General features: G+C 46.9%; 1 long non-coding RNA gene across 1 annotated transcript; it reads left to right on the top strand.

The window, feature by feature from the left end:
• The first annotated feature begins 32,036 nt into the window (after positions 1-32,036).
• LOC122201376 lies at positions 32,037-38,068 on the top strand. Its single transcript, XR_006194124.1, has 3 exons — positions 32,037-32,061; positions 32,385-32,483; positions 37,802-38,068. It is a non-coding gene; the product is annotated as an uncharacterized LOC122201376 (long non-coding RNA).
• The last annotated feature ends 34,021 nt before the right edge of the window (positions 38,069-72,089 follow it).

Raw genomic sequence — 72,089 nt, 5'->3', positions numbered from 1 at the left:
TGCTGACAGCTCAGAGCCTGGAGCCTGTTTCAGATTCTGTGTCTCCCTCTCTCTGCCCCTCCCCTGTTCATGCTCTGTCTCTCTCTGTCTCAAAAATAAATAAATGTTAAAAATAAATAAATAAATAAATAAAACCCCAAAGAGCCTAGAATGAATTTTTCTAAATGAAACAGTCATCCACCCTGGGCCTTTGCCCTGTGAAATGTGGGACCTGCAAGTCAGTTTGAAAGCACCATTGTCTTTTATTTGTATGAGGCCAAATTCTTAGGTCTTCTTTCTTCACCAACTAGACAAAATCCCCTAAGGGAAGCTGATCTCCCGCCCCGTCCATCCCAGGGTACCTGGAGGAGATGGGGGTTTGAGTGAAGGCCATACACAGGGCAGGAACTGGAGGAGAGAAGGAAGATTCAAAGTCAAAGATGTCAGAGCTTGCAGAAAGCCCCAGAACTGGAGCAGGTAGCCAGCTGGCCTCGGCTGCAGAGAAGAATCTCATAGATCAGAGCATAGGGTTAGATGGAGGTGAGGGTGCTAAATGGAAAGAGATGCCTCTCGAACTCTGTGGACAAGGTGGGATGGGGAACAAAGAAAAAAAGACAGGAAATGTTGAAGGTATAGCGTCTGGAGAAATACGGTTTAGAGGATGGATTTCATACAGCTCCACACTGACTCAGCTGTTTTGCTGTCCTGGAAAAATAAAAAAGAAAATCCACAGCTTAGCTTTAAAAGTCGTAACAGAATTGGGGTGCCTGGGTGGCTCAGTTGGTTAAGCGTCGGACTTCGGCTCAGGTCATGATCTCGTGGTCCGTGAGTTCGAGCCCCGCGTCGGGCTCCATGCTGACAGCTCAGAGCCTGGAGCCTGCTTCGGATTCTGTGTCTCCCTCTCTCTGACCCTCCCCTGTTCATGTTCTGTCTCTCTCTGTCTCAAAAATAAATAAACGTTAAAAAAAAAAAATTAAAAGTCGTATCAGAATTAAAATCCACGGAAAGCAAGGACCTGCAGACGCCAGGCAGGTAGTCTGTGTGGGACCAGCCAGCCCCTGGGAAGGCCACGGGGACCAACAGCTCATGGGGGCAGGCACCGTCGAAAGACATGCAAGGTAAAAATACTTAAAAACACTGAGCCATGCAAATAAACACATAGAGGGCAACAGTAGGGTCTCAGCTTAAAGGTCCATTTAGAGGAAGCCAAGAAGGGAAGCTGGGGAACCACTGGTGGGTTTGATGGGAAATCATCACATCTGAAGGTCCTGAGCGTCAGAGATGCCTGCCGGCTTGTGATGTGATTTTGTGGCAGGAGAGCGCTGAGCTCAGTATTAAGCAGCTGGATCCATCCCAAGACACGATTTCTGATTTCCGAATTAATTACTCAGGAGCATCTATAATGTAGGCATCCATTCGCATTCAGGTGACAGCCACCTCCACCTACTCTCTTATGCCCTCCACCTCAAAAGTGCCATCGCCGCGGCAGTCATCAACAGACATTTATGGAGCCCCCACTCAAGGCTGGACACCAGACGTGAGAGGTTCTGATTCATCCCACGTCACAGAGGAAGTGAGGGTTTCCTCATCCAGCCTTCCTTCCGTACCGTGGCACTAGGTCCGGTCATGAGATGTGAGTGGTGGTTAACTCGGCTGGGAGGGCGCCCGTCTGCCTCCTGTCCCCCCCCCCCCCCCCAAATACACTCTGTCTGCTTCCTCTGACTGCCAACTGGGGATGACAGGTTATACCTACAGCATCCGGCTAGGACCGGGATACAACTTGCAGAATAGAAGCTACGTGCAAGTTCTTGATGACATCAGTGGTGCAAAACCCAACCCATATCTCTGTTTCATGCCAGAGACAACTGTATTCCTATCTTGTCAAAGGCTTTTTTATCTTCCGCTTTTCTATTTGAAGCAGCTGAACATAATACCGACAAGCCCGCACATGTGTGTTTTCTACCCAACATGCATTCATTCTTCTTGTAAACCGCTCCTTAGTTTCTCTCTGTCGGGCCACCTCCTGCACACTGCCTTCCGCCTGGGTCTTTCTGGAGGAGCTGACTGACCCAGGGCTGAGTAATCAAAGAGCTATAACCCCTGGTGACAGGAGTTGATTGATTCGGGCATCAGCGTGTTCCCTTAAATTTCCAATCAGAACAGATTCCACGATTTGCTAAGAAGGCTACCTCAGCGAGGTTTACATATTTCTGTGGGCTTGTATTTAGGTACCTGAGCCCTGTGAGCTCACATTAGTTATTCATGACAACGGGAGGACAGCTTGCAGAGAAGGAAGCCACAGTGAAGAAAACAAAGCTAATAAGCAGGCAGAGAAGCTCATTCTAGTCACATAATTTTGGCTCTGGATTAAGCCTTGCCTGAAGCCTTCCGGGCTATTTAGTTATATGAGCCAGTAAATTCCTCTTGTTTAATGCATCCAGGAAGGATTTTTCTATCATGTGCATTGAAAAAAAAGCTAAAACTGATGATACGTTAGTTTGAAAAAGAAAATAAGGGTTCCAGTAGGCTACATATGGGAATTGCCACCTGTCCATCTGGAACAACACTGGGAAAAAGAGATCAGTAGGTTTCCCTCAGGACACTTTGAGTCATGGGACAGAGCACACGTGTCCAACCCATAGCCGTGGTGTACGTTCCAGGGTCTTCCATGATGTGTTGGGATCCAGGCAGGGGACGATGGGTCTCTCTCCACTTCACCCTTTCAGTGTATACAAACATCGGCTTACCAGGCAGTAAGGAACTTTTAGCCCAGTGAGGAAAGGAAACTGCTCTGCCTGGAGCCAGTGGGGAGACTCGGGGTGGGAGGAAATGGGCTGCGGAGGGAGATCGGAGGGAGAATTGCCAAAGTGTACAAAGACCCACCCAGCTGTGCCCTAAGGGGGATTTTCCTCTTGTGCAGCGAACATTACGATCCACTCCCCCCCCCCAAAGCTTAGCTCAAAATGAAACACTTTTCCCTTTAATAGTTTTTGGTTGTGTCAGTTCAAAATCCTGTGTTGTCTTCTTAAAACAAGGCCATCGTGTATGGAAACCAGTTTGACAATCAATTTCATCTTAAAAAAAAATAAATAAAATAAAATAAAAAATAAAAACCATGAAACTAAAAAATAAAAAAAAATAAGGTAGAGACTCTTCTAAAATATATCGATTGAAAGAAAATACACAGGAAGCAATTAACGTCGAAAGAGGTACAGCATTTTGGGGAGACTGGGACAGCTACGTGCCCATGACTGAAGTTTGAGAAAATCACGTTACTTCTTTCAGCTTTTAGGGCAACCCTCCTCTTCTGTGGGGAATATCACACCCATTTTACAGAGCAGGACAATGAAGCCCTGCGAGGAGAAAGGGAGAGCTTACAGTGGGCCTCAAAGCCATTGATCTTTCCATTGCCCACCCCCCTCCCCGTCCTAGGGCACAGGACCTCTGTCCGCTACTCCAGTGAGAAAGCCTGGCCACATAGACCCCACCCCTGGAAACCAGTGATCCGGGATGACGCAGATCTCAGAGCAGCGGGCTGTCACAGAGTGGGCCTGCATGCAGGTGATAACTGCCACAGAAAAGAAGGAAAAGCCTGACCTTCCTGGATTCCTGCGCAATCCTTTGTTTGAATAGTTTCCAGGGAAGCCTAATTAATCCCATTGTTGATGCTAATGGGCTGCTTTTTTAAGACTCAGAGTCGATGCTGCAAGCAAATTTCTCTTTGATTTAAGTCTTTGGAAAGAAGACAGAAGTTTTATCAAACGTGCCTGGATTACGCTGTGGGCTCCGTGCGCTGAGAAATGAAAGCCCATTTAGCTGTGACAGGGTGGCCAGCCCCCAGGAAAACACTGCGTCTTATGGTGGCCACTTTCCAAAGACCTTTCTCTGTTTGGGTTGTCTTTGGTGGGTTTTTCACTCTGTTGACTTGTTTCACAAACATATGGATTAAGAGCCGGGCCACCACATAAATTTTGTACCCATGACAGCAAAATAATTGTAATAATAATAGTCATTACCATGATAACAATAGCTACCATTTATTTAATTCTTACACATGCGGACATTTAAATATTTGGAAACCGTTGAAATATAAGAAACACTTTCTGAATGCTAATTGTGTGCTCGGCAGACGGAAGGGAATTATTAGACCTAGTACTCAGGGAAGAGTGAGGTACAGACTCATTCTCCAGCAGGCAGGGGATCTTGAGCCCACTGCTCTGAGGTCTGTGCCAATCCGATCACTGGTTCCCAGGGGTGAGGTCTGTGTGGCCAGGCTTTCTCACTGCAGGGGCCCACGGAGGTCTTGTGTCCCGGGACTGGGGACTAACGGAAAGATCAAGGGCTTTGAAGTCCAGTATAAACTCCGCCATTCACCTCTCTGGGCTTCATTGTCCTGCTTTGTAAAATGGGTGTGATCTCCTCCGCAGAAGAGCCACGTGGCCACAAAGTTTCAATGAGATGATGCGGTTTGCCCAGACTTTAGTCATTGGCACATAACTATCCCAGTAAGTAAGGAAAGTGGATTCCTAGTAGCGCTCCGACGAAGTCAAGGACGGCATTCCTAAAATGGGGCCTTTTGGACTGGGGATTGAGTCATAAATAGGAGTGTGCCATATGAGGAGAAAGGATGAGGACATTCCAAGCCTGGGAGAAGCTTATGCAAAAGATGACAGAGTGGAAGTGTAAAAGTCACACATCTATTAAGGGACAGAGCAGGGATTTGAATTCAGGCCTCTTGGACTCCAAAGCCTGGGCTGATGAGCAGGAATCTTTGTTTTGTTGCTGATGTGTTTCAAGTACCTAGACTAGCGCACAATACAGAGTAGGTGCTGACAAAGTATTTGTTAGTGATTCTTGCTGAAGACGTTATTATTCAAAGTTGGTGGTTTTTTTTTTTTTTAAGTTTATTTACTTATCTTGAGAGAGAGCGTGAGCATGAGCAGGGGAGGGGCAGAGAGAGGGAGCGAGAGAATCCCAGCAGGCCCCGTGATGTCAGCGCAGAGCCCAATGCAGGGCTCGAACTCACGAACCGTGAGATCATGACCTGAGCCAAAAGCAAGAGTCAGACGCTTCACTGACTGAGCCACCCAAGTGCCCCTTATTTTTCAAAGCTTTAAAAAATTACAGTGTATGTAAAAGACACATAAAGAACTAGAGAGAATAGGATATCACACCCCAATACAGCCATCATCAACTCTGACAATTGTCATCCGTGAATAACCTTTTGTCATCCACACCCCCCTCCCATCTGTACCTTGGATGATTTTGAAGTGAACCCCAAACATCCTATCATTTCATCTGCAAATATTTCAGTGTGCCTCTTGAAAAGCAAAAACTCCTGTTGTATTTTAACAGCTTTATTGAGATGTCACTGACATGTAAAACTTGTAGATGGGTAAGCCATCCACCTTGATGTTTTGAGATACATATACATTGTGTACGATCACCACGATCCAGCTAATTAACACGTCGACCACCTCTCCATGTTCACCATTTGTGTGTGGTGTGTGTGTGTGTGTGTGTGTGTGTGTATGTGTGTGTAGTGAGAAGATTTAAAATCTACCCTCTTGGCAATTCCAAGTACACAGGACGGTATTGTTAACTATTCACTGGGCATAAATGAAAATTTGCACCCTTTGGCCAATATCTTCCCGTTTCCCCCTTCCCCAGCCCCTGGCAACCGCCATCCTCCTCTCTGTTTCTAGGACAAAAACTCCCCGTCTGAGATAAAAATCACAATACCATCATCATAGCCCCAAACAGTCAATAGTGATTTCTTCACATCATTAATCACCTAGTCAGTGTTTATACCTCCCAGTTGTCTTATACCTTATTTGTTTGAATTGGGGTCCAAGTAAAACCCACTCTGATCGGTTAGTTGCGCCCTAAGACTCTTTTTAAACTGTAGATTCCATCTCCATCATCCTGCAATTTATTATCGCCAAAGGAACAGAGTCATTTGCCCTCTTGAGTTTCCCACAGGCTGGACTTTGCTAGCTGCATTCCCTTGGTAGCATTTAACAAGTTCCTTTGTCCTCTGTATTTCCTGTAATTTGGTGGCTGGCCCTGGACGCTCCACAGGCCTAGATTTGCTGCTTTGGCAGCCCGACGGTGTATGCTGAACTGTGGGCAGGAAGCAGCTCAGATCCGACCGTACTGTCTCTTTTCCTGAGGTTCACGTCCTCCCATCATTAACGACGAAATCCATTCTTTCATCAGGGGCTGCAAAATGGCGATCGTCCAATTACACCTTCCTTCTTCACCAGGATAGAAAGAGGACCTTCGCCGCGTCGGCGGAGATGCAGCGTGTGGCGAACTTCTCAGGATTTTTGCTTGTGTCCACACCAGAACTAATCACTCTAGGTGGCGAGACCACTACGCAGGCTATGAATGGAGCAGGTTGGGGACGGGGGGGGGGGGGGGGGGGGGGGGGGGGGGGGGGGAGGGGAGGTGATACCGTCAGGGCTGTGTCACAGGCTGAGTGGCTTCGTTTGTGCTCAGGGTGGCCTCGATGAGGCTAGTGCTAGAGGCAGTGTAGCACTGTCCTCAGTCTCCGGCTGGTAGAAGTCAAGGGACAGGTATTGGCTGGCCCAGAACAGGTGCCTTCTGCTGACAAGTGGTTGGGTGGATGGATGGACAGATGGACATAAGCGGGGACAGCTGTTGTACACAAAGCGGCTATCTATAATCAAGAGATTGCCCCAGGAGAGGGTATTAGACATGTAATTCTCATCACTCTCATACTCTGATCTTTACAACAGCTTAACAGAAGAAGCGCAAAGACATCTTGGCTCAGTGTTTTTCCACTCCGGGACTCAATATCCTTTATTTTATGTCTTCACTTGGAGGCAGAGCTTCCATAACATTTCCCTCCTTAAATTCCCAGGGGCCATGAGTGCTGCCTCGACCTGCAAAACAGCTCCTGGCTTGGCTGCAGCTACCTCCACCTTCTGAGCTCTTGATGCAATGGAGAGTGGAGACCCCCCATCTTGTTCCCTGGCTCCCCATTAAATGGTAATAGCTCGGTAGCTTCGGGGACTAATTGGCAAATCTACAGCTATCTGATCCAAAAGGAGGCAGAGAGAAAGACAGAGATTTAGTCTCAACCGATGAGCAAGAGGCAAAATTATCCTAGTCATGTCTCTGCCTAACGAGAGCCCCGCTCACATGTCTCTGCCTGATGACAGCCCTGCTCATAGTGCGGAGGGCACGGCTTTCTGATACCCATTCCTGGGGATGCTGGCTGACTACCGCACACCACAGGGTAAGCGACAATGAGAATTGGGCAGACACTGGGCCAGGCACCTGACATGCATCGGGGAAGCCATACAACCTGGTGAGTAAATCTGACTTTTGCATATGGATTCAATTTCTCACTTAGCTGTTGCACGCTGTGTCCATTTGGGTCAGGCATTTAATCTCCCGGAGGCTTGACATCCTCATCTGCAAGACAGAAGAAATAATTCCTACCTCATAATGTATTGGAAATGGTCAAATGAGAAAATGCAAGTTGAACACCGAATGTGGAATCCATCAGTAGTAGCTGTTTCTGTCATTGTCTCTTATCCTGAATTATGCTTTTTAAATTGGGATGCTTAGGCACCCATACGGGGATTCTGATGGTGTTTTAGAGGATGGCTATATACATTTGGAGGATAAAGCTCTTCTTGAAGCTTTGAGGTTTTTAAAATTACGTCGAGGGAAATTTTCAATGATTAAAATAAACATGATATATTACAGACTGGAATGCACATTTTATGTTCAGTTTTAGAAATGTTTATTTACTGTTGAGAAAGAGCACATAAGCAGGGGAGGGGCAGAGAGAGAGGGACACAGAAGATCTCAAGCAGGCTCTGCACTGACAGCAGAGAGCCCGATGTGGGGCTCGAACTCATGAACCGTGAGATCATGACCTGAGCTGAAGTAAGACGCTTAACCAACTGAGCCACCCAGACGCCCCCTTTGTGTTCATTTCTCTTTAATTAAAAAAATTTTTTTAAACGTTTATTTTTTGAGAGATGGCGACAGAGCATGAGCGGGGGAAGAGCAGAGAGAGAGGGAGTCACAAATTCCGAAGCAGGCTCCAGGCTCCGAGCTGTCAGCACAGAGCCCGACGTGGGACTCGAACTCACCAACTGCGAGATCATGACCTGAGCCGAAGTCGGACGTTCAACTGACTGAGCCACCCAGGCCCCACCGCCCCACCCTGCCCTTTATCTTCATTTTTTAATGATGACCCTGATTTCAAGGATATTTCATATATGTAGTAGCTACTTTAAACTGCTCCCCTCACCTTCTAGAATTGCCCGTGCATTCTTGTCTGCCTACTGCTCCCCAAAAAGCTTGAAAAACGGACTTCCCACCATCTGGTGCCACGGATACAACAATTGTCCCCATTCTGCAGATAAAGGAGGAGTCTCAGACAGCTGATGAGGTAGGAGCCAGGATTCGAAACTTCACCAAGAAGTCTGTGCTCTTTCCCATGCCTGCCATTATATCAGAACTGAAAAGTGAATAATCATATCATATGAGGTGTGTCAGTCAGGGTTCTCCAGAGAAACAGAACCAACAGGGTAGATGTAGATAGACAGAAAGAGATTTTCTACAAGGGGTTGACTCATGCAGTTAGGGAGGCTGAGAAGTTCTATCATTTGCCATCTGCAAGCTGGAGGTCCAGGGAAGCCAGTGATGGAGCGTTCCAGTCTGAGTCTGAAGATCTGTGAGCCCGGAGCACTGATGTCTGAAGGCTGGAGGAGACGGACGGATGCCCCAGCTCAGGAAGAGAGCAAATTTGCCCTCCCTCCTCCTTAACATTCTAGTCAGACCCTCGACGAACTGGATGACTCCCACGCACATAGGTGAGGGTGGTCCTCTTTACTCAGTCTACCAACTCAGTGCCAACCTCGTCCTGAAACAGCCTTACAGACACCAGGAATAATGTTTTTCCAGCTATCTGGGCATCCCTTAGCCTTGTCAAGTTGACACATAAAATCAGTCCTCCCAGGAAGCATTCCCAACCAAGGCCCCACCTGCCTCCAGGCTGGGTCACTTGGCTTGGGTCTCTGCTGCTGTTGCCTCAGCGACACTTAGCACTGTCTCCATATTTGTAAAGCCCGGCTGCAATGCTAGGGGACTCAGCATCTAAGCTGGCCATGGTGTCACTGTTCCCCCATCCTGCCCTCCACGGCGCCCATCGCAGCTGGGAGCACCCCAGGGCCAGCAGCCCAGCCTCACAGGGGCTGCCGAGGTCAGGTGACACCATTGAAAAGTGGAGAGGTCGAGCCCAATTGGGGTTGGAGATCGGCAGTTGAATTAGGTCACCCTCCCAAAGCTGACAGAAACTTCTGAGACCCAGATGGGTCCGTACAGCCTTCCAGGATGTTCCAAGTGATCAAGAAATGGTAATGAACGTACTTAAGCAGCTTGTATTGGCTTTCTGTCTTTCCCTACCTCACTTTCTTGCACTCACATTGTGCTTCTCTGACGTCGTCGCCCCTTGGCCCCTCATGGAATATTAGCATGCAGCTTTCCCTCAGGCTCTGTTTTTCTAGGGGACCTATTTTTAACTAGATGTCCTCAGTCTGGCGTCCACCTCCGCTACATTGCTGATGGTTTCCATACTTTTGTGAGGCTTGACTATAGTAAAACATGCATGATTATGGAAAGAACAGAGTAGTATGGGCGTTAGGGTTCTGTCCTGCCCTTTTCTGTCATTTACTCGCTACATGACTTGGGGCAAGTAGCTTCTGTCCTCTTCAGCTTCTTCAACTGTAGCGTGTTGGGGGGCGGGTGCTGCCAGTGTGAAATGGAGAAAGGTGTTCAGGAGACACAGACATGGGTTCGAGTCCTGGCTTTGTCACCTTCTCGCTGGGTGCCTTTGAGCACATTACTTACTTTTCTCTGGGCTTCAGTGTCCTCTTTTATCAAAGACAAAAAGGAAAATACAGCTACCTGTGAAGTTGCTCAGAGGATTACATGAGATAATGTAGGTAAAAGCCTAAACGAGCAATAAATGTTTGGTTAATGTAGAGAAATAAAGGGATTAGGTGGCACAAGTGTTTCTGATTCCTTCATCAAGCATCCCTTCTATTTTTCCCCCCCAATCATTTTAAAAGATTCTGCCCTGCCAAAGAAAACTACTCAGCAAGAGTAATCACTCCCTCATTTATTCATTTTTTTTTTTCAACGTTTTTTATTTATTTTTGGGACAGAGAGAGACATAGCATGAACGGGGGAGGGGCAGAGAGAGAAGGAGACACAGAATCGGAAACAGGCTCCAGGCTCCGAGCCATCAGCCCAGAGCCTGACGCGGGGCTCGAACTCAGAGACCGCGAGATCGTGACCTGGCTGAAGTCGGACGCTTAACCGACTGCGCCACCCAGGCGCCCCTCATTTATTCATTTTTAAGCAGAGATGCTTTTGGAGCTTCTCATTAGCATAAAGTAAACAATGTGACGCCACAGAACTCAGGCTGTTTCTAGCCTGGGGCAAAAACAGTTTCCTCCCTTCTTGCCTTTCTTCCACTCTGTGTTGGCTCTCTGCTGGAAGCTGAAGTTACTAGGATGACCAAAAGCAGGCGTGGTCCCTGCTCCCATGGATCTTTGAATCTAGAACAGAGTTAGATAATCGCCAAACGATCCACAAACCGTATTGTCACAAGTGCTGCCCAGGAGGGACATAGAAATCAAGAGGGACGAGAAACCAGAGAACGAGTGCTAAGGGTAATAGAGCTTGAGCTGGGCTCTGAAGGATGAGTAGGAGTTGATTACAGAAAGAAGGGAGGAAAAACTATTTCAGGCAGAGGGAACAGCATGGACAAAGGCCCTGTGGTGGAAGGGAGCCGGATGTGGACAGGGAATTGATGTTAAAAAAAAAAAAAATCAGAGCACTTAGAACACAGGAGCAAAGGGCCATACAGTGATAGATGAGGCGGGAGCCAGGCCTTGTAAGGCCTTGGCCTTGTTAACGATTGTGTTGTTCATCATAAGATATGAAACCATAGCCGTGATTTAAGAGGAGGAGTGACACGGTCGGATTCATCCTGCTAAAAGTTTCAATGCAATGTGCATTGTGGGAGGAGTTTGGAGCCGATGAAAGAGAATGGAAGCAGAGACCAGGTAAGAAACTTACAGTTGCCTCTTTGAGGGAGTTTTGGAGTAGGATGCAGTCCAAAGGGATGGAGGGCGGAGGTGTTTCGTGAAGATGTTAGGAAGGGAGAGTCAACAGGACCTGGTGACGGTCTAGATACACACAGAAGGGGAGATTTGTAGGGTTCCATTGTTTGGGGCTCAGCAGAGGAAATTGCCTCGCGCTGAGAGAAGAATGCCAGGAAAGGAATCCGTTTGTGGGAACAGGGAGTCACAGGGAGGAGGTTATGCCTTCGGGTTGGGACAAGCCAAGTGGGAATGCCTTGAGAGCGACAGAATGAGATGCAGTTTGGACACGCTTTGATGCAGACCTGGATTCTGGAAAAGGGGTCTGTGCACGAGGCAGAAGCCTGTGAGTCACAGCTGTGAAGGCGGTGGATGGAGCTGGGGGTGGATGAGATCACTGCTTGACATTTCGGGGAGCGTTCGGTAAATGGAGAAGCGTCATTAAGCTTTGTAAAATACTTAAAAATAGCTTCTGTCCTACCATCTCTTCACCCCCATCACATCAAGAACTTAAAAGATTTTAGAAGGCCAGATCCGGAACCAATAACCTGTTTGGTCTTTCAACGGACTTTGACCGTGGAATCTTCTATTCGTATGAATACGCGCAAAAAATGGTAAAGCCCTCAAAGGGAAAACAGAGCAGGTCTGGTTAAAGGTAGGGCTGTGAAGGGCAGGATCCCTGCTGCTCAGACTTCTCCCGCTCACAGGTATCTCTGTGGACCCTCAGGCTTTCAAGGAAATCAGCTCACAAACTCCTGGCTTATACGATTTCCCGTTTGCCTCCACCCCTGAAGGTTTCTGAGTCTTTGATGGACTGAAGGGAGTGTAATGGATGTCATCAGTATGTCCGTGATGGCAAACGAGGAACCCAGGATCTCATCAGAACTCTGGGTTATCTTAGCAAACCTCAATTCTCCCTATCCCTGAACTTGAGACACGTCAAAGACTTTTAGCTGACAGAACTCCAAACAGGCCAGCTTTTACACGGGATGTAATTTATTTATTTAAGTTTATTTATTTGTTTTGAGAGAGAGGGACAGAGAGAGAGAGCAGGGTAGGGGCAGAGAGATGGGGAGAGAGAGAATCCCAAGCAGGCTCCTTGCTGTCAATGCAGAGCCCAATACAGGGCTCCAACTCACAAACTAAGAGATCGTGACTTGAGCCAAAGACAAGAGTCAGACGCTTCACCGACTGAGCCACCCAGGTGCCCCACACAAGATGCGGTTTAGAACCCCAGCTTTCATCAGGCAAGAGTCTCCTTGACAGTGAAGGCCTGTTGGGTTTCCCGAGTGGCACGCTCATTAAAAAAAAAAAAAAAAAGGCAATTTAACTGTCAGCGGAACTAAGGGCATGTGTTGGATACTGCTCAGTGGCATTCATTCTACAGTGACAAAGAAGTGGAGGATGCCAGGAGAAGCTTGTGGGTCTGGGAAGAGGGAAGGGTGGCATTTGGGGAGTTTGCTAGTGCTAAATTTGCTCCATCTGTTGCATTAATAACCAATCAGTCCAGGGGGCTGGGAAAATGGGTAATTGAAGCATACGGTACCTATTAGGACCTATCTGCACATATGCAACTGCTCATTTCATCTGTACAAATGACTGCTTACTTATGCAAATGGCAGGTCTGAACGCCCATGCTGGGGAATTCTGCTGGGAGAGCATTTCCTTCGGAAAGGCTATGCTCAAACCCCTAACACGCTGACAAGTCTAGGACCTACCATGCCACGGAAGCAAAAAAGAAAAAGCTACAAGCGCAGCGGAAAGAGCAAAGATCCGTCGGAAGGCTGTGCTTTGCCAAAAGGGGCTGGTGAGCACGGCTTGCGTTGGTCACAGAGTGGGGCGGACTGACATAAAGGGGAGGTGCTCCACGCTGAGATCACTGAGGGACTGGGGGTCCAAAGTTTGGGAGTGGTTGGGCCACAGAGCCCAGGGTGATTTGTGGTACAGGCACAGGTGTTAGGAATGGTAACGTGACTAGTCATGTGACCCAGATATAACCTGGGGCTCCCTAGTGCTGAGGCAGCAACACGAAAGTCTAATGAGAACCAAGTGTCTCTTCGTGACTTGGGGGAAATTGGCGGGGAACCACTTGTGATTCTGTCTGTCTTCATACGCGTGCTTTCTCGCATGCTGTCACCCTATAATCCCTAGAGACTACAGTCATCACTGCCACTGGTTCCTACAAGGGGTCCACTTTCATTAGCCTTTTGTGGCTTTTGCACACCGTACCGGAGTAGGGTGATGTGGGGACCGTCCAGCCGAAGGTGTCACACCGTGTAGTTCCTTCCTAGTTTTCAGCCGTCTTCTCGCTCCCTTTCTCCCTTTTCCTCTCTTATTCTACCGCCTCATACCCTCCTAAGCAACCAACAGCACCCTCTTTTCTGTTCTGCTCAAGCTCAAATGCTTCACATACTCTGCGCTGACCTCGAACGCTTATCAAACTATTGTTCCCACTAAGACAACGATCGCTTTCTTTTTTTTTTTTTAAACGTTTATTTATTTTTGAGACAGAGAGACAGAGCATGAACAGGGGAGGGGCAGAGAGAGAGGGAGACACAGAATCGGAAGCAGGCTCCAAGCTCTGAGCCATCAGCCCAGAGCTCAACGCGGGGCTCGAACTCACGGACCGCGAGATCGTGACCTGAGCTGAAGTCGGACGCTTAACCGACTGAGCCACCTAGGCGCCCCCAACGATCGCTTTCTAAGAGGAGTTTCAGTGAATTCAAATTGTCGAATGTGTTACGTAAAAATGGACCCTGATCCAAAATCTAACACAAGCTTCTATGGATAACATTGGCCATTCCTCTGTTCCTATTGCCGTAAGGAAAGGTGGGTTTGGCTAAGCATTATCAGTTCTTGGACAGGAGGTGACTTAGGATACTTGTGGCTCCCATTCAGATTCTCTTAAATGTTAAGGAAATTTATTATCTCACATCGTGAGAACTGTGGAAGTAAGACAGAGCTCTCCAGGTTGGCTATCTCAGTCGCTCAGTTACCTAATGGAAGACCAATATGTTTCTGCCCTCCACTCTGCCAGTTTCAGTAAATGAAATGTGTTCTTCCCTTGGCTCTTCAAATACACACTAAGTGGTAAAACGCATCCAGGCATGACAAGACACAACCAGGCTCAGACAAGAAAAGAAGCCATACCTTATATATGTCTCTTCAGAAGAGCAAAATTCCATAGGAGACACTGCTTCCTGTCCCCATTGGACCAGTAATCTGCCATATGATCAGGACAATCATTCACATTCACTGGTGTGGCAAGGGGACCCATTTTGATTAACCTAGACTTATCTCTGCAGCTTGAAGGGCAGAGGTTGCCTTCCTAAAGCCCAAGACCTTGGTGGGAAAGTCCCTAAAGCAAGTCTGGACCCTGTTGAGAAGGAGAGAAGAGAAGAAATAAACATTGGGTAGATAACCAATGTTACCTGCTCTGAGTAAAAGGCGTTTCGTGGAAAACAGAAGGGGGTTGCCATAGGGTTGTGGGCAATGCTCTTTCCATAATTCTGGCCATTACCATAAGCTTTTGCATAGGCACACACATGAAGGTAGAGAATTGAATTTCTTTCTCTCTGGACCACGAATCCTGAGGTCTGAGAAAATCTTTGGTCTTATTCTATCTGCCAGGCAAGCCCAATATCTCCTTGATTTTGTTCTTTTCAATGACCAGCTTCATCAATGACCACTCATCCCTACCCCGACCTTGAGCATGATGGATCCCATTACAGCTCACAGATTCTGATACATCACCTGCATTAACCATAATGGACATGGCCAGGGTGGGGTACAGAGTTAAAAAAAACCCTAGGTATTGTACACTGGAAAATGGTCCCCCAAAGATATCCGAGACTTGATTCCCGAAAACCCGTAAATATCACGTTATAGGCAAAAGATGCGATACGGTTAAGGATCTTGAGCTGGGAAGATTATCCTGGATTATCCAAATGGGCCCTAAATACAATCAAACATATGCTCAGAAGAGAGCAGCAGAGGGAGATTTGAGGCAGAAGAGGAGACTATGATGTGGCCACGAAGCAGAAAGAGGTCTGAAGATACTTGTCCCTGGAACAAGCAGCCGCAAGCCAAGGAGGGCAGCAGCCTTCAGTAGCTGGAAGAGGCAAAACCCGGATTCTCCCGAGGAGCCTCCAGAGGGAACGCAGACCTGTTGACGTTTTAATTTTGTCTCAGTGAACCTGATTTTGGACTTCTGGCCCGCAGAACTGTGAGGGATTAAATTTCTACCAAGTTTATCGTAATTTTTTATAGCAGCCATAGGAAACTAACACACCGGATTTAATCAGAATGAGAGCTGGTGGAGGGAGGTGTGGGTGGGAAAGTCATGCTGCCTCAGATTTTTTCAGGGGTTCCATCTTCAGGATACTAGCAAGAGGTGACTGGGACATGGTTGGTGCATGACTGTTTGGCAGATGCCCTGTGGAGATGCCCACCTGCCAGAGTATATATTACATAGAGTATATAAGACACAGGAGATATATGAGCTCTGGTCCCAGTACCCGAAGAGAAAGGGATGCTATAAGGTCATTGGGGAAAGTGGCCAAAGGGACACATGCTCTTCTATATACCCAAGGCAACATGCCCTATGTCACCATGAGTCAGAGTAAGGCATGGAAGGGGCTCCTTTTCAGCAGTCTAGCTTGTGAGCGGGAGCCAGAAGTTCCATTTGGGGGAGTAAGTACTGAGACCTCAGTGTACTTCCCAGGTTCGTGGAGCCTCCGAGGGTGTTTGTTACCTGGGTATTTAGATAAGAGATTGGACTCAGCTCATGTGCCAAGTTTCATTGATAGTGGCTGCTTGGAATGCCATGTTGAGAAGGGCTTAGAAAAGATGCCCATGACTGATGATCAAGGTCCCTCTCTGACCTGGCAGGGGGAGTCAGCATCCCCAGCAGGTGTCTGTCCTCCCTGGGGTTCCTGGTGCTTTCTCACAGTTCCATATTTCCCTTTAGTTCAGAAACCATCTTCCGTCTGACCAACTTACCGAACCATCAGTCAGAATCACGGAGCACATCTATGTTCTAGGATCTGTGCTAAACGTTGTGACAGAAAAGTCCTTTGAGGTGCTTGCTGTCCAGAGGTCATATCTAAGTGGGCGTGCGTCCTTGCTGCATTTGACAGTGTCCTACCTCTCACTGGGATCACTGAAAGGGAAGTTTAAGAGACTCCTCAATGGGGATTTATTCCAGGGCTTTCTATACCTGTAGATTTCTTGGAATAAAAAAAAAAAAATCAATAAAACGTTGATTTTGCCAAGTGATGACATAACAATAAACCTATCATGTAGTATGATAAAAGGGTAAACTAGGATGATAAAACATGGAGTAAGTTTAGAATTATTAAGACTTTTCTACCCTATTGTTTCTTTTCCCAGTTTACTTCAAACCTCTGACAAGTTTCTCATGGGCTGGCGTTGAAACAGCATTTGGGACTATAGTAACTTCCTCAGGTTGCCGTAATGAAATACCACAAACCGAGTGGCTTCAATGACAGACATTTCCTGTCTTGCGGTCCTGGGGGTTAGAAGTCCAAGATCAAGGTGTTAGCAGGGTTGGCTCCCTCTGAGGGCTGTGTGGGAGAACCTGGTCTGTTCCCTCTCCTTGCTTCTGGTAGCTTCAGGCACCCTCGGCTTGCAGGTGACAGCCTCCTGCACCCTCACTCCATCTGCCTCCACGTGTGTCTACATTTCTCCTTTTTATAAGGACATCTACCATAGTGGATTCGTGCCCACCTTAATGACCTCACCTCACCTTCTTCATTGCCAAGACCCTATCACCAAATGAGGTCCCAGGTACTGCAGGTTAAGACTTCAACATTGTTTAAGGGGACACAATTCAACCCCTAACGGGAGTCTCTTGTCACCTAGCTTAGGAGATGTTATCTCACAGCTGTTAACAAATTCTCACAACAGTCGCGTGGGGCTCCTAAATTACGGATGCCCATCTTAAGGACGAAGACTCTGAAACACAAATCCTGCACAAACCCAATGGCAACCGGTCAGTGTCCAGACAAGGGCTGGACCCAGGACCCAGTCTGCTTCTTGTCCAGGGTCCTTTCGGGAGTCCATGCAGCTTTTCTTCTGGGAACAGTCTGGCCAGAGGGAAGGAGGCCCACCTGAACAGCAACATGGTGACCCAGCAGGCAGGCCCCAGAGCTGGAGAAATTTCTATCTGCTACTATGCTTGCTGCAGGGGAGTTAACCGGCTGAGTTACCTCTTTCCCTGACCGAAGTCAGTTAGAAACGGAGGAAGCTCCTGGGATACCGCTGGTGATTGGTCTTGCCTTGATGTCATTTTCTCCCACTCTGGAGCTAGAGGGCTCTGGTCATGTGCTCCGTAAATTATTTGGCTCATGAATTTCCCCTCCCCCCTCCCATCTCCTGTGGCCGTCAGGAAACTCATGGCTGCACAAGGAAGTGTGTAGAAAGTCAGGATCCGCACATCGACACCCCAGCTTTCTCGTGTGATGCATCTTTTCTTTGGCCCTGGTTTTTTTATTTATATAAAACCGCTACTTTATTGAGCGCATTCGTGTAAGCTGCCTCTCTATTCCTTTGTGGATTGAAACAGGGTATAAAGAAATGAAATGTTCTCTTTTTCCAGAAAAGAGGATGTTTCGGAAGATGGAAGTCCTTTTCATTTTTTCATGATAGAAACAGAAGATAAGGGAACACTTATCCAATCGCAGGGGCTTTGTGCTCCGGAGAGAACGCGGCTATGATGCGCGTTACTAAATGCAGGGGCTGCGACATAAGTTTCTACAACTGGAGTAATGGGGCCAATATTGTTATTTCCGTCTCCATGAACATTTTTGTATGTTGTTATTGGGGGGAAGGGTAGGACTTGAATTCTTGCACTCTTTGTATTCAAAGTCACATTTATTGAGATATAATTTACAAAGAGTAAAACTTCTCTTTATCAGGAGTGCCATTCAGTGCATGGTGACAAAGTGCATTTAGAATCGTGTAACTGCCACCCCAGTCCCCGGTCTAGAACATTTCCATCACCCCAGAAAGTTCCTTAGTATCCCTTTGTGTTCAGTGCCCTCTCCCCTCCTCCCCTGCTCCCGCTCCAGCCCAATCAACTGATTTCTGTCCCTGTAGTTTTGGTTTTTCTCCAAGGAATGTATAAATAAAATCATACCTTAGGTAGCCTCTTGAGTCTGGCTTCTTTCAATTAGCATAATGCTTTTTGAGAAGCATTCATGCTGATGCATATATGAGTAGCTGATCCCCTTTTATAGCTTAATAGCATTTCATTGTATTGATAGATTATTCATTCATCAATTGAAGGATATTTCGGTTGTTTCTAGTTTTTGACGAATAGGAACAGAACTGCTGTGAACATTTGTATACAGGTCTTTTGTGGACATAGCATTTTCCTTGGGTAAACATCTAGAGTAAAATTGCTGGGTCATCCATGCAATTGGCGTGCGGCTGTATAAAAAATGGCCGATTGTTCTTCCAAAGTGGCCGGATGTACAATTTTGCATTCCTGCCAGCAATGTATTCCAGTTCCAATTGCTCTGTATGCCTACAAGGTATTTGTCTTAGTCTGTTTGGGTTGCCACAAGCAAGTACCCCTGACTGGGCAGCTCCCAAACAACAGAAACTCATCGCTCACAGTTCTGGAGCTTGGACGCCCGAACTCAGCGTACCAGCAAGGTCAGGTGAGGGCCCTCCGTGGAGCCGCAGGTTTCTCATTGTGTCCTCGTGGGGTGGAGCGTGAGGGAGCTCTGCAGGATCTCTTTTATAATCCCATTCATGAGGGCTTCACCTTTATGACCTAATCACATCCCACAGAACCCACCCACTAATACCATTACCTTTGGGGCTCAGGATTTCAATATATGAATTTTGCAGGGGATACAAACATTTAGACCATAGCAGCGTTGATGGTTTTTGGTTGTTTGCTTTTGCCATCCTCATTGGCGTGCAGAGCTTTATCCTTGTGGTTTTCACGTGAGTTTAGTTAATGGCTAACGAGGGTGAGCAGTTTTTATGTGCTTATTTGCCATCCCTATTTTTACTTTGAATAATTGTCTATGCAGATCTTTGGCCCATTTTTGAATAGGGTGTATCTTCTAATCATCGAGTTGTAAAGGTTCTTTATATGGTCTGGACACAGGTCAATGATCAAGTAAGTGTTTCACAAATACTCTCTCCCAGTCTGTGGCTTGTCTTTTCATTTTCTTAACAGTGCTTTCTAAAGGACAGAAGATTTTATTTTTAATATAGTCCATTTTATCAATTTTTTTTTGTCTTATGACTTTTGCTTTTTGGGTCCTACCGTCTTGTACAAATGTTTGCCTAAACCAAGGTCACAGACATGTTCTCCAGTTTTCTTCTAGATGTTATATGTTTTTAGGCTTTACGTTGAAAGCTGTGATTAATTTTGAGTTGATTTTTGTACACAGCACGAGCCGAGTGTTGACATTCATTTTTCCCATATGGACATCTCATTGCTTCAGCACCATTTGTTGGAAAGTCTCTTTCTCCTTTGACTTACCCTGGTGCCTTTGTGAGTGTTCTCGTCCTTGATTGGGAGTGAGATACTGTCATTCACATCCTGCCCTGGCTTTCCAAATCTCAGCCTGGCATGGAACCTAGATGGAGACTTTTGTTGCATTAGGTAACCATCTGTAAAGGGGAAAATGTTTGCTGTAAGTGACTAATAAAAAAGCCTCCTAAAGCTTGATGAATTGGCCTCGACATCTCGGTGCTTCCCCCAGGTTTTAAAAGAGAAAGCTGAAATACATCTAGTCTCACCTGCTCAAATGAAATTCAGCTTTCTCTGATTGGATGGTCATAAAACCTGCTTTTATCTGCCGCCCTAGTCTCTTCTGAAAGAAATCCAATTTAGCGAGTAGACTATAAAGCCATTTCCGGCTGATAAATACAAGCTGGTGGTGAGCCATGGAAAGGCTCTCTGCTTTGGCACCTGAAGACTGGCTGAGATGAAGGTGGTGTACCCGAGTTCACGGTCAGCCGTTCACCTTGGGGCCTGGGGCCACCTGGGGCCGTCGTAAGCTGCGGCAACGGAGCCTACCGTGTCCAGGGAAGAAGCAGAAGGCTTCAGACTCTTCAGGTTCTGTCACATCTGCATTCTCTGATTTTCGTGACTTGTTTCTCCTTTGTGACCCTGTTTCCTCACCCGCAACCTGGGGATAGTGTCTTCAGACCTGTGTCGGGGTGAAGAAGAGACGCAACGCAAATGAGATCCTGCAGGTACTGGTCTAATGCTCAGTACTTAGGAAATTCTCCACGATGATAACCTGGTTAAGAGAAAACAACCAGGTGGACTTAGGGAGGGACCCCAAGGTTTAAATCCTTGCAGTGTGACCCAGTAGGAGACTCTCTTCTCTGATCCTTCTATTTGTAGGGTTGCTCAGTGGATGAAGCATAACCCCAGCCCAGTGTTCTCATCAGGGGGAGCACCTGATTGAGGGTGGTAGTATTTGGGATTATTTTTGGCAGGTGAATAATGCCCCTCCCCCGAAATACATCCTTGTCCTAATCCCTAGAAATTTACATGGCAAAAGGAACTTTGCTGATGTGATTCTGTTAAGGTTCATGAGATGGGGAGGTTGTCTTGGATTATCCAGGCAAGGCCTAAATGTAATCACAAGCGTCCTTATACAGGAGAGTCAGGAGGGTCAGGACCACAACAGGTGGTACGGTGAAAGCGGAGGAAGATTGGAAGATAGTACACAGCTACTTTCGAAGACAGAGGACGAGGCTACGAGCCAAGGAATGCAGGCAGCTACCAGAAGCTGCAAAAGGCAAGGAAATAGATTCTCCCCCAGGGCCTCCAGAAGGAATGCAGAACTTTAAGGAAATGACTTTCCCTTGTTTTAAGCAACGAAGTTGGTGGTCGTTTGGCACAACACCAATGCATTATTATGATTATTATTATTTATACTAATTATCGAAGAAATTACAGACCCATTTCTGTGGATAGCAATTCTGTATAGTTCTCTCCGCCTTGAAATATTAGTTACACGGCCATCGGTCATCAAAGGCCACCTTTGTTGTTGTTGTTGTTGTTGTTGAGGTTTCCACACTCTGGGCTTCATACTTTGAACTTGTGCGTCATCGTACAAATGTACTTCTAGCTTAGTACGGGTGGGCTGTGACTGGAACTTGACAATGGCCCTTCAGCAGCCTGAATGATGCAAAAGTGGACTGTAATGGTAGTGAATGCCCTGGATAATCCCAGCCCGATGGTTTCCTCTGACCGGCCTCCAATGGGGGCCGTGTGCAAATCAAAAAGAGCACAGACTAAGGAATCGGATCTGGGTCTGACTCCTCCTTCACTCACACAGCTTGAGTTAAGTTACTGAATTTGCCCGAGTCTCAGTTTCCTTCTCTGTCTCAGGGAGAAGTGATTCCAACCTCTCGGGGGAGTATGATGGACCACCCTCCCCGCAGAGAGCATCTCTGGGATGGCCAGCACGGAGGGATGCAGGGTGGGCGAGCCTCAGTATCCCCAGGTGCTGCGGCACCTGCTGGGCATGGTCAGGCCTTACAGGCCTTTATAAGACCTTGGTCTGGAGGATTCCACCACTTGGGTCACTGTGATCATACCTTCTGGTCTTTCACAGCTTGAGGCCCATGGTCAGCGCTGTCCAGGAGAGCTTTCTGTGGTGAGGGAAATGTCCAGAGCTCTCACACGGGTACAGCCGCAGGAAGGCCTTGAGCTCTCGGAGGATGGCTAGTGAAACCGAGTAACTGAATTTTTACTTTATTTAATTTTATCCATTTCAATTTAAATAGGCAACCTGACTTGGAAAATCGTGGTGGATTTAAATGGCAACATCTCATAGCAGGTCAAGAATGAGAAAAACCACAAAGGTGCCGGCATAAATAACGAGGAAAGCAGAGCTTTTTTCACCAAAGAGATGCTGGATGTCCATGTTTATAAAAATAGAAAAGAAAAAAAAAAAAAAAGAAGCAGCAGCGGCAATTTAAATTTAACTTTTAATCCATTAAAATGAAACAAAAGCAGGGGTGCCCGGGTGGCTCAGTCAGTTAAACGTCTGACTTCGGCTCAGGTCATGATCTCACGGTTCGTGAGTTCGAGCCCTGCGTCGGGCTCTGTGCTGACAGCTCAGAGCCTGGAGCCTGCTTCGGATTCTGTGTCTCCCTCTCTCTCTGCCCCTCCCCTGCTCACTCTCTCGCTCTCAACAATGAATAAACATTGAAAAATTTTACAAAAAAATTTAAAAAATGAAACAAATTAAACATTTATTTTTTTCACACTAGTTGTATTTCAAGGGCCTGCTGCGGAGGCTGGGACTCTACCCACACTCAGCTCGCTCTTTTCCTCCCTGGCCACGTCCCTGAGTGCTCCCACCCCAGCTGTCTGTGTCAACCAGAGCCACCAGGCTCCCAACCAGAGATTCTGGAGTCGCTTGTGAATACTGGCCTCGCCTTCAGCATTTGGTAGTCGGTCCATTTCTGAAACACAGCTTGCACCTGGGACTGCTAATCTCCCCTGGAAACCGTTCTCCAGCCAAATGCGTCTACGTAGGAATGTCTAAGTGTCTTGTCCGTTATTCACCAGAGTGGAGCATGCTCCCTGCAATTCGCAGGGAAAATGCTCCCCGAGACTGCAGGCTTAGAATGCTCCAATGGTTCCAAATCACACAGCTGCCTGTAAAATTCCACTTGGGCTTTGCTTGGGACCAAATGCCCCCACGGACAGCTTCCTGTACGCTGCGCTCACAGCCCAGGATGCCAGAACATTAGCCGATTTTCCGTTTCTTCCTTCCTTCCTCCCCTCCTTTCCCTCTCCCTCCCTGACTTCCTTCCATTAGCATTGATTGGTCACATATTATGTGCGAGGAACTGTATGTGTCTTTTTCTTTTTTTTTTTTTATATATATATATTTTTTAATTTTTTTTTTAACGTTTATTTATTTTTGAGACAGAGAGAGACAGAGCATGAACGGGGGAGGGTCAGAGAGAGGGAGACACAGAATCTGAAACAGGCTCCAGGCTCTGAGCTGTCAGCACAGAGCCCGACGCGGGGCTCGAACTCACGGACCGCGAGATCATGACCTGAGCCGAAGTCAGCCGCCCAACCGACTGAGCCACCCAGGCGCCCCTGTATGTGTCTTTTTCTTTTGTAAGCCTCCCAATAGCCCTGGGAGATACCTTTGCTTCTTAGAGGAGGAAATACTTTCATGACGGTAAGTTGGGGAGAGAAGATTCCAGCCACGGCTATTTCACAAGGCAGGACAAGGGAAGGCGCACGACACAGTGTCACTGTGCTGGAACAAACATGCAGGATTCTGGGGTCTGTGAGCAGCCAGGGTAGTCAAGCACCCATAGGTACAAGGTGGGAAATGGGGTGGGGGGGGCAAATGAGGCTGAAAAGAGAAAATGGCATCAGATTTGGAGGACGACGAATGGCAAGCCAAAGAAGTGAACACTTCACCGCGCCGACCACGGGGAGCCATTGACGATTTTCAAGCAGGAGTCTGCATACTTCTGTTTGGATTTAAGGAAACCTGCTTAGGGGGTGGACCGAAGGAAGAGACAAGAGGCAGATAAACCTATGAATCAATCAATCAGCATATAAGAAAGGAAAGGAGGGAAAGAGAATACAAACGCGTCGAACTGGATAATCGGGAGTATTGGGATACTTGAATGGGATTTTGTTGCTGATATTTTTGAGCTGCAGAGACGGGTACACAAACATCATGCCTAAACCTATGGGGCTGTCTCCATATACAAGTAAAGAGCTGGTTGTAAATGGAAGAAAAGCCATTTAACGGGCCTTCCGGTGTCTTACAGAGATCATAAAATTCAGTGTGTGTGTAAATCATCTGGGGCTCTGGTTCAACCGTGTGCGTATAAGATGGGGTCCAAGAACTTGCTTTTCTTGGGTTTTTTTCTGCTTATTTATTGTGAGAGAGAGAGAGAATGTGCGAGTGAGTGGGGAAAAGGGCAGAGAGAGAAAATCACAAGCAGGCTCTGCACCGTCAATGCAACACCCGACATGGGGCTTGGTTCCACAAACTGCGAGATCATGATGCGAGCCGAAACCAAGAGTTGGACAGTTAACCAACAGCCACCCAGGTGCCCCAAGAACTTGCATTTCTGATGAACGCTCAGCTCAAGTGGAGGCTGAGGGCCACATTAGCAGGACTGAGGACAAATCCCAACATGGTTCTTGCAGTAATTATACAGCATAATTTTTTTTTTCCATTTGGGAAAAACCCGTAAGTGTAAAAGGATATACCTTTTGGACACCATCATCTGCCCTCCTGTCTCCCTGTACAGTTGCAATAACAGAGTAGCATCTGCTGTCTAAACATGGGTTTCGACTTTAAGAGAAGACAGAGCCTGACAGATGAAGGTTTTAAATCTCGGTTCTGCTGCTTAATGGCTATGCGACCTTGGGTAAATCATGTGTCTCCCTGCGCCTTCAATTCCTAGTGGTCAAATGGGAATAATAATCCTCGTTCTAATAATTACAGTTGAAACGGGATACCATTTTTTTCTAGGAAAAGACCTACGTTAGTACCTGTTTTCTGATCAGTGGGAAGAAATCCACAGAGGATTTGCACTTTTCTGGGAAAAAAGAAACAAGTGAAAACAGTGCGCAGTGTTTGTTTAGCTGTGAGCCATTAACAGAGGCAGCAGGTACCGGGAGGGGGGAGAGCGGCCCCTCCCAGCTCCTTCCCCGGGCACCACCTCAGCATCTCAGCATCAAACTGCCAGAGTTCTGAACTGTGTCCGTGAGCATCTGTGCTTCATCTTGACTTATTTTGTGCATCCGTTAGCAAGACGTGTCCTCGGGTATCAGAAAAGCCGAGGAGAGGTTATGTTTTGGTTCTGGGAAAGATCAAAACATTTTTTTCCTATAAATGAATGGCCCCTGCTTCTTCGACGTAGGCCATTTGGGCTTATGAAAGGCTTCATAGGACTTCTCTCTTTTCGGATGGTAGGGGAAACCGAGAGCCGGTGTCTGGACCCCGTGCACTATGGGGTAACATGCTGTGCACGGCCCTTAGCTGCCTTACCCAGAGCACAGACCAGACCCCCAGCTGCTTCTCTGCCTTGGGCGGTGTGGATTTAGTATGTGTCACACAGGCCCCCAGGGAAGGATGCTCAGCACCACAGCCTGCATTTTCAAGGCCCTAAAGCGGCAAGATAAGCATTCTGCCTGGTTGGCCAAAGCATTCTGAAGAGATAAGGAAAACAGACAACAGGCCCCCAAAGCAAGATTCTTGGAGCCAACTACCCGTGATGTAATTTAGAGCAGCTTGAAGATTGGACGGCCTTTCGGCCGTGGAGAAGCGAATGGAGGGCACAGCCGTCCGTTTCCATTGCACCCTCCGATCGCTGAGCATGTGGACGAAATGGGGGAGAAAAAAATAAAACATAAAACCTTGCAATCTTTTCCAAGGCGGCGGCGCGGTGCCCACACATCCGGGTGGCTCCGGGTTGGGGCTCTCCTGCTGGCTGGCCAATCTCGGGCGCGCCGCTTCATTTCTCTAAGTCTTGTTTCGTTATCTGTCAAGTGGAGATAACACCAGCTCGCTCCCGGAGTTGCTGGCAATGAGATCACACTTGAGAGAAGAAGCAGTGCCGGGCGCCAGGAATGCCCTGACAAGGCTTTCGGAGTGAAAGACTCGTTATTACCAGGCTCACTGTAAACGCCTGGGGGCCGGGGGAGAGGGGGGGCGCGCAACAGTTTTCCTTCGTGATGTACAACCCGCTGCCGCCGTAGACACAGTAATTGCTCAATAAATGCCTTTTGGGTTAAACGGATGCATCTGTAATGTTTGTGATGGAAAATAAAACAGTCTAGGGCTAAGGAAAGTTGGTCTTTTTTTTTTTTTTTTTTTTTTTTTTTTTTTTTAACTGTCTCGAGATCGGAGTCATTTTCTTTTAAAGCACAAGTGTGAGCCTGGCCGGCGGGCAGGTCTCCCCAACCTGCAGCAGGGATGCTCAGTCGTTTTCCCACTTAGGGGTCTTGATGGACTCTGGCCGCCCAGAGGGCCACGCGGGGGAGGCTTCTGGGCCTAATGGGAACGATGCGGGGCCCCTTCACCATGCCAGGCATAGGTGGTAGCAGGGGACAAGCGACAGCACATGTACCGGAATTGGACATCCCTGGCCTACAGAATAAAACCCGGGAACACTTAGAATTACAAAACAAAACTTCTGCATAACTCCTGACTTCATCAAGACAGAGAAAAAAGAATATTTTGAAAATACTTAGAGCCGGGTGGTAATAAAAACGCCATGTGACTGAATGTGGGCTGCAGTTAAATTGCTTTTCAGGAGGAATTTTATAGCTTTAAATGATTATGTTGGAAGAGATGAAAATGAGAGAGAAACACACGGACTACATGTCCCACTTAAGAAATTAGAAACAGCACAAGCAAATAGACTCAAAGCAATTAGAAAGCGTGGATATAAAAATAAAAGCAAAAATAAGAAAAATAAGGGAAAAAAGATAAAAGGATATAATAAAACCCCAAATCGTTTTTTTTTTGAAAACTCTAAAAAATTTGGGGCGCCTGGGTGGCTCGGTCTGTTAAGCGTCCGACTTCGGCTCAGATCATGATCTCACAGTCCGTGGGTTCGCGCCCCGCGTCGGGCTCTGTGCTGATAGCTCAGAGCCTAGAGCCTATTTCGGATTCTGTGTCTCCCTCTCTCTGTGACCCTCCCCCGTTCATGCTCTGTCTCTCTCTGTCTCAAAAATAAATAAACGTTAAAAAAAAAAAAATTAAAAAAAAAAAAAAAAAGATTCTCTCTCCCTCTCCCCCGTCCCTCTCCCTCCCTCGTGCGAGCACATGCTCTCTCTCTAAAGTAAAAAATAAAATAAAATAAAATAAAATATCACTTAAAAAAAAAAGAAAACTCTAAAAAATGTAATAAACATCTAGCAATATTGACAAATCTCAAACAAGACAGAAGACTCAAATTTTAAAAAGTACTTAACATAGGAAAACAGACAAATGCAGGTCAGCAGAGATTGAAACAAGAAAAAATAAGATAACCTAGGAATAATTTGATCTTAATAAATTTCAAAGCAGGCATAATGGACAAGAACTAGAAACACATAAATTATTAAAAATGACTCAAAGACACAAAACCTGAATGGTCCATTAACTATTATGGGAGTTGATAATAAAATAAAAAAAAATTTTTTTCCATAATGGAACAGGTCGTTTCAAATGCCACACAAATTCAGAGAAGAGGAAACATTCCCCGACTCACTTTCTGAAGTTCTTGCAACTTGACATCTAACCCAGACAGTGTGGACCAATCTGATTCAAGAATGTAACTGAAAACATTTCTAAACCAAAACGAATCCCTAAATCAAATTTAGAAAATAGAGTCCAACAATGGATTAAAAAAAAAAAAAAAAAAAGGAACAGGATTTGACCAAACTGAGCCACCCTTCATGCTTAAAAACAAAACAAAGCTTTTCTAGACGTAAAAGGGAACTTTCTTTGCCTGATGAGGTTTGTAGAAAACAAAACAAATAAAATGAAACAAGGGCAATAAAGAAACTGCTCAAAATGTCCTCCTCAAAGGTGAACTGTTAAAAGCATTTCCTTTTTATCTGTAATTAAAACAAGGAAGCTTGCTATCTCCACTAAATCTCAGTCTCATGCTAGAGGAAAATAAATGAGCTGTGTGAGGAACAGAAACAAAGAAAGTGTAATTATCTGAAGATGATTTAAATGTCTACTTTAAAAAATTAGGTAAAATGGAAACCAGTTTGACAACAAATTATGTCATATTTTTATTAAATATATTACATTTCATATATTAAAATATATATTTCATATATTAAAAATATATTTCATATATTAAAATATATATTTCATATATTAAAAATAAATAAATAAAAATAAAAAGTTAGGTAAAATTATTAATGACAATGGTTAGTAAGACTTTTGGACATACCCCCAAAATATAGAATCAATGGCATTTACATACACCAGCAGCAATTAGAAATTTTTCATTTAAAAGATAAGACCTACAAAAGTATAAAATTTCTAAAGAGATGCCAGGACTTTATGTAAAAAACATGTAGGCAATTTTACTTCCCTAAATATATGTTTTTAAAGGCCCAAATGAGCAGGATGACAGGCTGTATTTATAGGTAGGAAGAATCAATATTCTAAGTATATCAATTTTCCCCAAATTGATCTCTAGATTTGATGGCTCACCCGTCAAAATCCCAGCATAATTTTTAACGGACATTGACAAGCTGATTCGAACGTGAAAGCGAGGGGCCAAGAACAGGTAAGTAATTTCTGAAGAATGTTAAGATGGGGGCACTTGCCCTACCAAACAGCAAGACGGTTTGACGTGGCAGAGGGATAAACACATAGATCAGTGGGCAAGAACACAGGATCTCAGTTACCCAGAGACACCCTACCCACGTAATATGACTTGATATATGACAGAGATGGCACTGTGGAATAATTCAATAATTAGTGCAGAGACAGTTTGTTAACCATATGGGAAAAATGAAATCGGATAACTGCCCCGTAGAAAAACCAATTGGGGATGGATTAAAAATTTAAACGGGAAAGGAAAAGTTTTAAACTTTTAGAATAAATGTAGGAGCTTAGAGGAGGGAAACTTTTGAAATATGAAATGAAAGTGCAAGCTATAGGGGCGCCTGGGTGGCTCTGTTGGTTGAGCGTCCAACTTCGGCTCAGGTCACGATCTCACGGTCCGTGAGTTCAAGCCCCGCGTCGGGCTCTGGGCTGATAGCTTGGAGCCTGGAGCCTGCCTCGGATTCTGTGTCTCCCTCTCTCTGCCCCTTTCACGCCCATGCTCTGTGTCTCTCTCTCAAAAAAATGAATAAATGTTAAAAAAAAAATTAAAAAAAATAAGAAAATGCAAGCTATAAAGAATTTCTCTAAATGTAACCATGTGACGTTAAGAAGCCTTCATGAGTGAAGACAAATCACAAACAGGGAAAATGTATTTGAAACCTAAAAAGATTTAGTGTGCAGAATAGATAACAGAACTTGTAGGCGTCAGCAAGAAAACACCGTCACCACCCACCACAGGCAAACAACCTACGAGAACGAGAAGCAAAAAATCTAAACACACAATTCGGAGATGAGGAAATACAAATAGTCAGGAAGCATATGAAAAGATAGTCGATCTTATAAGTAATCAGGGAAATGCAAAATAAGACCACAAATGAGATACCATTCAGTTCCCAAAACATTTGCAAACATTTAAAAAATTAGTTATTATTAGGGGTGCCTGGATGGCTCAGTTAAGCGTCTGACTTCAGCTCAGGTCATGATCTCACAGTCCGTGAGTTCGAGCTCCACGTCAGGCTCTCTGCTGACAGCTCAGAGCCTGGATCCTGCTTTGGATTCTGTGTCTCCCTGTCTCTCTGCCCCTCCCCTGCTCATGCTCTGTCTCTCTCTGTCTCAAAAATAAATCAAAACATTAAAAAAATTAGTTATTATTAAATATTGGACAACATGTGAAGCAACAGAGAAAGTTGTACTCCTAGTGAGAGTATAAATTGCTGTGAATACTTTTGGAAAGTTTCTGACATTATCTACTAAGTCTTAATATGGCTCACTGTGTGAGCCAAGAATTCTGTTTCTCTGTATATACCCTGGAATAGACAGCCATTTCCACATGGTTTACAATAGCGAATTAATGCAAACCACCCAAGTGTTCATTAACAGGAGAATGGACAAACAAATTATGAGATACTATGCGACGATGAAAATGAACCACCTCTATACATTAGCTAACACTGATGAATGTTAAAACCAAAATATTGATCAAATATTGAAAAGATGGCATGATATGATTCCATTGGTTCAAACAGCAGGATTTCATCCATTGGAGAGTCAAAATTCCAAATATGTAAAGTACTGATTTGGGATGCATTTACAGATAGTTAATAAGCCTACGAAGACGTATAAGTGAATGGTTAACACAAAATCTGGGGCTTAGGTAGCCTTGGTGGTCTGGGAAGTAGAAGGGTATTATGGGAGAGTTGCAAACTGCTTGCTAATAACGTACTGGTAATGTTCCCTTTGTTTAAACTGGGAGGTGGGACATAAGTGTTAAACTTTACTTATTATGTACTATAATATAGATGCCATGTTATTATTATTTATATTTATTATTATATTATTTGCTATTATGCATAGTAGATGATGTGCCTCCTAAATTTCAGGATTAATGTGAGTGGGTGTGGGGGGCACTGTATCCAGGAACTTCCCGTCCTTTCTTCTCCACGGAACCATCTGACCCACCAGCCACCTATGTTGCTTTTGGTTCAATATGAATGATTATTTTTTAACTTCATGTCCCAAGAAAACGATTTGATTTTCCTGTCTTCCCCTTCCATTTCTCTCTCTTCATGCCTAGACCAGACCCTGAAATGTATTTTCTGTGCAACATCTTTGCTATGTGAATGGAATAAAACTGCATTTTCTTCTAGCAGGGTTATTTATAAAAAATTTTTTTCTTGCTTGCTTAGTAATTTGGTTGGAAATAAACGAAAAAAATTAACTTTTAGAGTGATTGAAATAGAAATATAAAATCTTGGAAGGGACAAAACAAAACAAAACAAACAAAAAAAACACAACATTTTTTTTGGTAGAAAGCGGTGTGTTTGCACTAGAAAAATGTGGGGTCCGATCGCACCGTGGCTTCCTGTGTGCCTGACTCCCCAAACCCAAGCTCTTAACCATCGCTCCATAATCCTAAAATTGATGACTGTTTCGAGCCTCAGTGTCCTCATCTGTAAAATGCCACTTTATCTCTCTGAGTCTATTCCTTCAGCATTCTCTGTCTCTCACAGGATGTTGTAAGAACAAATGAGAACACGAGAATGGCTCAAACAGGATGGAAGTTCTACAAAAAACTAGAAAGAGAATATGATCCGGCATTTCCACTTCTGGGTATACACCCTAAGAAGTGAATGCAGGATCTGGAAGAGGTGCCTGTACATCGTTCGTGGCAGTGTTATTCACAATAGCCAATAGGTGGAAGGAATCGAAGTGTCCACTGACAGATGAATGAATAAACAAAGCGTGGTGCGTACAGCCAATGGAACGTTATTCAGCCTTAAAGGGGAAGGGCATTCTGACACATGGCGCGACAAGGATGAATCGTGAGGACATTATGTCAAGTAAAATAAGCCGGTCACAAAAAGACAAATGCGACACGATTTCACGTAAATGACGTCTTGGAGTAGTCAAATTCATAGAGGCGGGAGGTGGACTGGTGGTTGCTGGGGGCGGGGGAGGGGTGAGTAGACTGAGGGAACTGTTTAATGGACACAGAGTTTCACTTTTGCAAGCTGAGAAGAGTTCTAGAGATTGGTTGTACAACAATGTGAATTCACTTAACTCTACTGAGTTGCACACTTAGAAATGTAAGTTAATATGGTAACTTGTATGGGGTTTTTAATTTTTTTAAAGTTTTTATTTATTTTTGAGACAGAGAGAGACAGAGCATGAGCAGGGGAGGGGCAGAGAGAGAGGGAGACACAGAATCTGAATTTTTAATGTTTATTCATTTTTTGAGAAAGAAAGAGACAAACCATGAGTGGGGGAGGGGCAGAGAGAGAGAGAGAGAGAGAGAGAGAGAGACATAGAATCTGATGCAAGCTTCAGGCTCTGAGCTAACAGCACAGAGCCCAACGTGGGGCTCTAACTCACAGACTGTGAGATCATGACCTGAGCCCAAGTCGGACGCTCAACTGACTGAGCCACCCATGCGCCCCTGGTCATTTTTACTTTAGAAGTGCCATTGACAGCTGACCTAACTCCTCCACTGGTGGTTATGACGTGAACAGAGGCAATTATGTATAACATGCTAAAATGTGTCTCCTGAAGGCACAGGACTGCTGCCCCTGCCCAGCCCCAGCCCTGGAACATTGGTTTGTGCCTCTTCTGAAATTAGTTATAGGGCTTCCACACTCCAGCTTTTATGCTGGTGCTGGCATCTCTGTTCATAATTGACAAGGCAGAGAGTGAATTAAAAATTAATTCAAAATGCTTTGAAAGGAAATGGAGCTGATGTTTTCGTCTGAGTGTTACCATTGCTTGGCATGTTCAATGCCTCTGTTTAATCCTGGCTCAGAAAACTCTCAGTGGTCATGCCTGCTTGACCACCTGTTTTCTCTCATTTCTGGAGGAGGACGGGGAGAGAGTTCCCATGAAATGGCCCATCTGATTACACTTACGAATTGCTTCTCTTCAGAATGACCAGAGAAATGGATGGGAAGACAAGCATGGCTCCCTAATGCGTGCTGAAATGGCCAATCATGCTTTCCCTGTTGGTTGTTGATCTGGAATTCAAGTAAGTATTCTTCTGCTAGTCGTCTAATTTTCATTCAGGAGCCCATGCCTCCTCTGTGTATCTGAGGGATGAGGGGGAAACCGACTGCACCCCCAGTTCCAGGAATGGGTGCCAGTCAACACCAGACAGTCTCCCAGAGGAAGCCCTTTGTGGTTGTCTTGTCGCCTCAGTTGATCCAATTAGTCGGGCTCATCACACTGTTGTTCTTATTTGGAATGCTGGAACAGATGTTTCCTCTCTTTCTCTCATGGATGAAAAAACAGGTAGCCCTAGGAGATGTTGGCAACCATCTTGTAACAACAAAGGGTACCAAGCTTAAAATGTCACGCGCCATCCCATTCTAAGACTGAAAAACATTATTGTACATACTTTGTCCATTTGTTTCTAGTTGTTTCTGGTAGGAGGCTAAATCTGCTCCCCGGCACTCCATTTTGGCTGGAGGTGGAAATCTGAAGCATCTAAACGTCAAATGAAGGACAAAACCCTAATTGCTACCCCATGGGTCACGCATCCTCTCCTGTGACCTAGATTATGGAGGGAATAAAAGGCACTAAGGCCACACAGAGTGGACATGGGTTAGTTCATCAGACGAAAGGAGCTCATCAGGCAAGCTGTGCCTATTTTAGTATCCGGCTGGATTGTCATGATGATTAATTGAGAAATTCTTCGAACAAGGATTGGTCTGGTATGAGCAGGCATTTCTTTCATCTCTGTTTTGTAGTGTTAAGTGTAACAAGTCTTTCATTTCCTTGGTTAAGTTTATTCACAAGGATTTTTATTCTTTTTGATGCTATTGTGAATGCGATTATTTTCCTGATTTCCTTCCACGTCTGTCATTGTGTGTGTACAGAAACACAACTGATTTTTGTGTGTTGACGACATCTTGCAACTCTGCTGAATTCATTTGTTAGTTCTAACAGGTTTTTGCTGGTTTTGGGTGGGGATCTTTAGGATTTTGTACATGTAAGATCACATCTGTGGGAACAGGAATCATTTTACTTCTTCCTTTCCAATTTGGTGTTTCATTTCTTTTTCTTGCCTAATTGCTCTGGCTAGGACCATGTCCAGTAGTATGATGAATAGAATAGTGAGAATGGGAATCCTTGCCATGTTCCTGATCTTTGAGGAAAAACATTTTTCATTTTTTACCATTGAGTATAATATTAGCTGTGGGCTCATTCAGCCTCCTGTCTGCTGTGAGCAACCTCTCTGCAGCATTCATAGTGGATGGCCCTTTATCCTCGGCTTGAGTAGTTCCATGAAAAGGGACTCACAACCTAGTGAAGCACCCATTTTTATCGTTGAATAATTCATCATACCCACTAGGTACACACCCAACCCACAGGGCCTTCACATGGAACCCATTCACCTTCCCAAACCCCTCCCCTCCTTCAAGTCATTGTTCAAACATCACTGGTTTGGTGAGGTCCAACAGGCCACCATATTTCAATTGTAATCTCCCCTCTATCACACCCCAGCCCTTCTATCCTGAACTGTGGAGTTGTTTTCTTCTTTTTTTTTCCCATAGTATTTATCACTTTCTGACATACTCTATATTCTCCTTTTTCATTATGCTTATTTTCTGTTTGCTTATACTAGAATATGAGTTTCAAGAAGGCAGAGATTTTTGTCTGTCTTGTTCCCTGATGTATTTCAAGCGCTTAGAGGAGTATCTGGCATACGGTAGGGTTGATAGCTATTTAATAAATGAATAAATTATTAAGCTTATCTTCAATTTCTCGTATCACTTTTATTCCTTATCTAGTTTTCAGGCCTTTATGAGCCCTGAGGGATAGAAGGATGGATGAGATACTATCCTGGCCATGAGGAGGCTCGGGGTTCTGTGGCGAGGGCACCAGGGAAATTACAAGGCTGTGGGATAAGTATCAGGAGCAGCTCCCAACCCAGCTGGGCTGGGGGCCCTGAAAGGGAGGGATCCAAATGAAAGGATTCCTGCAGACGAAGTTGCCTGCATTCGTATCGCAAAAGAATCGAGAGTTGCCAGATGGTAGGGTTCTCAATAAGCAATTTTCAAAAAAATAGAGAATGGAAGGTTGAGAGAAGTACTACACCTTGTTTTCCTTTCTCCTAACTGAAACAACACAAAGCAAAGCCCCACTGGCTATGATGATGACTGTAATTATCATGATCATTATTTTGCTGCTTTGCCATAGCATAGTTCAACCACTATAGTCAATGGGCTTATATTGTGGGAAGGAGACAAGGGGACCATTTTTCACTCTCTCATTACTAACTTCCTCCCCCCCCCCCCGCCACCCACCCAAATGGAGACACCATTGGAAGGTGACAGCAGAAAACACAGCCATGAATAATTCACTCTGCCTAACCTCACATGATTTCATGTTCTTTATGAGTTACTAATTAGCAAACGCAGGTTATTTAAGGAACAGAAAATAGCTCTTTAAAGTCAGGTAAAAGGAAGTCCTATGTTCCCTTGTTTAAAAAGTAAGTAAACAAAACCACCACTAACCCCCCTGAAAATCCTAGAGGGGCTGGCTCCCTGGGCTTGGCTGCTTGTGGGAGCTTCTCAGGACTGCCGTGCTCATGAAGAAGGGGCATTCAGGGGTGGGACATGGTGGATGCGGGCACAGCAGTCATTCTTGGTGGCCCAAATGTCAACACCTCTGTGGAATTCAGGCACTTGGCAGGATCTGAAATCAGTAGTGTCTTGAACACCCGAAGTATTCTGCTGGCATAAGAAGTTTGCACCAGCGTGATGGGGCATATCTACCAAAAGCTTAATGACAATGCCTGAGGCTGTCTGTTAGACAAAGGTGCCTGGGAACTGCCTTCCCTCTTACCTGACATTCTTTCTGAGGGGACTAGCATGAGGGGTGGCAGGGCAGAGCTGGGCACCAAAGAGACCTGATTGTCCGTACATCCTATAAGCTCTTTTTTGACTGCGGAGAGGCCCCAGTGGGATAAGAAATGTCACAATTTTCATTTTTAGCCTGGCACACAGGACGTGCCGATACTTATACTTGCATTGTTAGCGTTAGAAGTGTTCTTGGTGTTGTGTGACTGCGAGGCACAGTAAGACGAAAATATCAAGGGCCATCGCGCTAGTCATTCTCTGCTTGTCCCCCTCCCTGCTGAGCCCGCGCGGTATCTGGCTCCCTTCCGGCTTTCTGGGGCTCAGCCAATGGGATGGTCTGCTCAAAGGAAAGAGGGGTTGGGCATTCTGTCCTCCCTCACTTACTTCCTGCTTCACTGCTTTTTGGTTGTTTCTACGGCCATGGCTCCTATTAGATGGCCTCTCTTTACTTCCACAGCTGCCTCCAGGCCCTGCATTCCCTGTTCCCTTCCCTTGCTCCTTGGGCCTAAGAAGGTCATAGTTCAGAGGAGTGGGATCAGCCCCTGTGGGTTTGGTTAACCCTGCCCACACCTCCATAAAGAGCTTGGGTGGCTCAGTCGGTTGAGCGTCTGACTTCAGCTCAGGTCATGATCTCGAGGTTTGTGAGTTCGAGCCCCGCGTCGGGCTCTGTGCTGACAGCTCGGAGCCTGGAGCCTGCTTTGGATTCTGTGTCTCCCTCTCTCTCTCTGCCCCTCCCCTGCTTGTGCTCTGTCTCACTCTGTCTCTTAATAAATAAATGTAAAAAAAAAAAAAAAAAAGAGCCTTTCCATTCGATCCCCTCAGCTAAACCCTTGGGTTTGCAGTCTGTAGCCTGTCGGGACCCTGACTAATCAGTAACTTAAACCAAGTTCCCTTGTAGTCTTGAATATTAAGCAAAGAAGGAGCCAAATGTGAGTATAAGGTGTACATTCATTAGGAGATAGAAATGTGAGATTAGGCCCAGAGCCTTTTTTTTTTTTTTTTAAGTTTATTTATTTATTTTGAGAGAGAGCGAGTGTGCGAGTGGGGCAGGGGCAGGGAGAGAGGGAGACAGAGAATCCCAAGCAGGCTCTGTGCTGTGAGCGCTGAGCCTGATGTGGGGCTCGAACCCATGAACCACGAGATCATGACCTGAGCCAAAACCAAGAGTCGGGCGCTTGACCAACTGAGCCACCCAGGTGCCCCAGCCCAAAGCCTCTTGATTAATTCTGTCCAGTGTGTGGCTTCCATCTGGCTCGAGGCTGCTTTTATTGGCCAGTCTCGGCTGCTATTGTCCCACGGCGTCTTCAAAGCATCACCTAGCGTTGGCATCAGAGGATGTATGAGTTAAGGAAGCCATGGGATGCAAGCAATGGAGCGCCTGACTGGCAAGAGCTTAAGCCCCTATGGGGCTGATTTTTTCAAACACAAAGTCTGAAGGTGGGTAGTGCCGGCTTGGGGGAGCGGCCTGACAGCACCTGGAAAGACCAAACTTCTCTGTCATTCCATTTTTCCTCGTAGCTTGTTGATGGTCACTCTATAGTAACATATTAGCCACTTGTCCAGGCATCCCATCCAGACTCAGAGAAGGAAGGGAGTGGGAAGCCTGCTATGAGGGCCACTTTTATGTCAAAAACAGCAACTTTCTCTAGAACCAACCGGCAGATTCATACTTAGGTCTCGCTGGCCAGAGATCAGTCACACGTAGCCCCTCGCCCCAAGATCAGCTGGGAAACGTAGCATTTAGCTTCTACGATTGAAAATACCAAGGTCGGACGAGGCAGGCAATGACGGCCGGGTCACACGAAGGCGGACTTACATCACACTGTCCACACTCTCCAGCCCCAAACCCATCACTCTGCGTAAGAATCAGTAATATTATACCAGCAGTCATTCCCTTTTTGCTAACACTGCCGTGACGATAAACAAAAAAACCCCGTGTCGGTTTTGCTCACCATTTACATCTCTTGTGTCTGGCACAGCTCTCTAGATGTGGTTGATGTTTAAAGAAATATCGACTGACTGTAGCTAAGTATTTTTAAGTTTTTAGTATGAGCGAAGAGGCGCACAAGGTATATCTAATGTCGTCTTTTAAAAACAGCTTATCGGAAAGGGTTTATTAGTCCCCTTTTAGAGGCGAGGAAACAGAGATTCAGCGGGATTCAGTAGTCAGCCCAGGGCCCCAAGAGCTGGAAGCCTGGTTAGCCTGCTTCCTAGTCCAGTCCCTGGGTGGAGGGTGTTGTCGCCTCTGCTGGAGGGAAGACCAGAGAGGACTGCCAAGTGGGGGCGTCTCCATAGGAAGCCTCAGGCCTCCGCTGTGTGGGTGTGGGTAGAAGCTGTATTTGGAGCACCGTAATGCCTCTGCGGCATTCTTGAGTTGTGACTATGGATTAGCACTGAAATGGGGGGGCAGGGTAATGAAAAAAACGGAAGGAGAGGAGACAGAGAACAGGTGTGGGTAACGGACCACGTTTTTTCTGTTTAGCTTCATGAGCTCATGAGAGTTGATCTGCAACACTGTCTCCACTGATGCTCTGACTCTCCTGCTAGACTGTTTGGAGGAAGCCGCAAGCATCTGACCGCCTGAGAACCGGGTGTTTCTGGAGGCTCCGAGAGCATCGTTGGAATAAACTGGAGCTCTGATGAAATCCCTGTGGCAGATACTCTCGTGGCAGTTGGCCAGTTGACTCAAAACCTGCCCAACTCCACAGAAAGGCTCATTATCTCTGGGGTAGCGCTTGGTAATTAAAAAGGTATGATAGATTACCCAAGGCCAGTCTTCAAATAACACTGTACCTGGGGGCCGGGTCTGATTGCTGCTCGAGGAGTTTTTGCTTATCAGATTAGAAGCAAATGTGTTTCTGAGAGAGGGAAGTGAAATGTCTGGGAAGGCTGAAAAATGCCAAAGCTCCCGATGCAAAACAACCCTCTCACTTCTGTGTCTTTAACATGAAGACTGTCAATGATCCCATAAACAGGCTTTCTACTTCCAAAGGGGAAGTCTCAAACTGCCTCTTAACAGTTACGTAAAACTCTTGTTCCCAGGGCCCCCTTCACTGTCTATCCTTAATGTTCTGGCCATTACGTTGGAGGCTGGAGCCCTCAGCCATGCAAAGAAACAGATGATGTTTCAATGGATCAGTCACAGTCTATCCATCTATCCACCCACCCACTCATCCTGCATAACCATTCCTCATTCAAAGAGTTTACCCATCCATCTAAGCTATTCATCCGTCAGTTGGTTTATTCACTCATAAATACATATGTACATTCATTGATCGAAAACTCCAACCGCCCATCCATCCAGCCACCACCTATCAACCAACTCATTCATTTATAAATACATACCTACACTTATTGATTGAAAAATCCACCCTTGCATCTAACCATCTCTCGACCAGCCCACCCACCCACCTACTTATCCACCAACTACTCATCGATTCATTTGACTAAACATTCATTCGCTCTTTTATGCAACGAGGATTTACTAAGAACTGATAATACGGTAAACATCTCAAGATATGTCAGGCACTGTGCTAAGTACTTTACGGGGATGACTTCATCTGATTCCCAAAACAAGATCCTATGGTAGATGTTATTATCGTTTCCATTTTAAAATTTTTTTTTTCAACGTTTTTTATTTATTTTTGGGACAGAGAGAGACAGAGCATGAACGGGGGAGGGGCAGAGAGAGAGGGAGACACAGAATCGGAAATAGGCTCCAGGCTCCGAGCCATCAGCCCAGAGCCTGACGCGGGGCTCGAACTCACGGACCGCGAGATCGTGACCTGGCTGAAGTCGGACGCTTAACTGACTGAGCCACCCAGGCGCCCCTATCGTTTCCATTTTAAAGATGAGGAGTCTGAGTTTCAGAAAGACTGAGTAATTTTCCCAAGGGCACACAGCTGTTAAGTGGCAGAACCCATGTCCTTTTTGCCCCTTCTTGCCATTCTGCTAGAGTCAGGTCCTGGGTTGGGTCCCAAGAACATGGACATGACACGGTACAGGGCATGGTGCTTGAGATGCTCACAGCTCGTGGAACTGACAGACACATCAAAAGAAAATTAAAACACAAACTTCTACTGCCTGTTTTTGACCAATGGGGACCTGACTTCAGAGAGGATAAGAGTCACACAGATAACGCACGCAGATTAGAGTCAAACTCAGGGCTGTCTTATTCCAAAACTACGTCTCCACTCGACCAGTGTCACCTAACCTTCAATTCGTTGGATGAACGTCTTTACAATTTTTTGCCATTCCTTATACCTCCAAATTCTTTGTCTGACATTTTTGTTCAACTCAAAAATGTAAGCATCACTCTGAGCCATATCATCTGTGATAGTGCATTTTGATACGCCAATTATCTTTTTTTTCGGGTACACATTGTATTAGTCTGCAAGAGCCTCCGTAACGAAATACCATAGACGGGACGGCTTAAATCACAGCAATGCATTTGCTTATAGTTTTAGAGGCTAGAAGTCCATGTTCAAGGTAATGGCAATGTTTATTTCTGGTGGAGCCTCTTTCCCTGGCTTGCAGAGGGACACCTTCTTGCTGCGTCCCCACATGGCCTATCCACTGTGCATATACAATCCCAGTGTGTCTTCTTCTTATAAGGACGTCGGTCCGATTGGATTAGGACTGCCCTGTCTCCAAATGCAGTCATTGTGAAGCTTGGAGCTTCGACGTACAAATTTGGGGGGAACACAGTTCACTCTATAACCCTCATCAATGTGAGTTCAAGTCTGAAAATGTTCATCCACATACCCTCTAACCTCATTCTACACACCGCCCACAGAATACCCAGGGGAACACAGCCCTACCCAGCGTTGAGGCTCATAAAACAGTGATAAGACAGCCGTGGGACGTGCTTGGTCCCAGATGGAGGGAGAAAATTGGGGTAAAGAGGAACAAGGGTCTCCAGTGGAGGCGCAAAGTCATAATTGCTGAGCTGCTCCCTAGGGACACTGATTTCGCAGGAGAAGACGGAGCAAAACAGGTGTCTGGCTAGATGGGACCCAAGCAAGGAGCCATATTTGGCTCAATTAGAAACGCGTTCATTTGCTGCCAATTAGATGCCAGCCAGGCTGCGGTCGTGCGCTGCCCGCTGCAAAGTGGAGCGCAGGTCTTTGCTGCTGCCCTGTTTATCCTGCAGCTGTTCCTTCGTGGAACAAATGCTTGTTGTCCCCATAATGAAGCTGTCCCAGTGTTCCCTCCCTTGGTGGCAGCTTGGTCCTTGATGGCCTCCGTCACTGCAGGCCAGGGTCTTCTTGGATCTTTCACTTGTGTCTGTGATGCTTGAATGAGAGCCTTAGGGCTCATCAGATTCTCAGAAGCCCGAGAGGGTATCTAGAAGAATTGCAGATTGGGGCGCCTGGGTGGCTCAGTCAATTAAGCGTCCAACTTCGGCCCAGGACATGCTCTCACGGTCCGTGAGTTCGAGCCCCGCGTCGGGCTCTGGGCTGATGGCTCAAAGCCTGGAGCCTGCTTCCGATTCTGTGTCTCCCTCTCTCTCTGCCCCTCCCCCGTTCATGCTCTGTCTCTCTCTGTCTCAAAAATAAATAAAACGTTAAAAAAAAAAATTAAAAAAAAAAAAAAAGAATTGCAGACTAACCTAAGAGTTGTTCAGTGAAGCAACCCGGGGACTAATTATAATTCCTGTTGCTCTCATTACACTGTAATGCCTGAAGTTCCAAAACCTCCCACAAAAGACCACCAGAGTCGTAAGTCAAAGCCAAGCGGCAAGGGTCGTTTATTGCAGGTTCGAACCTGGTCCTCTGCGCACTCGTCGCCGGTGACGCAATAGGCCACGATCAGGGTTGGTATAGCGTTTTTATAGACAGAGACAAATAGCACAGGGGAGGTTTCAAATTATGAGAGGCCTGATTAGTTGATTTTAAAGTAAGGACATTTATTGTTCTCTAATTGGGCGTCCTTTGTCCTTTGGCAGGAAGGCTTTGTCCGTTACTTGTGGCGGGAGGAAGAAAGGGGGAAGGGGGTAGGTGAGGAATGTGCTAAGCAAGCAGGTTTACAGAAGCGAGAAATGCAGGTTAGTTTATATACAATCACTCATTCCATTACATATCAGACTACATTTAGGAAGTTTTACAGCCCATTCTACTACACAGCGGGTTACATTCAGGAAAGGCCTCACAATGCTTGTAGCAAACAGCAAGCAAAACAGACTTCTCAGCAATTGTATTTCTTATCAAAGATCCATAATAAGCAGAAAAGAGAACCTAGCTTTAAACTAAGGCAGGACTGTCTTTTGGATTCAAAGCTGTTCCTTTCAACACAGGTCTCCACTGTTGGAAGATCTATTATATGTCAAACACTGGGTGGGGGTTTGTATGTATTGGGTCTCTAAGTCAGGTGGCTTCAGAGGCCACACGGCTGATGAGACTGAATGAAGAAAGCCAGGTGATGTATTGGTGAGGACACGCCCCATCCAAATGGTGCCCCTGCTATGTGGCCGTGGGCAAATAGGTGGCCGTGTTGACATGCGGGTCACTATGGCTAGAACTTTTGGATTTTTCAAGAGAGATCTGAAATCTGCATTTTTCTTTGACAGCTCACTTTTTTTTTAAATTGATTTATTTTCAATCTTCATTTATTTTTGAGAGAGAGACAGAACGTGAGCGGGGGAGGAGCAGAGAGAGAGGGAGACGCAGAATCCGCAGCAGGCTCCAGGCTCTGAGCTGTCAGCACAGAGCCCGACACGGGGCTCGAACTCATGGACCGCAAGATCATGACCTGAGCTGAAGTCAGACGCTCAACCGACTGAGCCACCCAGGCGCCCCGACAGCTCGCTTTTTATAAAAATATCAGCAATTACATTTTTACCAAGGGAAAACATGGGGTCCAAAGAAAGTACAGCTGTGGGTTGTATCTGCACTTGGGTACAATTCTTATTATCTAGAACATCTGTGAGCACTGCTGGTTTTGGCCTCGGCCCTGCTTCTCATGCTCCACCTTTCACGGACCCATTTTTTTCTTTGTCTTTTTCTTAAACTGGGAGGAACCCAACAACGGGGATCATGTCTTTGTGTCCCATCTATTCTGTGTGCCACTAGGACCAAGTGCGGAAGGCATGCTAAGTGAACATTTATGCATTTAATTGAATGAAAGCCCAGGACTTGGATATGGAAGCACTGAGTCAACTGGGTTTTCACTGGCTCTGGAAGGTTTCTACGAAGGGTCATCCCAGCCAATCCTTACTTTGCCTGGCACTGGATCTGTGGGGTGGGAGAGTAAGATAGGACTCTTATGCTCCCTTGACCACCCCTTGCCAGCTTAGATCACCTTAATGTCTCATGACCCTGAGCCTTTGCAAATGCTGTTCTTTTTGCTAGAAACACCCTTCCCACATATTTTCGTTGCTTAGCCAACTCCCACCCACTCTTCAGAACTCAGTTTAGGCATAGCCTCCTTTAAGACACATTTACATCTCCTACCAGACAAAATTAATCCAACCTTCTCCTGCAGAAAATACCATCCTGCCTTGTCTTTGACACTCTTCAATTCTTTGTGAGTTCCTTGAGGGCAATGACTCATGTCTGAATAGATAAGCTAAGTATTGTCCTCAGATTGAGCTTGATTTCAATTACTGGGCTCTGCATGCGTCCTTCAGGAAACTGAAACCTACTCTTTGAAAGCTCAAGCACCTGGGAGTTCATTGCCCCTAAAAGCCACGTCAGACCCAAGCAGGGGAGCTCTGGGGAGCATGAATGGGAGGGCAACCAGATTTCCCCATCGAGGACATGGGAATGCACTGTTCACACTGTCAGGAACGGTCCTGCCTCTGTCTGCCACATGTCTGTCGAGTCCTGCATGGCACCAGCCCAGGTGGGAGTTCAACCAATAACTCTTGACCGGGCAAGCAAAGATAAATTGCTAAAATGTGTGATAAAGAGAACTAATGTCCTATACAACTTGCTTTCACGATACTCTCTTTAGGGTGGTTTGCTTGCCAACATAGCATGGCTCTCTTTGTCCTCCAGCTCGGAGCTGAGACCTTCTGAACAAAGTGGGGGTGGTCATCCGGACCTTGCAGGCGCTGCCACGTCCTGGGATTTTGTGTATGTAGATACTGGGATCTCCTCCCGTGTAAGCTGTTGGAGCCGTGGTTCTCCAATGATGCTCCCTCTATGACTCACTCTGGCCTCATCACTGCAACCACTCTCTCTCTTTCGCTAACGTCATTTTCCACCCACGGTGCTCCCCTGACGGGCCAGGCTCTGTCAGATGGAGCGAGGCCACCGTGCCCTGAGGCTCCTCAGGATGGAGACCATTCTTGGTCACCTTGATCCCCCCGGTGCCAACTGTAGCTCTTGGCTTATTGCTTGCGTTCAATGAGCATTTACCAAAATAAACCAAATTGCTTCCCAAATCAAAGAGCCTAGTTTTCCCTCCCCTACCCCCACCTCCATTTTGCCTAATGCGTGAAAACAATGGCTGACACTTCCTCCACAGATTTTCTGCTTACCCTTCAAGCCAGTTTTTACCGAGATGGGACACAAGTGACATACAGGATGCAAACAAAGCAAATCAAAATTAATGAGAAAACTTAGGAAAAGCCACTTGGGCTTAATTTGGCCATTCCTTTTATAATTCGTTATATTTCACAGCCTGCAAATTAACTATATTTAGGCTTTACAAGCAACGTGAAATTACTGGCCATATTTCTGCCAGTAATATCTTTCCTGGTCCAGATGTCCCTTCTTCACAGTGCTCTATGATGAGCCTATGACCTGCAGGGACTCCACCATTTAAAGAAGTTTAAGACCCTCTGTTTCCAGAAGCATTTTGTTATTCCATCCTTTTGTTTTCCACATAAACTCTCTCTCACTCTCTCTCTCCCTCTCCCTCTCCCTCTCTCTCTCTCTCTCTCTCACACACACACACACACACACACACCCCACACCCCACAGACGTTTAAAAATATTCCTGTAAAATGTTTTTGGGTGGACATCTGTGTTGAGACATGTGATTAGCTTTTCTGATTTGATTCATGGCTTTTGGAGGGGTTGGAAAGTTTGCAGGCCAAACACATCCATCTCTCCTTCCAACTGGCTTTGGGATTCTGGCCAACTCAGTGCATACAATGTCCAGAACTGTAAAACATGTGGCTGCCCTGCATGGTCTCTACAGACAGAGCTAAGAGTCTAGCATTCACAGAAACTTTGAAGTCAACTCATGTGCTGTTGCTCAAGAGGGCACATAGTGTTTGTAAACCCCAGGCCCCAGCTCAGAGATGCAAGGTGTGAACCTCTTCTATTTGCCCTAAAACTGGCCTTAATGTCTGTCTCCAGTCCACTGTGGGTAATTTCAGCTGATTCTAGAAGTTGATATCAATCTAGAGTCTCTTTAACCAAGTCAGGGGCTTTCTTACTCCCCTCACCTCCCCACTGCATCTGAGTTCTCAGAGGCTTATGTAGGACCATGGCATCATGGGTAGTGGGTCATCTGTTCCTAGGTTGCTCTATGGCCATGCTGGTGAGGTCCAAGTGCCCACCACTCCATATCACCCTTGCTTGTAGTGCCCTCACTCCTGACTCACTCTTTCCAGGTCCTACCCCATCGGCTGCCCTTCTCTTACGTGAATAGGAAAATTTCTGATCACAGAAGATGCGTCATGCTGGCCTCTGTCCTTCCTCCTTTGGATGTGACACGTCACTGTTTCTACTCTACTGTGTCTAAGGGACAAGTGACTGAACAAGCTAGTCACCTTCCTGGGCCCCATCTGAAAAGCAAGGAATAGATCTTGTCCACTCTCAGAGAGACCCCCCAGATTTACCTGGGGTTTCCCTGCCTTGTGGTCTGTTTCCTGCCCTAGGGTCACCCACGTCTTTGTCTTCGACCCTTCTCCACCCACCTGAGTCCTTGTTTCGTAGATTTATCTAGACTCCCATTTCAGGCTCAAGAAGGCCAGCAGTGCTTGCATTACCTGGTGGCATGTTCTTTCAAATCTTTTGGTCTCACCAGAACTTCCGGCTTTTAGCAATCTACGGATTTGACGCTCTTGTTCCAGAGTTCCACTGTGTCAGTCTCGTCTTGAGACATTCGTGGCCCCCAGCCGCTAGGAGAACACACACACACACACACACACACACACACACACACACTCATATCTGCGAACATATCAAAATATCATCCCACTGCGGCTTTATTTGGGGAACAGTGGCCGGAGTGAAAAGAGTCTATATCTGACAGTTCCCACTGTCTCACTCACATCTCCCAGTTCCTAAGCGGCTGTGAAATCTGCAGACGGAGCACCGTTTGCCAGAGGGTGATGCGCCTTTCAAATCTGGCACAGTCGAGCTGGAGCTGAAACTGTGGGAGGGGGAGGGAGAGAGAATGAGTTTTCTCCCCTCCACACTCAAGGCTGTACTGCCACACCATCTGGAGCCAGAAGGGGAGAATGGGGCTGAATAAATATAAGGTGTTAACGCACAAAGCGTAAATGCATGAAATTGGCAATGACTAATTCATCATTTCACAAATCTGTCTTTACAAAGAGAAATAAAAATCAAGTCAGTTTGAGCAATATGGAAGGAATGCAGCTCTTCCGAGAATAGCTAATGAAAGAGGGGGGAGGGGAATGAGGAACTGATTGGAAAATATGCAAATTTATGAAATTGGCAGATTCAGATGACACTTCGGGGTGATTAGTATGCTGATTGGTGCGCTTTGGGGAGCACTAAGGAAACATCATATTGTTTCTTTAAAAAAATAATAATGAAGCAGAATAAAAGAGCCCAGTGCTTCCTTACTGGAGGCCAAGTCTGCAATGTCAGCTGTGCCTTTGTGAATGGTGAGAAGTGCTTTGTGTGATCGCTGTCTACATCATGGAGCTGTCTTAGATGCAAGCCTGGCATAAGCTATTTTATTTACTTATTCATTCAGTAAAGGTTTGAGAGCAACTACTCTATGCCAAGCATTGTGCTGGGTGTTTAGGGCACAGGACAAATCAGGCACATCCTCTGACCTTGAAGACCTCAGGGTCTAGTAAGAGAGAGAATGTCAAGTTAGACCCAATGGAATAAGCACTACAATATGGGGATTTCAGCCAAGTGATGCTATAACACAGCAGAAGGAGAGATGCATTAACACAACAGAATGAGTTGGTGGTGATAGGAGGGAAAGGAGGTGGAGAAGCTTCATAAATAAGGCTGACATTTGAGCTGAATTTGAAGGATGCATAGAATTTTTCCAGATGGAGAAGTAGGCAAAGGGTATTCGAGGCAGAAGTAACAGCATAAGCAAAGGCATGGAGGCATGAAAGTACTTAACACAGTTTCTGGAATGACAAGATGCCTGGTAAATGGTTCTTCCTGAGCCTGCCCACCTGAGAGTAGTTGCCAGATGCACTGGTGAGGCAGGGAGCTTCAGCTCCTCAAAGCTCAACAGCAATGGTACGACAGAAATGCCCATGATGGCAGCCGAGCTTGGGACCCATTAGTAGACTGATCAAATTTTCCAACTTTCTGGGCATCTGGCTTCCTGAAGGATAAAAATGGCCACCCTCAATTTTAATTTTTGCACATCTCCTAAAAATCCATAGACCACTTAGAAGAGAAAAAACCCACCCCTGGTCTACAAGAGCTGTAGCTTCACAAGGAGGAAGAGAAGACCACATACTTCAACCTACATTTGAATCAAGAAGCATTGAGCTAGAGTCAAATCCTGACCAGTGCAGGGAGAGCCGTGGGGACTATGTAGAAGAACAGAGTGTGAAGCAGGGGTCTAGCAGTAACAGAACCCAGAACCCATCAACAAGGTTCATCCAGAAAGGAGAGAGACCTTCCTTTGGTTGAGAAGTACTGAGATCAGTTTTAAAATGTGATGGGTGAGCAAAAGAGGGAGAGTTGGAAGGAAACAGGACCAGAGTGACAGTCAGTCATGGGAACACACTGGTTTTTTTTTTTCATCATAATTTTTTTTCCTAGGACTATCTCAGTTTTCATACTGAAAGTCCCACATCCTTGGAAACACCCTCATTCCCAAGCCAACTGGGAAGATTAGTCACCCTACTTTTCTGTAGAAGAAAGAAGTTAAAAAAAAAACTAAATTTCAAAGGAGATGCCATATATTAAAAAAATTTTTTTTGCCCTTCATTGTAGAACAGAGAATCTTTGAATTGAGAAATAGAAAAAGTCCCCCAAACACCTCTTCCTCTACCCTTTAATTCAAGAACTATACCAAAATGAAAGACCTGCCTCTCCATGTTGAAAGGGTATACCATGTATTTGGGGAAAATTGACCAAGAGAGCATAAACCCAAAACATCCTGATAAAATTATTAGACTAAATATAAGGAAAAAGTATTCTCTGGACCTCTAGTCAAGAAAACAAACAGACAAAACTCAAAGTTTTCTCCAAAAGTTAGAAAGTTGGGTTGTCTTGTCAAGAGCAAGAACATATCTACAAGACATATGAAGAGAAAAAGTGAGTCAAGGATTATTTTTAAGTTTGTTTATTCATTTTGAGAGAGAGAGGGAAAGAGAGAATCCCAAGTAGGGCTCCCCACTGTTGGCACGGAGCCAGCACAGTGCTCGATCTCACAAACTGTGAGATCATGACTTGAGCTGAAATCAAGAGCCAGACGATTGACTGACGGAACCACCCAGGTGCCCCTGAGGATTTTGAGCACAGCTAAACTACTTCAAGTAGCAAGGCAAGAGAAAAAATAGTTTGAATATGCAAGAGCTTGGGGACAACTGTACCCTTGAACTCTTTTTAAGGAATCTAGGAAATCTCCAACTTTACCCAATCAACTTTGGCAAATAAATGATTGCTGGAAAACATCGACTATATTGAACTGTAGAACTAACATGAACAAGGCAGGCTGCAGTAAGGGGAGAGGAATAGCATGCACATGTCAAATACCTTGACATAATAAGAAGAACACAACTTTTCGGCACTTGGGTGGCTCAGTCGGTTAAACGTCTGCCTTCAGCTCAGGTCATGATCTCATGGTTTGTGGGTTCAAGCCCCGCATCGGGTTCTGTGCTGATGGCTTGGAGCCTGGAGCCTGCTTTGGATTCTGTGTTTCCTTCTCTCTCTGCTCCTCCCTTGCTTGCCTCTCTCTCTCTCTCAAAAATAAATAAACATTAAAAAAAAGAATAATGCAACTTTTAAAGTGGGAGAAGGTGGAGGTAAGAGGGACAATGGGTATGTTCATTGTCTGCCTTAAAGGTAATAGATGAGAATCAAAGAACATCACTTCAAGCTGACAAACCAAATAGCAGAAGGTTAAGCCTACTTAAAAGTGGAAAGGTCAAATAAGAAATATAACTCTATAGACTGAAAGTCGGTGGAGGGGAGGGGAGGGAAGAGGAAGAGACTGCAGCCTAACACATACTGCTCAGAGTAGAGAGCCAACAGACATCGTCTAAAGGAAAAAGGATGACCAAAGGCATTATGTAAAGATAATAATGTAAAGTTAATCACAGGAGCAAACATAGGAATCTTCTTAAAGACTAAAAGAAATACAAAAATAAAATATAAAACAGCAGAGACCAAACATGAGAGTTTTATGATATTTATCTTGTAACAAAATAAACAAAATAACTAGAACTATGACGACATATTAATTATATCAACAAACATAAACGAGCTTCACCTGGATATTAAATTTTTCCAGTTTCTTGTTTCCCTTTAAAGGTATTGGAACGGGTACTGCTGAGCCCTTGAACTTAAATGAGGTCCTGGGAATTCTTAAACTTGTTGATTGAGGGGTTGTTAGAATGCTGGGGAGGAAAGGGCATTCTTACGAAGACAGGAAGTGATCTGGATCTGCCCATTGTGACTGTTAGAGCCACAAATTTGTTTTTAACTTAGCTCGTGAAATAAGACACACTGGCTAAAGTGAGACCAGGGTCTATGTTGCATGGGCTCCCTACGTATCAGAAGGCCTCCTGCCAGCATGCTCCAACCACAGACAGGTCCCCAAGACTCCACTTCACCACCCATGTGCACTTGAGTTTAAATACCTTTGGCCCCCCGCGTTCCTTGTCTGCTAAATTGTTTCCTTCCGGCACCACCCAACCCTGTGCTTTGGATCCTTTAACCAAAAGGATTGGATTAATCTCTACTCTTCCGAGCACAAATACCAAAAACTCAGTCGAAACAGACTTAAGCAAAAGAGAAAACTTATTGGCTCACGTAACTGAAAGGCCTAAGGATGACTCTGACTTTAGCCATGACCATTTTCTTTTGTGATGTTTTCATTCTTAAGAAGGCTCTTCCACAGTGTAGGTGAGGATGACCACGGGCGGCTCCAAATTTAGCACAGGAACAGAGCCCCTCCGTCAGATGTCCTTGGCTTACTTTGAGTCACATGCCCATGAAAACCCATTGTCAAGACTTCGCTTATCCAGGCTAGGTCATGCGTCCAACCCAACCTTGCAATGGGATAGGTGAAGTCAGCCTCACTTGAGCCAATGACCTGAGAGTGAAGGAATGGTGATTCGCAAAAGGAAACCCAGACTGAACCGAGCAGATGGCCGCTACAGGGCTGGACTGACATTATATGGTCAAAACAACTTTGCACCATCGAATCTAAGTCTTAGTTCTGGCTCTGTTGCTTAATGTCCTATGACCCTTGGCAAGTCTCTTAATTTTTCTGAAGCTGAGTGTTTCCTCCTCTGTAAGTTTATCTTATAGCTATTATAATCGGGTCTGTTGTTCACCCTCGAACACCAAGTGGAAGTTCTGCAGTCCCGGCATAAACTTCTGCCCAAGAAATGACACTAGCTTAGCTGAGTGGTGTCAATGGAGCAAACACACTTCCCAGCCTCGCTCTCTCTATGGTTTACACTCAGTCTACATTGGGATCACTCCTCCAACCCATCTGGAGTCCTTTTCGTTTTTTACGTGGCAGGCTGAGGGTGTGCATTCGCCACAGTTCAGCAAGGTGACAGCATATTTAGCAACATAATGGAACACCTCTCAACAGGCCCACACTGACAGGAAATCCTGTGTTGCCAATAATAAGAGTTAATTAAAAGTTTATCACGTTCAGTCAAGCTGATATCCCTTTGGAGAGAATCACCAAAGGTGTTAATTACTTAAACTTTGAAGAGCCAGGCTTTAATCATGTGTGCGACACTAATAACTCAAAAGGCAAAAGTTAACGTTCTGGCTTCCCAAATAAGCTTTGGCAAAGTAGCCATGTTTATGGGTGGGATCTCATGTGAATAAGGCCTTCGCAGACCACAGCACCCACCTACCCCATGGCCGAGGGGAACAGCTCTCCGTCGCTGTCCAAGGTGGGGTTCGGCCTCTGAATGGAACTGCTTGCATAAAGACCACCAGAGATGTGGGCATATGCTTTCCACTTTTTCTTCATTTAACATTTGAGGCCTTTCAGATGCAGGAGTTCTTGAACTGGATAATGGGACTGCTATGGGCTGAATTGCGTCCTGCTTCAAATTCCCACGTTGAAGTTCTAATCCTCAGTACCTCAGAACGTAACCTGATTTGAGGAGAGAGTTTTTACAGAGGTAGTCAAGTTAAAGTCAGGTCGTCAGGGCGGGCCCTATTCTCATGTAACTGGATCCTTATACAAAGTCGAAATCGAGAGACAGACACACATACAGAGAGAGAGCCATGTGCACACGGAGATGGTCGTCTGCAAGCCACAGAGAGAGGCCTGGACCAGACCATTCCCTCACAACATGCAAAATGAACTAAACCTACCAACACCTTGATCTCAGATTTCTAGGTTCCAGAACCGTGAGACAATAAATATCTGTTGTTTAAGCCACCTGACGTTTTGTTACAACAGCTCTAGCAAACTAATACAGGGACATATTCACTAATGTGAAAATAAAAATGGAGACATTTTTATTCACTGATATTTCTCTAGAAGAAAACATCTAATTGTACTTACCTGGACCACCTAGGTTGGAGGATGAGGACCCCCACCCCCTAGGATATTTAAACCACAAAAGCCCTTTCCTTAACTTCTCTGAATAAAAAATGTTGAGCAATCTGTGTTGATCCCACATGGAGATAGGAGAACACATTGGCAGAGAGGGTGGGCAGATGTTATGTTAGACCTGTCCCCAAATCCATTACCCATGCATCTTCGCTGAGATCTATAGAGATTCTCAAAGCGTTTTGCCTACATGGGTTTCCTCTGGACACGAATGCTGGCACTGAGTTTTGTGTCTAAGTTGTCATAGGACCTGAGGCAGAGAAATCGTGGGTATATGAGCCCTCTTAAGCTGGGAGAAATCTAATGAAAGAGTCTAGTGTTCTTAGAGCCATCGGATGGTGGCTCATGACAGTAAGATCTATAGATACAAGGATGTCTGGTCAGCCTGAGTTTTACTGAGAACAGTAGTGATACACACACACACACACACACACACACATACACACACACACACACAGATGGAATATAAAACATGCACAAGTGTAATAGACATCAAATGATTTCCACAGCCTACACACTGGCCTTCCAACCAGCACAGGCCACAGCAGTACTCCATCATTTGGCTGCACCAACGGACTCGATCTCAGAACTTTGTGCCTGGTTTGAAGCGCAGAGGAGGGAAAAATGATGAAGTCTGTGTGGATTAGTTTGGATTAGTTTGATTTAAAGAAAAAAGATGCATGATCATGGTTAGAGCCTGATAATGTCATTTATCTGTGGGCTGCTCCCTTGCCAAACACTGAGGATATGGAGAGAGACTGACAAGGGCAGAAAAATATAACACAGTGTAATAAAATTTTTTGAAGTGGCTCACATTAGAAGAATGTGAATAGACCCTCTAGAACCATCATTTTTTTTTTAAGTTTATTTCTTTACTTGGAGAGAGAGAGAGAGAGAGAATGATTCAGGGAGGGACAGAGAGAGAGGGGGACAGAGGATCTGAAGCAGGCCCAGTGCTGAGAACCTAATGTGGGGGTCGACTGAGCTGTGAGATCATGACCTGAGCCGAAGTCCAACGTTGAACCGTCAGAGCCACCCAGGTGCCCCCGGAACCACCATCTTTTTAAAATCACAATCTAGCAGTTGTATTTGTGTGGGGTCCTCCCTGCTCCCGACACTCTTATCCTCCCACGAAATGCCCATTGCCAGAATGTCCCATTCCATCAACTCCTGAAGCACCATAGCTACTCCCAGGCTCCCCCCTAAGACACAGAACAAGGAGTTTCAGTAACGTCAATGTCCCCACTCCATCCCATTAAGAACAACAAGGGTGTGCAAAGAGATCAACAACTGGAGAAAAGGCCAAAAGTTATGTTTCTGTCTTCCTTTTGCTGTCGATCGGGAACTCACCCAGATAAATTAAAGCCTACAACTGGAGGCTGAGTCCCCTCGCTGGAGTCTGTCAGCGTGACAGCTTCCGTTGCTTGTCAGTCACCCGCCACGAGAAGAAGGCTGGGTTTTGCGGGATGAAAGAAACTGCCTTTCCTGGGAAACAAGACTGGGCACGATACGAAAGTTCCTACAAGACGATCCTCTGAAATGGAGATGAAGTCAAGAAAAGGGAATCCAAATATACTCCAAACGAACAGAAAAAGAAGACAAAAACTGCAAAGCGAGTCTTCGTTTTTAAAGCTGAGATCCGTTAGCACACGCCCCTCACAGTTCTTTCAGTAAAGGGCTGTTGAGTCATGGCCACTGCTAGGTCCCTTAGCGAACAGTATCCCAAGCACATGCCACAGCTCTGCAGGAGCAATTTGCTCCTTGTTTTGCAGACAAGGCGACTGAGGTGAAGAGACTTGCCCAGAGTCACACAGCTAGAGAGAGACAGAGGGCAAGGAATCCCATCTCTGACTCTGGTGCCAGATCTTGGCTTCCTTTCATGATGTTTCTATCAGCCAGGTGTTGGATTAGCTTTCTAAGGCTGCCGTAGTTACAGAGCACAAGGCACTCAGTGACTTAAAACAACAGAAATGAATTCTTTCCCAGTTCTGGAAGCCAGAAGCCTCAGAACTTGTGAGGTGTCACAGGTCGTGCTCCCTCTTCAACTCTGAGTGGAACCCTTCCTTGCCTCTTCCCAGCTTCTGGTGCTGGCTGGCAATCTTCGGCATGCCTTGGCTGGCAGTGTCAGTTTAATCTCTGCTCTGCCATCAAATGGCAATGTCTCCCTGTGACCCCAACATCCCCTTCTTACAAGGACATCAGCCATATTAGACATCAACCTACTCCAGTATGACTTCATCTAAAGTAATGAACCTTATCTACAGTGAACCTATTTCCAAAAAAAGTCACATTCTGAAGTCCTGGGAGTTAAGATTTCAACATATCTTTTGGTGAACACAGTGCAACCCCTAACATTTCTTTCCCTCTTTCTTTCTTTCTTTCTTTCTTTCTTTCTTTCTTTCTTTCTTCCCTCCCTCCTTCTTTTCTTTCTTTCTTTCTTTCTTTCTTTCTTTCTTTCTTTCTTTCTTCCTTTCTTTCTTTCTTTCTTTCTTTCTTTCTTTCTTTTCCTTCCTTCCTTCCTTCCTTCCTTCCTTCCTTTCCTTCTTTCTTTCTTCTTTCTTTCTTTCTCCAAAGGACAGAAATTCAACCCAAACAGAATTAAGCAAAAATGAAATTGGTTTACTCATGTGACCAATGAGTCTAGAGTTGAAATCTGATCAGAACACATGGATCTAAATGTTCAAGTGGTACATATCCTCACAATGAGGACTCTGTCTTCCCCTCCGTCCCTCCCTCCCTTTCTTTCTCGTGTGTTTCTGTGCTCTCTTTCTTCTAGAGAGGTTATCCTGGTATGGCAGCCCCAAGCAATCCCATACTTACGTTCTACTATTGAATTACTTAATTAAAAAAATTTTTTTGGAGTTTATTTATTTTTAGAGAGAGCGAGCAAGCAAGCAGGGGAGGGACAGAGAGAGAAGGAGAGAGAATTTCAAGCAGGCTCAGCACTGTCGGTGCAGAGCCCGATGTGGGGCTCAACCTCACAGACAATGAGATCATGACCTGAGCTGAAATCAAGAGTTGGCTGCTAAACCGACGGAGACAACCAGGTGCCCCTATTACTAAGCTATTTGAAAATGCTTCTCTTTCCAAGTATATTCAGCAGGATCCCAGAATGAAGCCTGACTTGCAGGCTTGGGGCATGTGCCCATCTGGAAGAAATCACTGGTACAGCTCAGGGAGGGATGGGGTGGGTGCCCAAGGAAAATTATTATTAGTCATAAAGAATAACTTCATTGGCACCTTCAGAGTGTGATTTGTCTTATGAGTCTATGCACAACATTTCTGAGAACTGAGGGGAGCCAGATTTCTTGGAATTGTTCATCAGAATGAAGCTTCAGAGGACTTTGTGTGTGATCAATCTCCCAGACACCAAGTCTGGGTCCGTTTACCAAGATCCAGGCAAAGATTTCTTATTAGTCACCTGTTTCCTTATTTCTATGGCAACTGTGAGATGGGAGGCTTGTTTCTATGTGGACCGTGCTGTTTTTATCTGGCTCCATTTTGGAGCTTTTCAGCTAACGTTGAATTTGGGCTGCAACTAAATTCATAGGGTGAGTAGGATTCAGGACTAGCACAATCACAGTAGGAGGGAAAAATACCAGTTCACTTCAGTTTCAGTCTCTCAGGGTCTCCCAAGCTAGAGGGAAGAAGAGCATTTCTCCACCCTCCACTCCTCAATTTTCTGAGACTCACAGATAGCTGAAAACTGCAGAAAGTAACACATTTGGAAAACAGCTCTAACCTTAGAGGTATCTCTCAGGAACTCTTGAGAGATAGCTGAGGAAATGGTTTTGGAGTCAGATGTAACAAAATTAGTGTCTTTTTTATAAGCATTTATGTGCCAAGCACTGTGCTAAGGAATTCTGTATTAGTCAGCCAGTACTGTGTAACAAATTACTCCAAAGCATGATGACTTAAAACAACACAATTTATTATCTCAGTTTCTGTGGATCAGGAATCTGGACATGGTTTAGCAGGGGCCTCTCCTTCTGGTCTCTCACAGGCTGCAGTCAAGTTGTCCTCTAGGGCTGTAGCCATCTCAAGGCTCAACTAGGGATGGATCTGCCATCAAGCTCACTCACATAGTTGCTGACGGGGTTCAGTCCCTCATGGGTTGTTGGACTGTGGGACTCAGTTCTTCACTGGATGCTGCCTGGAGGTCACTCTTAGTTCCTTGACATGTGGATCTGCCATGATACTTGCTCCATCAAGTGAAGCATGAGGGAAGAGCCAGGAAGGAGAAAAGAAGAAGAAGAAGAAGAAGAAGAAGAAGAAGAAGAAGAAGAAGAAAGAGGAGGAGGAGGAGAAGAAGAAGGGGAAGAAGGAGAAGGAGGAGGAGAAGGAGGAGAAGAAGGAGGAGGAGGAGGAGGAGGAGAAGAAGAAGAAGGGGAAGAAGGAGAAGAAGAAGAAAGAGGAGGAAGAGTAGGAGGGGGAGAAGGAGAAGAAGGAGGAGGAGGAGAAGAAGGGGAAGAAGGAGAAGGAGGAGGAGGAGAAGAAGAAGGGGAAGAAGGAGAAGAAGAAGAAAGAGGAGGAAGAGTAGGAGGGGGAGAAGGAGAAGGAGAAGAAGGAGGAGGAGGAGGAGGAGAAGGGGAAGAAGGAGAAGGAAGAGGAGGAGGAGGAGGAGGAGGAGGAGGAGGAGAAGCAGTGGAAGAAAAAGGAGGAGGGGGAGGAGGGAGGGTAAGCAAGCAAGTGTGAGCTGGAAGTCACCGTCTTGTGTAATCTTATTTTAGAAGTGACATTTCATTATTTTTGCTATGTTCTATTCATTAGCAGCAAGTCACTGGATCCATCCCACACTCAATAGGAGGGGATTACACCAGAGTGTGACTATCAGGAGGTGGGAACCACAGGAGTCATGTCAGAAATGCCTCCCACACCTCCCATATATTATAGAGTGTCACTCTCCATAACATCCTCTAGTCCCCATGCTCCCACCACCCGTATCCATCTCACTTCCCAGGCAAATCCAGGTATAGAAATGAACCTTTCTATGCACCATGAAAATGAATCCCCTTCATACCAAAACATTAGTAGGAAGTGAAAAGGGACTTTTGTTGCCTCGCTGTGAAAGGCCGTCCCCAGGGCACTCGTGGCCTCTTTCCCCACCCTTTCTTCTCTCCTCCAGCTGGGAAGTTGGGGAGGTGGTCTTGGCTCAGACCCGTCTCCTCGCCTTCCTTCACATCTGTGTGACTTCAGAAAGAGTATTTTGGTCTGCTTGCTTGGCTATCTTAGCAGAGCTCTGCCTGAAGTTTGGGCAAGTAAATTCAATTCAGGGAAGCTTTCACCAACCCTTTGTCGTGCCTAAGCCAAGTCCTCCAGCACAGCTTTTTCAGTAGTAATGTGGCATTTGATCTCCATCTCTCTGACTCCTGATTCTCGCTCAGGAAGTGCAGGAGGCAGATGGGTTTACCTACCAAGGGCCACCTGATCTGACCCAGGTTTTCAAAGAACCTTTTTCTCTGTCCTGATGGGACTAGACTGTAGGGGCAAGGGTAGAATCAGGAAGGCCTGAGAGGAGGCTTTTGCAATCTTCCAGGTGAGAGAGGATGGTAGCTGGTCTGGGCTGGTGAGACGTGAGAAGCTTTCACCAGTGGAGCCAACAGGAGTAGTTGGCAGATTGGAGGCAGGTTGTGAGAAAGAGGAGAGCCAAGTCTCTGTGGGACTTGTCCTCAGCTCAGACTGGGCTGGCTGTGTGTGGTGCTGGTTTGTGGGTGGTGGGGGGAGAGCAGAAGTTCGGATGTGGACTAGTCAAGCTCGAGATGACTGTTAGACAGCGTGGCAGGCAGAATCACGGCCCCTGAAGGGGTCCACACCCTAATCTCCAGAACCTGTGCATATGTGACTTGCATGGCAAAGTGGATTAAAGGTTGCAGTTGGAAATAAATTTACTATTCAGCAGACTTTCAAATTGGAAGATTATCCTGGAGACTTGGATGATCCTTATGTCATCGTAAGGTTCCTTAAAAGGAAAAGAAGGAGGTGGAGTGAGTTCCATGTGAGGGCTCAACTGGCCACTGCTGCTTCAGAGATGGAAGAAGGGACCACACGCCGAGCCAAACAGGAAGCACCTAGAAACTGGAAAAGGTAAGCACGAGGATTCTCCTCTAGAGCCTTCAGAGGAACATAAGCCTGCCAACACTTTGATTTTAGCCCAGTGAGACACATTTTGGACTTCTGACCACCACAACAATAAGAATAAATCTGTGCTGTTTTAAGCCATGAAGTTTGTGGTAATTTGTTATAGCAGCAATTGTAAATTAATACCGACATCCAAGTAGTTGCCTAGAGTTGTTGGATAAATAAATAAGTAATATAAACTAACAATGGGTGAGAAACTGGGGGAGAAACAGGCAGAGAGAGAGAGAGAGAGAGAGGGCTGGAGATGGGCCCTGGCACTTACAGGCCCTCCTTCAAGAACTAACCCGTTATTCTTCCCCTATTATGTGAGTAATAAATCCTTTTTCTGCTTAATCTAGTTTGAATCAGTTTTTCTTTTTTTTTTTTAATTTTTTTTTAATCCTTATTTATTTTTGACAGAGAGAGAGACAGAGCATGAGCAGGGGAGGGGCAGAGAGAGAGAGAGAGATGGAGACACAGAATCCGAAGCAGGCTCCGGGCTCCGAGCTGTCAGCACAGAGCCCGATGCGGGGCTCGAACCCACAGACCGAGAGATCATGACCTGAGCCGAAGTCGGACACTCAACCGACTGAGCCACCCAGGCGCCCCATGAATCAGTTTTTCTTAACTAGCCACTAAATTAGTCCTGACTCCCACATAGGTTTGTGCTGAGGTTTGAATGGGACGCCATCCATAAGGTGCTTGGCTGATACTCAGAGCTATCCAAACACTCTGGGTTATCAGAAGTCTGGTCTCAAATGTTAAGAACTACACCTTCTTCTCTGATTTAAGTTCCATCTCTTCCTTCTATTTTCCTTTTCACTGGTCAGACTGAAGGCCTGGGGACTCAAGAGTGGGGAGAGGCTATAGTCTGGTCTTTGGTTCCTTCTCTCCCTGACCTTGTAAGACAATGAGCTGTAGCCAGCTCTCTGAGACACCCCCATCTGCTCCCTCTTCTAGGGTCAAGAAAGAGGAGGAGAAGGAAGAGTACAAAAGTTTCTGCTCACTGGCTGTTTTTGGTCCCCTTGATCTTTTGATCATCACTGCTCCTCTGGTCAACACTGCTGGGGTTTTGATAGCCTCTGTGTGGAAGATGCTGGAACGCTTCTCACATGGGCACATTTTGGGGTCCTGGAGGAGGGGAGGGATGAAGCTCCTGAACTCTGAACTCAGATGATGGCTCAAAATTCCAAAGATCTCTTCTTCCTTGCCTTCTTATCTTCTGCTTTGTGCAGCCTGGAAGGTGTGAGATAGGCTTGGGATGGCTTTGTGGTACTGATTGTGTCCTTCTTAGCAATACCTCAAGGGCAGTTTAACCTTGGACATCTGAGGACCCCAGTCAGTTGGCCATATGTCACTGACTTCCCGGACCTCAAGCTCTGAGACCGAAACCTTCCCACTTCATGTCTGTGCCAAGAGGCATGAAACGGATGCCAGTGTGCATTGTTGAATGAACAAACGAGGGTCTTTAGTGGTCTGGCAATGGAGAGAAATCAAGGGAAAACGGGTTTGGATAGATCCAAGGAAATGGGACTCATAAGTAACCATCATCTGCCCGGGATGCTGACAAAGGATGGAAAAGTAAGTTCTAACAACCCACAACAGAAAGCAGGATGGGAGAGAAACAACAGCTCATTCTTATAGCCCCACCAGATCCGCAGATATTTCAGAAAACATTACATGGCATGGATTATTTCCCTTAATTCTTGCAACCTCCCTCTGGGGGCAGATACTACTCTCCCATTGTGCCGCGTGAAAATGGGCTCCAGAAGCAAAGTGCCTGTGCAAGGTCACAGATGGAGGCTCGGGTGTTCAAATTCACAGCTGCCCCTAGACCTTCGATGGCTCCAGGATGCTGCGATCAGCAAGAATCAACGAAGTGCCTTTACTTACAAAGGAGACTCGTCCTGGCAGCTCTCCTCAGCCCTTCTAGGAAGCCAGACGGGGCCAGGGCAGCTGTGTCAGAACATATCTGTGCTTCAAGGTTTGAAGATCTGGGAGTCCTCTGACCTCAAACCTTCAGAGCCTCTGAAAGGACGTAAAGAGACAGTTACCAGCTTCCCCAGCAGAGAGAAGATATTTCTTGGGAGCTCTTTTTCCTGTTTCCTTTTTCATCTTACATCCTAGCCAGCTGTCTCCTAGCCCCCACCACTACCACTCGGTTTTTTCTCAGAAGATGGTCTTAAGAATGGCAGCGTGGTTATTGAAGCAAAGTGATAGGTCCAGGGGAGTCACTGTTAGTCTCTCTGCTTTGGCGTATGTTTGAAGATTTGCACGGGCTGAGGTGCCATAGCAAGGTGGATTTGTGACCTGTGACAGAGGACAGCATGGGTGTCTCACTCTCATGCAGTGGGAGAGATAGTATTTCTGATGCCTGTTTAGGTCTGGAATCAGAAACTATAGCCTGCCTATTGTTTTGCAAAGTTTTATTAGAACGCGGCCAACTCTTTTATTCTATGTTCCTATGGGTTCAAAACGGGCTTCAGAGGCAATTGAGTAGTTGTGACAGAGACCAAATGGCCCATAAATCCTAAGATATTTACTATCTACTCCTTTATTATTTTTTTTCTAATTTCTTTCCTAATGTTTATTTATTTTTGAGAGAGACAGAGTGCGAGTGAGGGAGGGGCAGAGAGAGGGAGACACAGAATTGGAAGCAGGCTCCAGGCTCTGAGCTGTCAGCACGGAGCCGGACACGGGGCTCAAACCCACGAACCACGAGATCATGACCTATGCCAAAGTCGGCCACTCGACCCGCTGAGCCACCCAGGTGCCCCAGTACTATCTGCTCCTTTAGAAGAATGTTTGCCAATTCCTGGTTTAGATCAGTGTTGATGGTGATGATGATGAAGAAGTAGGTGGAGGAGAAAGAGAAGGAGGAGAAGTAGGAGGAGAAGGCGAAGAAGAAGAAGAAGAAGAAGAAGAAGAAGAAGAAGAAGAAGAAAGAAGAAAGAAGAAGGAGAAGAAGAAGAAGAAGAAGAAGAAGAAGAAGAAGAAGAAGAAGAAAGAAGAAGGAGAAGAAGGAGGAGAAGAAGAAGGAGAAGAAGAAGAAAGAAGAAGGAGAAGAAGGAGGAGAAGAAGAAGAAGAAGAAGAAGAAGAAGAAGAAGAAGAAGAAAGAAGAAGAAGAAGAAAGAAGAAGGAGAAGGAGGAGAAGAAGAAGAAGGAGAAGAAGAAGAAAGAAGAAGGAGAAGAAGGAGGAGAAGAAGAAGAAGAAGAAGAAGAAAGAAGAAGGAGAAGAAGGAGGAGAAGGAGGAGGAGAAGAAGAAGAAGAAGAAAGAAGAAGGAGAAGAAGGAGGAGAAGGAGGAGAAGGAGAAGAAGAAGAAGAAGAAGAAGAAGAAGAAGAAGAAGAAGAAGAAGAAAGAAGGAGAAGAAGAAGAAGAAAGACGAAGAAGAAGAAGAAGAAGAAGAAGAAGAAGAAGAAGAAGAAGGAAGAAGAAGAAGAAGAAGGAGAAGAAGGAGAAGGAGGAGGAGAAAAAGAAGGAGGAGGAGGAGGAGAAGGGGGAGGAGGAGGAGGAGAAAGGGAAGATGATGAATATGATGGTGATGATGAGGTAACGGACTTTCTTCAAGGCAGATCAAACAATATGTGAGAGCTCTCTTGGACCAGATGTAGTCCCAGCAGCAGAGAAAGCCAGCTGGGAGTAACCTAACATTCTGCTGACCAGGAAGAGGCAGCTAGCACTGAATGGAGAGATGGTCCAGAAACGAAGGCCTAAAGAGATGGGCAGTCAGCCGAAAGAGAGACATCACCATTATGGGAGTCACAGCCAGGGGGGTTCTAGCATGGGAGTCTCCTGAGAACCACAGAGGCACTCTCATAGAAAAAGTAGGCTTGAACCCCTGCCTCAGCCGGAGGATGCAAAGCCATTCATCCTGTAGAAACAATCGCTTCCTCTTTCCCCTCCCTGCTTCCACCCCTGCTGGGATATGAAAAGAGCGGCTGGTGAGCGGCATGGGTGGGCAGCCATCGTTAGTTCCAGAACTGAGCTCGCAGCTGGGGACTTATGTGGCTTAAGTCTGTCTCTGATAGCCCAGAGAGGCACAGGGACTGCCCCGCTAATGCAGGAGACAAAAATAAAGCTGCTTTTGGACCACCTCCCAAGCGTCATTCTTGGTCAGGGTAGCAGTTACAACAGTAGCAGCCAATCAGTAACGATGATGTCTTACCGACACCCACACACTCTTCCCCACCTTCTGGACCCCTGGCCCCTTTGATGACAAAGTCCACGACCTGCAAGACGACTGTCCTCTGACCCCACCTGTCTCAGTCTTCCCGTGGCCCACCTGGCCTGTGTGCTGAGCTCCAGTCCTGCAAATGCTGAGCACTCGTTGGTCTCCCAGGACCAGGTCCTTTTTCTGGCGAATGCTTCCCTCTCCTTCCCCGGTGGCCTCCCCTTGAAGTCTCCCTGAGCACCCAGTAAAAGGTCACCACCTCCCTGTCTCGCTGATGCTCCTCCACGGCTCTTATCACCATCCAATAATGTCATCGTTGTGCAATGCTTGCCACCGGTCTGCCATTGGTGCCTGCCATTGGTCTGCCTCTGCCTCTGCCCTCCTCCCACTGAGCTCCCAGCACTTGGCTCAGGGCCCGGCCCGTAGCTATGCTCTCTGCACGCAACCTCCTCTTTTCACAGTACAGGTGCACATTTTTTAAAGATGCAGGCCAAATAAAACCTGTGTCCAAACTGGATTCATTGCATAGCTGCCTGTCTTGGATGTTCCAGGAAGCTTTCTGAAATCCTAAAGAGGGGGCAAGGGCCCATGGTGTCCAGAGCTCAAGAGGTCACAGGGAAAGGTCCAGGTGAGAAGACAAGGCGGCAGGTGGAAAGCAATGGAGTTGCTGGAGGAAGGGGGCAGGCTCCAGGTCCGGGGCTCTTTCTGGAACGGCCCCTGTCTCAACACCCTCCGGCCAATGACGCTGTCTCTGCCGTCACCAAGGGCAACGGCCTGCCGGCCTCTGCTCCAACTCCGGCTCCGAAAGAATTCTGCCTGCGAATACAGAATATTACACACTGGCTTTGTGATGCATGACAAGCGACCAAAATAGCATCCGTGCCCCCTCCCTTCCTCCCTGGAAAGCCCTAAGGTTCCGCTTCATTATTTTGGTGACACTGTCCACAGTCTGCCCTTTCTACTCCCTTCCTCCATCCTGCACCCCCGGCTAACTCTCAGTGGGAAAGCTGTGAACTCAATTCTTAATTAAGTTCCCTTGCCGCCAAAAATAACTAGACACACACACGCGCACACACGCACACACACAAAGAGGCTACCTGGTCTTTTTCCCTGTGCATCTGACGAAGCTGGATTGGAAGACAGAATCGGGGCAGAGGGTCCCAGGACCACACGTCATTCTGTCCACTTTCCACCATCCCTCATTTCAATGTCGCCGCATTTCAAGGCCAGCCAATGATAGAGCTTGCGACAGTGACGGGCTACTCGGGTTCCTACCGATCTCTGCTGCTTTCCTGCTTGGTGTCCCTGGGCAAGTCACTTCGTCTCTCTGAGCCCCAGCTTCCTCGTCCACAGTGAGGAGGGTTCTACCCACACAGCATGGCACTCAGTAGACATCCAATTAAATGGGAAAGGCCCAGGGAGGTGGTCCTATTGACTCCCACTTTACAAAGGAGGAAACCGACTTGGAGTAACGCAGTGACTCACCCCCAGCCCCACGGCGTCTTGGGGGCTCCAGCCTGGATTGTAGGTCCCCAGTCTGGTTCACATCTGGTCATGTCACCCAGCTGTTTAAGCTTCTTCGGCCTTTCTCACTGTTGGCGGCCAGAGACCAAAACCACTGCCGATCCTACCAGGCCCTGTGTGGCCTGATTCTTCCTCCCTTAACCCTCTTCACTGAAGCCCCGTCTCAGATCTCTCCTCTTTATCACTTCCTCTGCCCAGGCTCCGCTGCCTTTCTTTTCCTTGCACGCGCTACGTCCCCTCCTGCCTCAGGCAGGACCTTTGCACGCCCTGTTCTTCTGCCTGGATGCCGTTCCCACACAGCCACCTGCCTTCCTCCGCTCTTTACCCAACCCCGCCTCACCCCTCAGCTCTCAGTTCAAACTTCCCTTTCCCGGGAGAAGCTGGCCCTACAGGTCCCCGGACAGGGTCTCAAGTCTCCATTTCTTGACGTTGGGAACGAAACATCCTTTGTGGGCTAATTAAGATGGCTGTCCCTCACGTCAGCCTGGGAGCTGCTCAAGCACAGAGGTCACACGAATCTCGTCCACCGTTTGATCTCCGGGCCTAGAATTACGGCGGGCCCTCAGTGGAGGCTCCGTATGTAGTTGCCAATGTGCAGAGATGAACGATGCACTAGAGAGATGAACGTACCCTCACACCCTCTGGAAGGAATTAGCATGGCCTTGAAGACCCCCATCCCTTGGCTGGGGGGCTCTGACACCAAAGGGTTCAGCTACCGCTTGGGGAGATGAACCCGTGTGCACCCAACACCCTGCAGATGAGCCCTCCTGGCAAGTCAAAGGAAATACTCATTAACAAGTGACAGGCACTCTGGAAAAATACCCCTCCTATTCTTGTAATGCTTCTACGTGGAGCCCAAGGCGGTTTCCATTCAGCTCACCCACCCTGGGATGCTTCTCCGGCTCCCCTGTCCCCCTGCCCACCTCCCTCCCAGCCCCCCCCCTCCACCCCCCACCCCCCACCGCATAAGGACCTGGGCTCTGGAAGGTGCTCTGAAGGCAGGACAGGGGATGAAGACCTCCTTTTGTCTTTCCGCTGACGCTGACGAGCCAGCCAGGGTGGATTCTGCTTGGCTAGGGAGGCAGCTTCCGCAGGGCAGGTCCTGCAAAGCAGATGCAGGCAGAATGTTTCTTCCCCTTGGTGGCCGTGCCCTGTCGCAACCCGCCAGGCTCATCCCCCACGCCTTCCACGCCTCGTCTCCCGTCCACTCCACGACCCAAGTCCCCGCATGCTGGGCCTGCTTGTAGCCAGAGTCTGGGGGAGGGCAAGGGTAACTTGGGGCAAGCTTCTGGAACTTTCTGAGCCTCCTTGTCCTGATGTCTGCTTGGAGGACAGGAATAGTGCCTTCCTCATGGGCGGGGCTGCCGTGGGGCTGAGCACAGCGAGCGTTGCTGTAACCAATAACCACAGACTGGGTGACTTCAAACCGCAGAAGTGTATCCTTTCACTGCTCAGGAGGCCAAAGGCTCTGTGGCTGATGGTTCCTTCTGGAGGCTGTGAGATAACATCCCATGCATCTCTGTTGGCCTCTGGTAGCTGCCAGGAAGCACGGCTGACAATCTTTGAAGCGTCATCGAATTTAGCCAGGATGATTTCATCTCGAGGTCTGAAGAAACATGAGATGACCTTATTTCCAAATAAGGCCACACTCTGAGGCCCCAAGTGGACATGAGTTTTTGGAGGACACTCTTGAACTCACAAGATGACACCAGCGAAGTTATTACCACCAACGAATCCATCAGTACCAACAATGACAGATGTTCAACCAACACCGAGTGAGTTAAAAGCAGGCCTGCTTGGCTGGCCAGCCTGGGTGGCTCAGTCGGTTAAGCGTCCAACTTTGGCTCAGGTCACGATCTCACGGTCTGTGAGTTCGAACCCCGCGTCGGGCTCTGGGCTGATGGCTCGGAGCCTGGTGCCTGCTTCTGATTCTGTGTCTCCCTCTCTCTCTGCCCCTCCCCCGTTCATGCTCTGTCTCTCTCTGTCTCAAAAAAAATAAATATTAAAAAAAAAAAAAAAAGCAGGCCTGCTACTGGGACAGGCCTATGCACTAGGTTATAGCTGGCCTGGCTGACCCCCTCATACCCCTTGCTGACATCAGAGCCCCTGGCAGAGCCTGGGATCCGGGACAGGTGAGGATCAGATAGAACCTAAGACATAGGGTAGTGGAGGGGAGGGGAGCAGAGACTCGTATAAGAAAATGTTTCAATGTATTTTTTTAAATTGATTTACTTTTGAGAGAGAAAGAGAGCGAGTAGGGGAGTGGCAGAGAGAGAGGGGGACAGAAAGAATCCCAAGCAGGCTCTGTGCTGTCAGCCCAGAGCCCGGTGCGGGGCTAGAACTCACGAATCGTGAGATCATGACCTGGGGCAAAATCACGAGTCGGGTGCTTTAAACGACTGAGCCACCCAGGTGCCCTCAATTTATTTTCAAGTAAGAAGGGTAGAAGAATGAATGTTATCCAGCTGGAATTGTACTTATCTTTTCACCAGTATGGTCAGAAAATGTCAGTTTCAAAATGATTTTTTTTTTAATGTTGATTTATTTTTGAGACAGAGAGAGACAGAGCATGAACGGGGGAGGGTCAGAGAGAGAGGGAGACACAGAATCCGAAGCAGGCTCCAGGCACCCCCAAGAAATGGCCAGCAAGGTCAGGGTGCTGCCCCAGGCTGCACCGACCCAGGACAGAGCAAAGCCTCCAGACTGGCTTGTCCTGACTCTTATGCTCATTGTACTCAAACTTGTTTCACCGGCTAGGTACATGTCTCTATACCTCAAAAGGACGTGTGGGCCACTTTTTTGTAAATCCACTCCCTGATGTACAGGCAGGCGGTGGCCTTGCCCAGCCCTCAAGAACCAGGCCAGCAGTATTCATGTTTGCTTGGGACAAGCCCAAGGGAGGCTGGAGGGTCCGCTTCATTGGAAAGCTGGATCTTCCTGTGAGGCCCATGGGTCTGTCCCCACACATAGTCTAGGTCTTATTCTGTCCCCAGCCTGGGGACATACAAATCAATGTGATGTAACCCTTGCCCTCCAGGACTGCCACCCAGTCACGGGGGGGAGCACTGAGGGCTTCCCCAGGGGATGACTGTTCAGGTGAGTCCCGAGTGATGGACAGGTGAAGACAGTATGTGTGTGTATGGAACAGGGTGGGTGGGAACTTGTGTGGAAGGCAGGTAGGCACAGAACATTCCAGAAGGGGACAGCAGCTACAAACTCTGGGGCAAGAAGAGTAGGCCAGTGTGCTGGGGGAAAGAGGAGGAGGAGGCCAGAGAGGTGGGTGGGGACCAGATCATGCCAGGTTTCGGGGGGCTTTTCCAAGAGCTTGGATTATATTCTGGGTAAAATGGAAGCTGCTGGGGAATTTTAAACAGGGGAGCAGCATGCTCTGGCCAGAGTTTTTCCATGATCACTCTCACTGCCATGGAGATCAGATTAGAGGAGGTGGGAGGTGTGAAGGGGGTGTAGGGAGTGTTTGGGGGCTCTCGTCATCAGCGGGGTGGCAGGTATTGTGGGCTCAGCCTACAGTGCTGGCAAAGAAGATGCCAAGAAGCAGAAGGATTTGGGACATTTGGTAGAGGAGAAGGAGTAAGCAACTCTTCTGGGGGAGGGACTGAGCTCACAGAATGAATCAGGGGAGGGGACCTCCACAAAGAAAGTGGTGCTGAGTAGGGTTTTGGAGATCGAAAAGAAGTGTGCTTAGCCAACGAAGTCTAAGGGGTTTTTCCTAACAGTGACTGCGGCACGGACATCACAGAAGGGTGACCATCAGTGGCTGGACAGCACTGGAACACAGAGACTCAAGGGGGGCACAGCTGGAAGAGAGGGTGCTGGAAAGTGAGGGCTGTGAAGAGCCTCGAATGCCCTGCCCACGGTTTGGTCTCAGTCCCACAGAAAACAGGGAGCTGCTGAAGCCACACGTTTAGTTCACACACTGAATTTCAATGAAAGGACTGGGAACCATTTTCCAGGCAGAAGGCATGAATGAATTACTCCAACACACTGTAAAATCCATTTTTAAAAAATCAAGAGCTGATAAGGATGACTGGGGAGTGTTCCCAGTTTCTCCTCGCTCCTCCCTTCCCTGTCCCCTCTGCAAGTGTCCATGGCAGGGGAACCAAAGTTGGGGGAAACCTCCCGGGAGGAGTAGCGGTAGTGAGATCATGCTGCCCTTTACCTCAACCAACCCGAAGGGGCTGCCTGACCATTGTGAGTGCAGGCAGGAAGATTTGCCATCAGAACCCGGATGAGTTTGTAAATTTCTAACAGAGACATTTTTTTTGTCTTGCCATGTATAGAAAATAATAATTAGCTCATCAAAACCATTGTTTTACATATAGTGTTCCCGAGATGGAGCTGGATTTGCAGAAGTATAAGAAAAATGAGTCGACTTGAAGAAGTACATGCAAATGATAGGAGATACTGGCTGTAGTGTAAGTTAAATTTGGGGAAACCCTGAGTTCACCACATTTCTTTGGGGTTTGGGGGATCAGGGGCTGCAAGCCGGATCTCAGTCTGGCAGTCAGAGGTTTGTGAATGCTGCTTTTGAAAGCAGCAGGATGGGGGACACCTGCTTTGACTCTTGATTTTGGCTCAGGTCACGATCCCAGGGTTCGTGAGGTCCAGCCCTGCGTCGGGCTCTGCGATGACCGTGCAGTTCTTTCTCCCTCTCTCTCTCTGTCCCTCCCCCACGCACGTTCTCTCTCTCAAAAGAAATAAAAAACGTTAAAAATTAAAAAAAAAAAAAAAGAAAGGAGTAGGATATAAGAGACTCTTAGATACAGAGAATCCTGAGGGCTGATGGAGGGAGGTGGGTGGGGGATGGGTAGACGGGGGATGGGCCTTACGGAGGGCGCTTGTTGGGCTGAGCCCTGGGTGTTACATGTAAAGGACGAATCACTAAACTCTACTCCTGAAATGAATACTACCCTGTATGCTAACTCATAATTCTTTAACAAAGGAAGTGTATTAGCGAAGGAGTAAGTGATGGTATAATAAAAACATTTATTTTTCTCAAAAAACGAAAAAGAAAAGAGAAGAGAAGAGAAGAAAAGAAAAGAAAAGAAAAGAAAAAAGAAAAGAAAAGAAAAGAGAAGAAAAGAAAAGAAAGGAGCAGGATGGGGCATTGGCGTGGCAAGGTGGTGATTGGAATTCAGTATACATGGCCTTGCTCTTTTAGGACCCTCCTGAGTCTGCCCCCCCCCCCCCCCCCCCGGCACCAGGCTCTGGGTGACAGGCTCACAACACCTCACACGCCCCGAGGTGGGACCACGGGCACAGCCAACTGCAGGGCTCTCTTCTCTGAGTTCAGGCTCACAGTGGTTGGCACAGAGGCCCTTCCTACAGGAAGGACCAGCCAGGGCATAGAAGGTTGGAAAAACGTCTTCCTTGCTCACAGTAGAACAAGGGTAATAAAAATAACAAAGAACATTTAGTAACAAGCTCATCCGTACTCTGTGCCCTTCTTTACAACCTATTCTCCCCCCAACCCAGCGAGGAAGCATTCTTACCCCTTTTTCACAAATGAGGAAACTGAGGCTCAGAGTTGCCCATCCTCAGGCAAGTTCCCAGGTGCGTCGGCTGGGGCAGAGCCGGGATTCCAGCCCAAACATATCGACACCAAAGCCCGGAGTTTGAATGACAAGCTGGAGGCCAGGCTGGGTTGCAGATGTATTTGGTTTGGCCGGCTCAGTGTTTATTTCTTTTCTAATTGGTTGGCAATATCTAAGGATTGAGAGATTTCACATGAAAATCCATCATCCCGACTTCTCTAAGCAGAGATGGGCGACTGGCCATAGGGACCCACCTTCTAACCTGGCAGCGTGCGGGGGGGGGAGCACCCCTACTGTCAGTGCCTTTGCTCGGTCCTTTCCCACAGACCCCACCAGTCCACACTGCCTCTCTCACAGCTGCCCACCTCACCCACTTCTACAACTAGATGGGGCAGGCATCTGAGTTTGGGATGTCCGCTCTGCCTAGTCCGCGGTGGCACAGAGAAGGTCCAGGCCTCCTCAGAAGGGCATGCTTTTTTTCTGCTTCGCCTTGACTTTCACTTTATGCCTGTGCATAATGCTTCCCCGTGTCCACAGCCTCAACAGGGAAACAGAGGCCCAGAGAGGGGAAGGCGTGCGTTAGTTTCCTATTACCGCTGTAACAACTTTCCTCGAATTTACTGCCTTGAATCAAAACACGTTTATTGTCTCCGGGATCTGGAGGTCAAGGTCACAACTACAAAGCCGGTCTCACTGGCTTTGATCAAGGCTTCAGAAGGGCCGTGGACCTTCCTGAGGCTCCAGGAGAGTGTCTTAGTCTCTCTCGAGCTGCAATAACAAAATGCCACAGATTGATTCTCTTCTGTATAAAGAACGGAAACATTGGGGTCCGAGATCTGGGTGACAGCATGGTCAGGTGGGGCCCTCTTCCTGGTTGCAGACTTCTCCTTGTGTCCTCAGTGGTGGGAGGGGCTACGGAGCTCTCTGGGGTCTCTTATGAAGGCTCTAATCCCACTCACAAAGACCCCTGTGACGACACTGGCCGCCTCCGGCCCCGTCCCGGATCATTTCCCCATCTCAAGATCCTCAACTGGATTACATCTGCAAAGTCCCCTTCCCCGTGGGAAGTGACATTCATAGATCCACGGGATGAGGACGCAGACATCTTTGAGACCGTCATTCCTGCCCCCAGGTACTATGTGAGTGTCAGGAAAGGCAGAGTGCCCAACTCGGGGCTGCCTTTTGCGCAGGGCTCTTTCTTGACACGATGCAGCTTCCTTTAAAAGAAAATGTTTATGTCCCCGTGTTGCAAAAAGGATGGGCAGAAAGGGGTAGGAGTAAGGATTTAGGTAAAAGCTGAGTGAGGAAACCCCCAAATCACAGGGAGTCTGAGCGTGTGGGTGTTCAATGCTGGGGCACAAATGTGAGATTAGTAGGGACAGAAATGGAAACAGGGTGACTCTTTGGTCCTTGACCGGCTCCTGGGTTCATCTGCTCCATCCATCACTCTGGGGGACTCCTGGGCATCTCCTGGCCTGATCGGCCTCACCCCTCTCATCCACTCTTCACGGGTCTTTCCAGAAATGCAAATCTGAGTACTTCTCTCCAATCCCGCCATGGCTCCCAGGGTGAAATCCAAGTTCAGCATCCAGTATTCAGAGGACCCACAACTTGGCCTTCCGCGTATGTCCTGCCTTCTGACCTAGAGACAGTGCTAGATTAGGGGCCAGGAACTCAGTGCCTTTGTTGCCCCGACTACATCAGGCGCGTTCACATTTTGTGTGTTATTCCTCAGCTGCTTAAGCAAACTGCTGTGAGTGGTTGACCCCGTTTTACAAATGGCAAGTGTCCAGAGAGGTAGAGTGGTTCCCCCAACATCACACGGCTAGTAAGATGCAGACTTGAGGTTTGAACTTATGGGGCTTTATGTCCACTGCCTGGCGTGTGCTGTGGGCCCGACAAATGAATGCGGAGGGCATGAAGACTGCCACGGGCTCTTGTGGGCATCTTCCAGCTCTGACACCAGCATCCTCCTGGCAGGAAGCATCGTAAATCGAAAGCCAGAGAAGTCACCAGCAGCAGCCCCGGACAGTCACCTTGGAGGAATAAAGCCTGCCAAGATTGGGCTCCACGCAGGGTGAGCCTGGGGATGCAGTGCACAGCCCTGGAAACCGTGCTGCTGACTGAGAGATCTGGGTGGCAATCCTCTCCCCGCCACTGCCGCTGTGAGGCCAAAGCAAGCTGGCCGCCCTCTCTGCGCTGACCCCTTCCTCTCCCTTTCCGGCTTCCTCTCATTCACAAATGGGAACAAGCCCGACAGGAGGGGCAATGCAGACTCAAGCCCACAGGACAATGTAAACGTGGGTGGCGCAGCAGGCCTGCACCCTAGTCAGTGCAGTCATTCCCTTAACAACCCAAGTTCGCCACTAACCTCCTGATGTCCCCCCCGGGCACAGCTAGCAAGGTCACAGTGGCTGGTCCCCCATGGCTGACTTTAATGCCTGTAGCAAGTATTGTTATTTTCATGACCTCATCAGCAGGAGGAGGGGGCCCATGACCAAGGCAGCCTCCGCCGGGCCGTCTGCTCCGCGTGCTCAAACCCCAGCTGTGTCCTCGGCTCACTGCACACCCACGGGAGTGGCAACACGGGCACTCCAAAGCCTCCTTCCGTCCCCTTTGTCTTCACGTGGCTCGCACCCCCCGGACGCCTTTTACTAAGTCGCTGATTTCAGTCCATTCTATTTCTGCTATTAACACGTGCAATTGACAGACATGTCACTTCACATCTATCAACTTTATAATCAAATACACTTTGATAGACTGCTTCATTCTGGTGTATCTATCACAAAGGTTCCTTCTCTTCTAGATGAGCCCGCACTCCCGGCCTGGGGATAACGGGGAAGACGGGGATGATGTCACACGCTCCCTCGGCCTGTTCTGACTTTTGAGTCATTTCATTCAACCCACTTGCTTGTGTGCCCGGCAAAGTGCTCTGTGTGAGGAATACCACGGTGAAGAAGACTCACACGGTTCCTACACGCGGAGCTGAGCTGACGGGGGAGACAGGCAGTCACGGTCACGCGAGAGACTAACCTGAGTGTCCAGTGTTGGGCCCTCTGAAGAAACAGCATGGGGAGGCATAAGACCCAGGTGGAAAACACTTGAGGTGGGAGGCCAAGGCCAGGAGAAGAGGGCAGGCAGGCTCCAGGAGGAGGGCACAGCTTTGTCAGATGGAGACAGAGCTCGCACAGGCCCCTGCTCTCTGCCTCAGTTTCCTCATCTGTGGAATGGGCAAGGTGGCCTTTCCACTCTGCAAGGCTGTTTGAAGGGGAAATGAGGAAAGGCACAGGAAAGATATTTTCCAGCAGCAGGTGAACGTCACTTTTGTGTCTGCGTGTGTGTGCGTGTGTGTGTGTGTGTGCATATGGAAGGCAAGGGGCATGGCCACTGGAGCCGCCTGCCTGAGTTGAGATGTCAGGTATGTTGATTGGCAACTCTCTTCCCTAGGCCAGGCACCCCGCCC

This window comes from Panthera leo, chromosome A1 (genome assembly GCF_018350215.1).
Source record: "Panthera leo isolate Ple1 chromosome A1, P.leo_Ple1_pat1.1, whole genome shotgun sequence".
NCBI lineage: Eukaryota > Metazoa > Chordata > Mammalia > Carnivora > Felidae > Panthera > Panthera leo.
This window is presented reverse-complemented; position numbering and strand designations above follow the sequence as displayed.